General features: G+C 35.8%; 1 long non-coding RNA gene across 1 annotated transcript; it reads right to left on the bottom strand.

The window, feature by feature from the left end:
• Nucleotides 1-27,807: 27,807 nt before the first annotated feature.
• On the bottom strand, nucleotides 27,808-39,691 carry LOC135967584 (uncharacterized). Its single transcript, XR_010581744.1, has 3 exons — nucleotides 39,473-39,691; nucleotides 38,758-39,073; nucleotides 27,808-27,928 (listed from the first exon to the last, which is right to left on the bottom strand). It is a non-coding gene; the product is annotated as an uncharacterized lncRNA (long non-coding RNA).
• Between the last annotated feature and the right edge of the window lie 32,398 nt (nucleotides 39,692-72,089).

Here is a 72,089-nt window from a genome sequence, read left to right as displayed (position 1 = left end):
TCCCCTATAGCATGGTGGGTGTTTGGCGACGGCCTTACTTTAATGGTGTGAGTTTTCCAGAATGCCTTTGATTTTGATTGAGCAGCAAGGAGTTGCATAACGGATAGGCCGACAATTCTCAAATGCATTACATCATGGTTAAAGTGATACTGACTTTTGAAAACTTCTATAGAGTTGTCAAGATTTAAAGACATTGTAAGGTGAATCAAAATAATATACTACGGTTAAAGGGTCATCAATGTGATGTAAATACTCCATATGTTGGTCAGATTTTCATTACTGAAGAATAAATAGTATACATTTGGAAAAATTATTTAAGCTTCTGGGCCTTACTTTCTATAAAACTGAAGAAATTAGATAAAAACCTCTTTTAGTTGTAAAATTATGCAAATCAAAGTCATCTACTTTGCAGTAAAATTATCCCTAGTTTGAGTGACAAAAATATGTAGTAGCTTGGCTACTGGTAGAGCTGTCCAGTATCAGAATATCTTAAGTAATTTGCTATTTGGTAAGTACCTACTATGTTGAAATGCTATTATAGGAGATGGGAATGTGATGGCTGTGGTCATTTGAACTACTAATCAGATCTTTCTGCCTCTCCGCACCATATTAGAATATAGAAGGATTGCACTTCCTGGCCCCTTTGCAGCTGGATAGGGCTGTGTAACTTCCTCTGGTCAATGTGGTTGTCAGTGAAACCCCATAGGTCAGTTTCTGGGTCACAGCAATTAAATGTCCGGTTTGAGACCCTCAAGTGTTCTTTTATCAGTGTTCCAGATAGTAGCTGTTCCATCAGCCTGAGTCCTGAAGTGAAACTCCAGCCGACTGCAGTGAACATATAGCATAAGTGAGAAGTAAACTTTAATTGTTAAAGCTAGTGAGGTTATAGGCTTGTGTGTCACTAAAGCCAAACTTAGCCTATCCTGGACTAACAGAATGGGGAGCAAGACAGACAACCTACTGTTCTCATGGTGCTTACAGTCCATTGGGAGATAATAGAAATATAAGTAGGAACCAATCAACAGGGTCATTTCAGTTAGAGATTTAGGATGGGTGGTCATTGAAGGGCTTGCTATAGATATTTAAATTGAGGAAAATTGACAAAAATAAGTCAATCGTCAGAAGACCTTTAGAAAAAGCATTTCAGACAGAGAAACAGCAAGCCCAAAGGTCCTCAAATGGAACAAACTTAGTATGTTTAAATAGAGAAAGGTGACTGGAGCCCAGATATTGTATGTGAGTTGTAGAGTGTAAGGTCGAAAAGATGGGCAATGAACTTTCTCAACCCCGGGGGCACATTAGATTCTCCTGCAGTACTTAACAAAATACCATTACTAGCCCCAGTCTCGGATATTCTAGAATTATAAGAGGCCTCAGTATTTTTTTTAGTTCCCTAGATGATTCTAATATGTAAGTTGGGTAAAAATACCTGATGTAGAGTCTTTTAGATTATGGTTAATTCTTGATGACTAGAATTTTACTCTGAGTTGTTGAAAATTTTTTAGGAGAGGGGTGACATGACCTAACTTTTGTTTTATTAAATCACTCTGACTGCAGTGTGGAAAATGTATTATGGGTGAATCAGAAAGTTTACTGAAAAGGCTATATCACAAATGATGTAGATGGGACAAGGTATGAACAGTGATGATAGAGAAACATTGTTGGATTCAGGATATATTCTGAAACTAGTGCTAAATTAACTTGCTGATGGATTGGATACACTTATGGTGGTGGTTGGCATGATGAACAAAGTGAGAAAAAAATGCTGACACGTAGATTTTTGGGTGAAAAACTGAGTTAAAAGGAAAGCCTCTAGCTTAAATGGGTAAGATTAGAACAGTAATTGGTTTGCAAAGTGGAGAGAACCAAGAATTGTTTGTAGGATTTGTTATATTAACGTTGCAACTAGTAAACATTCTGTAGAGGCATAAAGTAGACAGATATGAGAATTTGGAGAACAGAGGAAAGATGAGAAAGGAAGATATAAATTTGGTGGTTATTAGCAAATAATTTTTAAAGCCAGGATATTCATGTAGTAATAGAAGAGAGCAAAGAATTACATCTTTGTGTGCTCCAATGTTTAGAGGCTGCAAATATATGGACAAATCAGAAAACACTGAGAAGAAATAGTCAGCAAGGTAGAACGAAAGTCAGAAGCATAAGGACTCATACTATTGCCAAGAAAAGTGATTTAATGAAGCAGTAATCAACTTGTTAACTGCTGCTGCAACGTGGAGTAAAAGGAGGACATTAATAGCACCCAAATCTAATTCTCTTTTGTATTATACCTGATAATTCAATTGGTATACATTTAAGGAAATGGCATAGAATAGTGCAGTGCTCTTCAAATATTGGCACAAATACTTCTTAAATGACTTTTGAAAAACTAAGCACCCTTTGCAAATTTGTAAGTTGACCTCTAAAATACTTTTATTATAAATTCAAGTAATAGTTGTAAATAATGTAATTTTCAAAACTTTGTAAATACTTATGTTTAAGATAAAATACTTCTCTTTTTAAATGTACCCAGTGGCATATAAATACCATAGTCTATCATTTATTGAAAATATGCATGAACAAGTTCTTCTTTACCAGTTGAAAAATTATCTTCAAATTTATGTTTTAATTCTACTTCCTCTATTCAATTGTATCTATCTATCTGTGTATCTATCTGTCTGTCTGTCTGTCTATCTATCTATCTATCTATCTATCTATCTATCTATCTATCTATCTATTTTTTTGACACATAGTTTTGCTTTGTCGCCCAGGCTGGAGTGCAGTGGCTCGATCTTGGCTCACTGCAAGCTCCGCCTCCTGGGTTCACGCTATTCTCCTGTCTTAGCCTCCCGAGTAGCTGGGACTACAGGCGCCTGCCACCTTGCCCGGCAAATTTTTTGTATTTTTTCGTAGAGACGGGGTTTCACCATGTTAACCAGGATGGTCTTGATCTCGTGACTTTGTGATCCGCCCGCCTTGGCCTCCCAAAGTGCTGGGATTACAGGCGTGAGCCACCACTCCTGGCCTCTCTTAATATATTTTTATGTGTGAAAGTGTTTTACTGACCACTGTTTCATATATAATGCAATAAGAATATATAAAAATTAAGTCTAAATTAAAACATCTCAGTGCTTTTAATTGTTAAGATTATTGTTCTTCTTCTGGAGTGATGTCAGTAAAAGAGAAGGGAAGGTCCAAGGTCTCCTTCCCCTGTCCCCTATCTTCCAGAAAAATAAAAAGTACTGTTATTACTAACTTTGTAAGAACTCTGAAAAATGTTCAAGTTTTTCAGCAACCAAACAAATGCTGAATTTCAAAGCAGTAGGAAAACTTTGTGGTGTTTTTACTTGAACTTGTTTCACTCTTCCTGGTGTGGCTGCAATCTTGAAGAAGAAAGCCTATGTTCTCAGTGTAGGACTCTGGTCCCTGGAGGGAGCAGAGCTGACCTGATTTGAAATTGTTGTGTATGTTGGTTCTGACTTATTTGGGGGCTGCCTGAAGGACTGGCTTATGGTCTGGTTCTGACTTATTTGGGGGCTGCCTGAAGGACTGGCTTATGGTACTTGTCTCTTTCACCTAACTCACACCTTGGACTAGAAAGGTGGTAGGCATTACTCAAAAATCCTGCAAGGTGAAGTAACAACTGCAGACACTTCACATAAAAGATTACGGTTAAAAGGCACAATAGACCACCTAATACCTGGGAGCAAAAGCTGGGAAGAATTTCTTTTGAAAATTGGGTTATTCAATGCATTATGAATATGGGGAAATTTAGAAACTCAGGTACATGACCAGGGCAAGGTGCATGCTCAGAAAAGGACAGAGAAGACCCTAAACTTACACCTTTGGCTGAGCCTTAGGCTCAGGGCAAGCCTGGCTAAATTTTGAAAGATTGCTCTGGTACACAGCCATTATACAAAGACTAGAGAGTTTTATTTTTTTTTTATTTGTTTGTTTGTTTGTTTTTAGTTTCTGGTCTTCAGGGAAATTTCTGTCAGAACTCTAGCTGAACACAAGCTGAAGAACAGTGATTTCAGTGACTACACATGATAAATAACAGTGTCTTTGCATAAATAGTTTGAGAAAGTCACTAAGCCAATGGACTGCTTTAATACCAGAAAGAAAAAAAAAATAAAGGAAAGAAAAAAGAAAGAACAAAGAAAGAGAAAGAATGAAAAAAGAAAGAGAAAGAAAGAAGAAAGAAAGAAAAGAAAGAATAGAAAGGAAGGAAGGAGGGAGGGAAGGGAGGAAAAGAAAACACTGGGGAAGGGGAAAAATCTGATTTCCAGAGTTACCATATTATAATGTTTAAATGTCTGTTACCAAAAGAAAATAAGGCATATAAAGAAATAAGAAAAATAATCCATTCAGGAAGAAATAATCCATTTGGGAAGAAATAATCTCTGAAGAAGCCTAGAAATCAGACTTACTAGCAAAGACTCTAAAACAGCTGTCTTAAATATGTTCAACAAGCTAAAGAAAATCATGGACAAAGAAGTAAAAAAAATCAGGATAATGATGAATGAACACAATGAAAATATCAATAAAGAGAGAAATTATTAAAAGGAGCCAAATAGAAATTCTGGAGCTGAAAAGTAGAGTAACTGAAATAAAAAGTTCACTAAAGGGTTGTAAAAGCATATTCAAGCAGGGGGAAGAATCAGTGAACTTGACAATAGTACCTTAAAGTTATTGTCAGAGTTGCAGACTGAAAAACTAATAAGGTAAAGTTCATCAGAGTCTAAGGAACCTGTGTGATATCGTCAAACAATCTAACATATGCATTATGGGTGTCCCAGAAGAAGAATGGAAAGAAATGACCAAAAAAAAGAATGTTTGAAGAAATAATGCATGACACCTTCCCAAATTTGATGACATACATGAATCTATATATCCAAGAAATTCAAATAACTGTAATAAGGTAAAACCAAAGAAACCCACACCAAGACACATTATAATCAAATTGTCAAAAGATTAAAAAATAAAAATGTATATACATACAATGGAATAGTGTTCAGCTATAAAAAGAAATAAAGTTCTGATACATGAAAAACACGGATGAACCTTAAAACATTATGCTAAGTAAAATAAGCCAGACACAAAAGAACAAATATTATATGATTCCACTTACATAACTTATCTAGACTATGCAAATTCATAGAGAGAGGTTATCAGGCACTGGGGTAGGGGAAATATGGAATTACTCCTCAGTGGTTATACAGTTTCTGTTTGGGTGATGAAAAAGTTTTGGAAATAGAGATAATGTTTGCACAACATTGTGAATGTAATTAATGTCACTGTATAGTACACTTAACAATAGTTAAAATGGCAAATTTGTATGTATTTTACAACAATAAAATAAATTTACAAAACATTATTCTTCTGCATTGAGTTATCATTACAGCTATTATTAGTATATAGTTGATTACTCTCTCTCTATATATATACACACACACACACATACCTGCATATATTATACATTTTGATAATAGTGATTAAATATAAAAAGTATACTTACTTGGGAGTGTATCTTTTAATGAAATGTATGAAAATTTATTCTTCTGAAAAAGAAAATCGTGCATCCATGGATAAAGCTTATTTATTGCTAGAATGAGATAAAATTCAGAATCAATTTTTGCTTTACCTTTTATCATGAGCTGTGTTCTGACAAAATTTGTTGGCATAAATAAAAAATGAGAATGCAGGGAGTTTTGCAACAGCTATGTCACGCAATCCCTTGATTGATGTTGCTGCTGAAAAAAGTGAATGGAAGTTATCTGGGCCATCTTTTCTCAACCTAAAGTCAATGTTTCCAATTGTCTCTGTGATATTTTCCCCCAATAACAACATACCAAAGTAAAACTAGATATGACTGAGAATTACATCTTTCATTTGTATAGACAGAAATAGGTAATTGTGAAAGAGGAGGTGAGTCCCTTGGAAAGACTTTGTGTACCTACATGGTCACAGGCACTATTCAGACTTCTGGTTTATTGGAAAGAACATTAGACAAAGATTCAGGAGATTTGCCTTCCAGGCTAAACTCAGTGACTGAGAAGCAGAGAAGATAAAGAATTGAATGTGTTTTAATATAATTAACTTCTTCGATGCTATCTTTATTGGTATTTATAAGTGAAATTTTATTGCTGTTCTAATACAAAGTTTTAAGAGAAAGAACATTTAGCAAAGAAAATAAAGAACAGAGAAACCATAGTTAGAGGTTATCCAGGAAACCTTCTGTGTAATTTCATGTTCTTTCCCATCATACCTTCTATGCAATTTAATGCTCTTTCCTGTACTGTTTAGTTTAGTTTAGTGAGTTGGTTCCCACAAGTCAATTACAAGAAGATGTTTATTGAGTTATTTTACCTTAAATTAAAGCTTTAATAATGAAAAGTATATCAAATAAGAAATGCTGAGGTTAATGTGGAAAGGAAAGGTAGTTTTAAAAAAGAAATTGATAAAATCTCCAAAATAAGCTCTTTCAAAACCTCACAGAAGAAATGCCACGCTGCTTATAGTAGAAAAAGAACAGAGATAATTCTATGCTAGAAACTTTCTTGATCGGCAGAAACCCATAAACTTATTAAACGATTTTCACTGGTCAATGAGGATGCCTTGTAAATGTTTTAAAAAGTTAATTGAATGTGCTTGTATTATAGAATTTTGCCAGTACTAGAGCCATTTAGGCTTTGCCTACATTAGACAATGACCTGAAGAAAGTTATCCACAGATTTTAATACACTGTGGAAGTCTCATGCTTATAGTCTTTTGGTTTCCAGTAGAGTATTTTATAATTTGTGGTCCCTGGAAGTCAGAAAGATCTTGGGGAAAATATTAAGACCTCTGATTTACCTTATTTTGAAAAACCTTTCAATTGCTTTCCTTTGTGCTAGAATAGACTACAAACTCCTTACAATGACCTAGAAGGCTCCTCGCTACCATGTTAACCTCTTCTCAGAGCTCCCCATTATGATCTGTACTCCAGCTGCTTCCCATCTTTCTGTGTCTGTTCTTGACACATAGTGAGTTTATGCCTGCTTAGGACCTTTGCACATACTGTTCCCACTTCCTGAAATTTTCTTTTCCAGATCTTTGCTTGGCTGGTGCCTTTTCATGCTTCAGGTCTCTGTTCAAAAGTAGCCTCTTCAGAAAGGCCTTTCCAAACCACTCCTTCCTATTCTCTCACTACCGTCTACCTTATTGCATGTTAGAAAGGAATGGTCTTCATAACACTCATCATTCTTAAACATTTTCTTGTGTCATTATTTGCTTACTTATTATTTGGATCTTTCCTTGTGTTGCAACTTCATCAAAGGAAATCAATCTTGTTAGCTATTGTATTCTGGTCTTCTAAAACAGTGTAGAGTAGGTGCTTAATAAATCTTTGTTGATGATTGACTAACTAGATGAATTTTTCTGGCCTTCTTTTTTCTAGACCATTTCCTGCCAAAGTCACCCATGGACATTTTTTCTTATGCAGAGTTCAGTTTATTTTAATTCTTAAAAATTGATTGACTTGCACATAATAAAATTAACTCAACTGAAATATTTGGCTAATTGGTCTGTCACTGTAGGAAATATAATCTGGCTAATAGATAGCTGCAAAAACCCTGAGATCTGTAAGTTCATTTCCATTTTTGGAACTAGAGTAGGAAATCAAGCTGAATTGCAAAAATCAGGTCTTTTATGATTTGAACTTCCATTCTTTGTATCTGAATCTCTCAGTTGATCTGAAAATTCTGGTAAATCATTAAGTTACCCTTTTTCCCAGCAGAACATTCTTCTTATATCATGCTGGGTTCCCACTGTCCCAGAATTTCCACTAGGGAATGGGTCAGATTGGAAGCAATGACCTGAACTGAGTGGGCAGATAGTAGCATTTTCTTCCCTTTCTATGCTAACAATTACATTAAATAAGTCGAGATTTCAGCTCTGGGTTAGGTTTGCTTATGCAGTCCTCTTTTGGCAGCAATCAATTTGTAGAATTTTCCTACTGAAAATGTTGATCTCTCAAGAAGCAAGTGATAGTGGACTGATGTTTATCATTTGTGCCTGTTAACAAACATTTCTCAGTTGTTGGCTATAATCAGGCTGTAGCTAAATTTTGGTTGATAACAAGAATTATGAAGCCTAAAGTATTAGGGAAACTGTTGAAAAAATCAATTAAATAGTTGTCTATTTTAAAACCACTATGTTTTAAGTTGTAAACTTCTGCTCATGCTTCAGCCAATTTGTAGATATTATTTCAGTAATCAGCAGCCCAGCTTGTTAAAATAATTAAATGTCAGTATTTCCTTCCTTCTCTATTATATTACTTTCACTTCTAAGTTTCAAATGAGTGTTTACTTTTTCAAATGATGAACATAAAAGCCAACAACATTAGTACCCAAGGATGATGTTTTTATTTGCCATTGTTTTATTTCAACTGTAATTAAATGAAAGTAATATTTTAATATTTTACTCACAGATATTATTGGTTATGCTGGGAGCACAACAGAGTAAGTATTTAAAATTTTCATTCAAATGTTAAGTCTAGGCCTTGGAAAAGAGATATCAAAATATTAATACAATTTTCTTTTTCTTAAATGTTAATCTCTCTGATTTCAAGGAATATTCTCCTACACCATTTCATAAGATAGATGATGAATGAATAGATTTTAGTAAATTAAAAACTAAAAAACTGATTTAATAATCAACTTATCTCAAAAACCACAAAGTATGTGAAAACTTTCATTATTATTCACATTTAAGAGAATGCAAATACATGAAAGAAAAGACTTAGAGGGAGTATGGAGCAAGGTAAAGTCTGAGAGATGTAGGTAAAGGTTGTGTTGGGTTTTCACAGAGATGTTATTTTGGAAAGAAAAGAGAACAGAAGAAAAATAATTATCTGTTGATAAGATATTATTTTTAAAACCCACTTTCATGATTTTTGGTTTTTGTATTCCCTATTGCTGGCTGCCTTAGAAATATTTTGCTCTCTGATGTCAATAGTGAAGTTTCCAAAATTACTAAAGATTTTCTTTTCATACTCCAAAAAGAAAAGAAAAAACATTTTTCCTCCTTTGATCCAAAGTAACTGAGACCAAATCCTCAACCAGCAAGACCTGTTTCATTAACCTTTACGTTTCAGCTGAGAACAACAGTACACTTATATGTTAGAGTGTTTGTTCCTTAATAATCTCTAAACTAAAACAGTCACTATTTAAAATTTAGTGTAGTTGGCCAGGTGTGGTGGCTCATGCCTATAATCCTAGCACTTTGGGAGGCCGAGGCAGGCAGATCACCTGAGGTTGGGAGTTTGAGACCAGCCTGACAAACATGGAGAACTCCCATGTCTACTAAAAATACAAAAAATTAGCCGGACGTGGTGGCGCATGCCTATAATCCCAGCTACTTCGGAGGCTGAGGCAGGAGAACCGCTTGAACCCAGGAGACGGAGGTTTCGGTGAGCCGAGATTGTGCCATTGCACTAGGCAACAGGAGCAAAACTGTCTCAAAAAAAAAATAATAATTTAGTTACAGTTACAATTTTTAGTTGTTTTTGTTAGATTTAAAGTAAACTCTGGCCGTATCTAACAGGTCTATAGTTCAATCTTGGGTGCACAGGTGGAACTATTCACATGAAACTTAGCCTTCTCATAGTTTCTTTTTCCTTTGGTTTCAGTGTTTTCAAAGTACACTTGATTCTGCAGTTTTGAGCTACAGCTATTGAGCCAACTATCTCCAAAGCCATCCTAATCTCTTCCCCCATTAATACTAAAATGTGTGCTTGTTGAGGGATAAGATAATGTCTATGCCATTTTTGTTTGCCTGATGCTGGAGTAGCAAATAAGTTTCATCTCTGTGTCAACTGCAACTAGATTGCTAGTAAATGCCTGCAGTGATGTATTGAAAAGCAATCTGAGGCTGTAGGACATAAGTGGAAAAGATAACTGTGTTTGATTAGCAATGTCTGCCATGGGCATAGGAAGAAAGAATAGCTCTAAAACAATGTATTTGTTATTCCTGTACCTGGTCTTAAGCAGGTGCCTGGAAGAGATTGGGACTTTATAAATGTTTGGTATATAGATGAATGAACTTCAGTTTTATCTGGACAACCATTTTATGCAGCAAGAAAACTCAGAAGTTCCTTTTAGTCCTAACCTTGAAAGTTTCCCTGTCACTCAGTGCAAAAACTGCTCCCTGGTTTTGTCAGATAAAATCAATGGTTCCCGGACCTCACCCAAACTAAACTTTCAAAATGTCAATCTACATAATTTACTTCTCACCAAAGTTACGTATTTGTCTTTGAGTGCTACTTGTTTCCTATGTATTTGAGTTAATAATATATGTAATCTAGTCACTTTACTTTTGTTGTTTCTATGCTCATGTTTGACCCTGGACTAATTAGGCTAAGCATGTTCTCTGTGATCTGAAGCTTATCTCTACAATTTATTTTCTTCCTCTGCATGGCCCTTTCCATAATACCAAAACCTGCTTTCAGGAAAAGGTCTGCTATAATATGATGCAATGCTTTTAAGATAATATGTTAACCTTCATAGGAACATTTTAAAAATGCCTTTTCTATTTATTTATTTTTTTTGATACAGTGTCTCGCTCTGTTGCCCAGACTGGAGTATAGTGGCACAGTCATAGCTCACTGAAGCCTTGACCTACTGGGCTCATGGTGGTAATTGCTCCTCAGCCTCCTGAGTAGCTGGGATCACAGGTCTGCACCACCATGCCCCACTAATTTATTATTATTGTTGTTGTTATTTGTATAGATGAGCCTCCCTATGTCTCCCAGGCTAGTTTCAAACTCCTGGGGTCAAGGGATCTTCCCATCTCAGTCTCCTGAAACACTTAGATTACAAGTGTGAGCCACCGCACCTGACCCTAATTCTTGAGTAAAAGTCTTTGTCTTCCTCCTTTGCATACGTTCTTTACAATTTCCTTAGACTCCATAATCTTTCATAATTAAGACAGCACTCATACATTCCTTTCAGTACAGTATCAATGAACCATTTATAAAAAAAGCAAACAAACAAATAGGACATCAAAAAATCTTGATCTAAATGCCTGATGATAATCTAAAAGGGATATTCTTTTTGTCAATTAATAACACCTAAACACTTAGTTCAAAATATAAATAGACACGTTATTTATTCTTTCTAATGATTGCCCAAAATGCAAATAATAAAATCTACTTTATAAGCTGCGTTAGAATGAAACACATATACATACAGTTTAGCACAAATACAGTGCCTTGACTCTAATGGACACTCAATCAATGATAGGTGCTATTATGACTTGTGCTAACTCTTATCTGTATCTCCAACATGTTTTCCCTTCACTGCTATGCCTATGAAAATGTCTCCTATTACTCCATCAAACCTTGAATATGTGTTGTGGTAAGGGAAGCATGAACATGACTATTTGAGCAGGTCCAATAAATCAACATCTATTTTTATCAACCAAATGTTTTATAAAGACTGAGGACAAATAACAAATGATTGATTTGAATTTTACACAGTTTTCCTGACTGCATGATTTTTTGTGTGTGTCTGTGTGTGTGTGACCATGGTATACTTTTCAAGCAGAAGATAATGTTTTAAAAAATGTGGTTGAAAGGAAAAGAGACAAAACAATAAATCTATAAATCCAAAATGGTCCTCTAAGTAACCTGGCTCTATAAATCCACAATGATCCTCTGAATAATGAGAAATGGCTCTATAAATGCTTATAAGCATATGCCATTAACCTGTTTTGTTTCCCCATTTATTTTATAAGCTGCTTGCAAAGATATTTATAACTTCATAGTGCCTAGTGTAATGGAATACACATCATGAAATTTAGTAACTATTTTCTGAAGAAATAGAACAAACTCTCTACCAAATTTTGTGTTGCTTTTTCATAATATAGTTTTATCACTGGCATATGGCTACCTGCTGGGGACTACACTTCTCATCTTCCTTTGCAACTTGGTAAGGACACATGACTACTTCTCACGATAGAATGTGAGTGGAAATGATGATGCTGCTTCAGCGTAACAGTGGTAAAGAAGGGAGTGTGTTTGCTTCATGCTCTTTTTCTGAGGACTCCACTGAGGGATGTGGAGACAGTAGCACAAGTCCCTTACCACTACAAGCACTTACACTGAACTGTAATGGAGAAACAAATTCTTACTGAGTTAACATGCTAAAAATTTGGGGCTTGTTACCATGGCAAGCAGTTGCCTAGTAGTAAGCTCATTTTTCATTTGTATGCCCTAGCATTCCCTAAGCTCACAGCAAATTTGAGTTGCTTTCAACATCAAGCCTAATTCATAACTACACTGCTAACTTTGATTTTTACTTTTATCTCAAATTTCATCTAAACTATCTAAATTCTGACATCTTAATTACCTAAAGTTTTGACATGCCACATGTGAACAAATTTAGTGGAATATTAGTTATGCTGATGGTTGAAGATCTTCCTTTTGGCAGATCAAGACGGGCTGAAGCATGACCATCACACTATTGCTATACTTATTCTTGTCAAGCCTTTCTTCAGATTGTTGCTTGGAGTCATTGTATTTTTGATATTTTGGTATACGACTACTTTGTGGCCGATCATGACAGACAAAAGCCTGCTGCGTGAATTAGAAAAATTACTGTCTTCTGTTTTTCTACAGATACTCTCTGTAATAATAAAGCCACGATATTTATCAAACATGCCTGAATGAAAAACAAAACAAAACCAAACACTGAAAACAGAAGTTTTTGTTTGGATGGTGAAAAGAACTAAAAGAAATCAAAGAGTAAATGACTTCAAATTGGTATCTTTCAACTATAATTTTAGTAAGTTGCTCTTTGGAGCATTTGTATGTCATATTTTTCAAACATATTTTTTCTTTATAATGATAAAATAACAGTTATTTAGTCTTTCTCAAATCTAAATAGTTCTGTGGGAAAATACAATTGTCCATCACTGGACATGTTATGGGAAAGGCCCAGAACAATAAGTTTACTTTATTTTTAAACATACTTCAGCTTTGTGATACTGCAAATAAAAATCATCTTCCAAACCTGCTCTGACAACTTTCATAATATCTTTAAATTTTAGATTTAAAAATGTCAAATTATGTTATGTGCATAATTAAAATGTTTTAAGTCTTTTCATCCTTTTGTATGAAGGTAGTTTTAACCATTTGCTATCCATAAAATATCAATCATAAGCAGAAACTCTCTGAAAACAACATTAATTCTAGGGACTAAAATAATTATTATGATGACTGTCACTTTAATTTAGAGTATAATGGTAATATACGGTGTGAGAGGGAAGAAGATCCAACTTTCTGGATTCAGGCAGACCTAGTTTGAGTACTTGCCACTACCTAGTAACATGACCTTGAGAAAGTTATCTAAACTTTTGGAATCAATTTTCTTACCAGTAAAAGAATGGATTAAAAATAATACATATAAAGAATCCCTGGCGTATATTAGGTGCTCAATCATAACCACAATTAGCTCTTTTAGCCTTTAATTACATCTATATGTCTTGTCATGTGAGAGAAATATAAATATGATAATTTTTTTTTTAGTACTTTAGAGTCAGAAACCTGTGGTGTTAGAAAGAACTTTGTATCAGTCAGCTCTTTACACAATAATGCTATGTAACAAACCACCTCAAAATGCTGTGATTGGCAACAATGGAAATTTATTATCATGCTCTGAAGTCTGCAGGTCCACGGGTATATCTGATGTAGAGTAGGTTCATCTGCTTTAGATGGCAAAGTAAGTTGGGCTCAGCTCCAGGCTGTGCATTCAGCGGGTTCAAGTCTGTTAAATGTGTCTTTGATCTGGAGCCCAGTTGGAAGGACCAGCATCTACTTGGGATGAACGCTTCTTGTGCAAATCGGCAGGTGGAAGAAGCCTGCCAAACCATGCAAGCACATCTGCTAATTCTTCACTCTAAAGCAAGTGATAAGCTCAAGTGAAATGAGAAAGTATACTCATGATGGGTTTAGAGGAAAGTGGATATTTGTAGCACACTCAAAGTATCACCATTATTTCAGAGTATAGGGGGTAAAGGCAAGAATGAAAGCGGTTTAGGTCACCAGAATAGAAGAATCAAAAAGAGGGTGTTGCTAGACTTTAGTCATATTGCAGAAGAAACTGAATGAGATGAGGAATAGAAGGAAGGAGAAAGAGGAAAGAAAAGGACAAGGCAGTTCTGAATTTTGAAATACAACAATGCTAAAGAGAGAGACACTCAAAAGGGAAATGCTTTTAAAAGTAGCAGTTCTAAAAATGGCATGTGTATTTATCTGTCATGACAAGTAGAGACAGGTAGAGTACACTTATTCAAATGGGCTATGTGGGTTCAATATTCAGACTTATTCAGGCATACACTAGTTATTCTTGCACCATCTCTGGAAAAGATATATTGTTCATGTAATAAAATATGTAACAAATTGAAAGCCAAGAAAATGATTAGTTTATGTGAAATAAACTATTTTCACAAAATGTTAAACCCGTTTTGGCAATACCTATTAACACAAAACAGATGTGCTTATGTCTAATGACTCTATTAATTAAAACTGATATATCAGAGTACTCATTCTTTAATTAATTATGAGCCTTAGTTTCATTACTGTGAATACTGAGAAGTGTTTTCCTGAAAACATTAGTTTGAAAATATTTATTAATTTAGGCTTGTTATAAGCTCGAATTGTTTCTCCTAAGGAGACTAGATTAATGTAATCTTATAATAAAAAAACTACAATTAATTTTCATTTAAGTGTTCAATCAAAAATTGTCTAGTCACTGAAAATAAAAAGATGAATTTAAAATGAGAATGCCTGCCCTGAAGAAGCACAGAGAAAAAATACAATTGATACTTTTATACAACATGTTAGAAGCTGTAATTGGAGAATGTACAAAATATGCAAACCATTTGTAGTACATGGGACGTGAAAGTATCATCAGTGTGGTAGTGTTTGGGTTGAGTTGGAAGGACAGGAAGAATTTGGCTCTGTGAATTGTTAGTAAGAAGATTTCTGATGGAAGGAGCAGTGTATGCAAGGGCAAAGAGACATACAGATGGGATAGCGATTGTGGAAAATGAGTAATCCAGGAAGGCTGCTGTATCTATTTTGCGGGGAAGTGATAGGAGACAAAGTTGGAAGCATAGTTTGGAGTCAGAATTAATAGATGCATTCATTAGGCCGCTGCCTTTCCTACAGCTCTTCTCTGTCAGTTCCACCAAGATGACCAACCACTTTCAGTCGCACAAAAATGTTGAAAACTGTTTCCACTGGGAGCTTGAATTGAGCACACAGGTAGGGAATCTTGGGACAGCCATTTGCTGCCCTAAACCTGAAAAGTCAGCAAAGTTAGTCTTCTGAGATGGCATGACACAGATATAGTGACAAGTAGGGACAAAAACCAATGCGGTGTCAGGGAAAAGGAAAAAAAAAAATGAAACAAAAGCCCAAAAAACAAAATGGAGGGTATCTGTCTTGGTTATAATGCTTCTCAGACTCTTACCCTGGGAGCCTGTGAGACCAGGGGCACTTTTGGCCTTGAGCCCCTAGAGAGTCCCCTTTGGTTTAAGTTAACCCACCTTTTGCTAGATTCAATCCAAATGTCTTTTTAAGTCAATTTCAAACTTGAGCCTTTGACAGGTGAGTGGCGGGAGGAGATTTACATTTTATAATTATAATAATAATATAATAACAACAGTGATGATAGTTCACATTTAGCGCCTACTGGGCTAACACAGTGCCATGTGAACACATTTTACAGGTATTAACTTATAGAATTCTTTGAACAATCTAGTAAGTTAGATATTATTTTCAAATGTCATTTACAGATGGGTGAACTAAACTGAAATATGAAATAAGCCAATCTAACCTAAGGTTAGATTGATTGCTGATGCCAATCATCAGCACCACCTATTAGAAAGACTACTGTATTGGTTATGCAGACTGGTGAGTCAGCTGGTAGGTTGTTGTAACCCAAAAGTCACAGGCCAGCATGGACTGAATAGTAAAACAGGGTAATGGCAGTAGGGATTGTAGAAAGGTAACTAATTTAAGAGCTATTTAGGACAGAGAACAACAGGACTAGGACAAAGCAGGAGGGAGAAAGGTAGTCAAGGATTTGCCCCAGATTTCTGACTAGAGTAAGACATACATAGTGGTGCTAGATCATGTCCTGAAAGAATGTGCATGTTATTGGAGGCTGGGAAGTCTCTGGGTGCGACACTGACTTTGGGATTGTGATATTTCCACATCTGAGACGGAGCCCCTAATGTCATCCATTGGCCTGTCTCCCTCCTGAGTTCCTCAGTCTTTCCTCCCTCAACTGCAACCCCAGGCCCTGGGTATATTATAGACTATAGATCTAGATCAATCTATTGGTCTCTTCATTTTTTTTGCTTTCTTTTCCTCCTCCCCTTTCTCCCTCCTTCCTTCCTTCCTTTCCATCCATCCACCCCCATGTATATTCTCTTGAACTTGCTCTTTCCTTCCCCACAGATATGTAGATATTTCAAAGTCAAAAATATGTGGAGTGATACTCCATCCTACCCACATTCGGTTCTTCTGTTTTGTCATCCCTCATTGAGGCAGTGAATGGAGAACAGTGTTCTAACTGAAGGTGGAATGACCAACAGGAAAGAGGAACTCGTGAAAATAAGTAACATAAGGGATAATAATTATGCTCACTCACTCTGAATTATTTCGATAGCCTTCTGAGTGCTTTCCAGTGCTTCCTTAATAAAGTCGAAACTGTTTTGAACAGCAGCAAGTTGGTGGAGGTTTGGAGCCTGACGGCCCCTGCATGTGTTTCTTCCTGAGCCTCATTTCCTGACGCTTCATCACCTTCACTCATCTTTAACTCAGCTCCCCATCTCATACTCAGCTCTTGCACTCTCCACCGTGTGCCTTGAGCCAACATTGCCTTCACTCCCTGATGTACTGTCTTACCTTTCAGGCTATGTTTAACATTTACTCTCTCTTCTTTTGTAATATATCTTATTCATGTTTCTGGCTTCTACCTTGCTGGACCCTACTCTGTAGCTAAAATATAACAAAGACTTCTGTGAAGTTATCTGTTCATTTGCATTGCCCATACCTTTCATTCCATATTTGTGGTGCAGGGCAAATATTTAGTATGGCTGCAAATAGGATTTGGTTAATATAAGGTTCTAGCTCTTAGACAGTTTCAAATGATTGTCCCAGTCCTGACTCCCTGTAATCAAAAAATGATTCTTCTTTCTTTTCCCGTAGCATCCAGCTAGGGTTACCAACCATCCTGATTTGCTTAGGACTGTCCTGGATTAAGCACTGAGCATCCTACACCCCTGGCTTCTCAGTCTCAGGCAAACTGGGATGGTTGGTCTCCTACATCCCCAGATGATCTTACCTATCCCTCATTTTCCCTTTTCAAGATCACGAAGCCTAGTTAAGGTACTTACTTCTTACTTTTCCCCTTCACTCTGGATTTTATTTCAATAGTCTTATCATTGATTTTCAGTCATTCCAAATTAAAATCTAGACTGCCTTTGAACACCAGATTAATTTTCCTACAAGCCTTTTTTTGTAATGTCACTATTTTGTTCAAATACTTCCAATGCCTCCCTTTTACCCATTGAATAAAGCTTAAATGCCTTAGGCTGATATTTCATGCCCCGCCCCTGCATAACCTTTCACCAGCTGACCTTTCTCCCTTTGCTTTGGTGACTCAGGAGTCAGTATCTTTTAGAACTTTGTAGGCCTTATAATAAACAACTGTACTGTTTTTGTTAACTGTGACTTGGATTACTGAAGTGACTCAGTACAGATTTTTAGATAATAAAATCTGGATAAAACAATATTTTTTGTGTATCAATTCACATTTCTCTCCTTCCTATTGCTTGGCTGAATTAGAGTAGTTCTTAAAAACAAATTAATTTCTTTATATGAGAAGTTCAACTTAGCACAAATGTTAAGGCACATCCACTAGGAAAATAAACCGTAAAATAATCTGGAATTTAACAATTTTTAAAATAAGCCATAATTATTTTTCTAGTCATTTTCACTGACAAAAACTAATCCTGCTTTAAAAATTATTATATTGTTATTTTAAAGAGGGTTCGATTACTAATTACAACTTCTCTAATTTTGTGTTATTGTTCCTTTGATAGTGAAAAAAAGGCTCGTTTTATTTATGTGGCTTCATAGACAATTTTTAATGTCCTAAAGAAAATATCAGCAGACCGTGAAAACAATGTTCTCTACACCTCCCTTTTCTATGACTGAAAGGAAGTCTTTTGATCACTTTCTTCATGAGGAAGAATAACTTAGAGTTTTCTTCATTTATTCTAGGCTTCTGTTTTTTTTCTTCCCCTGGGATTTTCAGACTGTTTCTTCTCCTCATCTTTAGTTTTATTGATGGGTGTACTTTTGCCTGCTGAGGGGTCTGGGGCATCTCTATTTATAACCCTCCTAGCCCAGTCTGAACCCCGAGGATTCTGCTTGCTCCTGCACGGCTGCTCTCCTCCTTGTCAAGATTTTGGTGTAAGTCCAGTGTTGTCCTTCAAAGCAGGCAAGTGGCTATTAATGATGTTCTGTGCTTGCTAATATACATATGGCCATCCATCATATCTTTGTCTTTTTGTTACTCAGATGCCAACAATCCAGGACCAGTCTCTGCTGTGGATTTCCCTCTATTTTAAGTGCATTTATCATTAAGAACAAAAATTATGTAAACATTTTTTGCTTTAGTATGAATTCACTGTTTTAAAATATTCTTAGGTTGGCATTGTGGTTCAAGTGAAAATGTCTTTGAGTTATATATTATTTCACTTTTAAACTCTGCTTTGTTAGAGTAAAAGTATGTGTCAACTACCCACTCTTCCTTACTTCCTCCATTGATAATGATCTATGAAGCCCTAGGACTAAACATCACACACTGTCCTGTAATAAGGGCTTTGGAGTCTGTGATGATTTTACAACATGACCACAAACATTTTGATTCCACTTATGCCATCAAGGCATAGGTTCTAGGTCTTCTCTCCTTGAATCTAGGTAGGCTTGTGAATTTTGGCAAATAAAGAATGGCAAAAACGACCTTATGTGACTGCAAAGGCTAGGTCATAAAAGATTAGATGGCTTTTGTCTTATTTGCTGGAATACTTACTCTTGGAGTCCTTAGCTACTATGCTGTAAGTCTGACTATCCTGAGGAAGCCATGATTTGAGGAAGCTCAAGCTATGTGAAAAGGCTACATGTGGTCATTCCAATTGTCAGTCCCTGCTCCATATCAGATACCAAGCATGTGAATGAATAAGTCTCTAGATTATTCTAGCTTTAGACATTTAAGTATTTCTAGCTGAATTACTAGACATCTTGATGCAGAGATAAAGCCATCCCTCTAAAGCCTATTCAATTTTCTGACCTATAGATTCATGTTACTCCACTAAGTTTTAGGGCATTTTTCTTTTTTTAACTGCAGTGTCTCTCAGAGTCAGATGTAATGAGATTATTTAATTTCCAATTTTCAGTTTCCTCACCTGTAAACAGAGAACAGTAATGATAATTCTGTTATTGGCCTTTTTTTTTTTTTTTTTTTTTTTTTTTGAGAATTCAGTGAGAGAATGCATGTAATTGAGCCTGAGGAATTCAGTTCATGGTAACTATCATTACCATTACAGGCAATAATAATAAAAAACATTTTCTGCCTTTAGTGAACCTAATAATTGCTTTTTAAAAAATTGTGGTAAAATACACACAATATAAAATTTATCATCTTCATTATTTTTGTGTGTGGTTCAATAGTATTAAGTATATTCACATTGTTGTGCAACCAATCTCCAGAACTGTTTTCATTTTGCAAAACTGGAACTTTATAGACATTAAACAACAACTGCCATTATCCCTTCCCTCTGACCCCTGGCAATAACACTTCTATTTTCTGTCTCTATACATTTGGCTACTCTAAGTATCTCATATAAGTGGAATGATACAATTTTTGTCTTTTGGTGACTGGTTTCACTTAGCATGATGTCCTCAGGGTTTATCCACATTGTAGCATGTGTCAGAATTTCCTTCCTTTTTAAGGCTGGATAATATTTCATTGTATTTATATGCCATATTTTGTTTACCGATTCATCCTTTAATGAATGCGTGTGTTGCTTGTACCTTTTGGTATTGTCAATAATGCTGCTATGAACAAGGGTATATAAACATCTCTTTGACAACCTGATTTCAAATTCTTTGGGTATATATTAAGAAGTGGAATTGCTGGATCATATGGTGATTATGTTTTTAATTTTTTGAGGAATCAACATATTTTTTCTGTAGTGGCTGTAATATTTTTCTTTCCCACCAACAGTACGTAAGGTTCTAGGTTTGCCACATCTTTACCAACATTTGCCACTTCCTGTGTTTTCTTTTTAACAGTAGCCCTCCTAATGGGTATGAAGTGTATCTTGTGGTTTTGACTTGCAAGTCTCTAGTGCTTAGTGATGTTCCGCATATTTTCATGTGCTTATTGTCCATTTGTTTATCTTCTTTGGAGAAATGGCTATTCAAGTTCTTTGCCCATTTTAAAATCTGATTGTTTTGTGTTAAATTGTAGACATTCTTTATATATTCTGGATATGAACTCCTTATAAGATATATAATTTGCAAATACTTTATCCCATTCTTTGGGCTGCCTTTTTACTCTGTTGATTGTGCAATGGTTGCTTTTAAGCAAATATCCTGATATATTATTAATTCAGTCTAAATCAAGATTTGAAACTGTATCATCAAAAATGTAAATATGACAGTGGAATTAACCTTGAATCAAGAATTATTCTCACTTTAAATCAGGCTTCATTTCAAGATTAGCAGGATGGATAGTTTTGATGAGAAAATCAGGTAAGCAAAGTAAAATTCCTTACTAATATAATTTATATTTTCAGGAGCAAAGAAATATTCTTCAGATTTTGGGATTTTGTTAGTCAGCGCCAGCTCCTAGTGAAAATGTTCAGTGTCTATCAAATGCTGTGCTGGTATCCTTATTGTAACTCACAGAGGCCATTGCACTGACTTCTACCCATCATGCCTTTCAACTTGTTGACGGAAAACTTCTGTAGTCTCTGTTGTAGCCCTTAAACCATATGCAGTAACTTAGTGTAGTAGTGATTGATCTTATTTTGGCTTCAGGTGCTGATATATAGCTGAAAGATCAGTTTTTTCAAGGAATTCAGTTTACTTTTCCTTGGTGTTGCCTTGTACTTGTATACCTCAAAGTATATTTTAATTGGTCACTTGAAGTTTTCTTCATCCAGGTATCTGTAAATCTCCATTAGATGCTTGGAATAAAGATTTATGTTCATTTCAGATGCACCAGTTAGGAAATGACTTCCTTAGTTAGGTAGAAGTTAGACAATTCTATGTAGGATTTTTAAAAAATAACAGAAAATTTCAAAAGAGGTTTAAAACTCACTAGTCTGTGGGCAACATCTTGACCTTCTGACACATGAAATACAGTGAATTAAGCTTAATATACACATATTGGGGCACCAGTCAACAAAAATTATTACCATAAACTTAAAATTTCATCCATACCTCAACCCTTTAACAGTAAAGTGACATCTACTCTTTTGAGCTTTTGAACATTGGATGGATGAGGATGATTTGTTAGATTTTGATTTAAATCCTTACTTGTATGAAGCTAATTCTTAAGAGGTTCAATTTAATTTCTTTCAGATTTTAAGTCTCTGAACCCATAAAATACTGAAAGGTGCATTAAATGTATGTTTACCTTGAGAAACTACTAGAAGGATATTAGAAACAAATATTTGTAGGTTGGAAAGAGGCAACAGGAGCCAAGAAACCTGGATTCTAGGTCTGCTTCTGTTAGTAATTATCTCTGTGACCACGGGAAGGTCACTCATACTTTCAAGCTGTCATTTTCCTAGTTTATCTAAGCTCGTGTAAGGCTCTAACATTTAATTTTCCTATATGTCTATAAAAATTACAGAAGAAGGTAGGTAGATGCTTTTCCACTTATACACAAACACACACACGTGTGTGTGCACACAATCCTCCTTATTTTATCTTACCTTACTCATGTCAATTGTTAGCTCTGTCAGCTCATTTTAAATAAGAGTATACAAGTAGTGCTTACTTGCTTATTTATATATTACACTCAGAGAGTACATTATGATGAATCCATTATGGATACAGAATGAACAGAATGAAAATAATGTAGTTTCTGTCCCTGACAGTCATAATTTTTGAGGCATATTTGCATTACTCTGGCAGGGCATCAAGTAATAGCCAAATGTATCAAAATAATAAAAAATGGATATTAATATAAAAAAGGGGAAGTGATGACTTTTCAATATAATTGAATATGGATATTAATTTCATCATGACAAAGAGGATGGTGGCAATTCTTTTTTGTTATTAATGTCTAGATAATATCCAGAGGAAAGTGATCAGAAAGGAGAAAAGGTTGAGAATCACTGGCATGAGTGGAAAGGTTAAAATAATTAGGAAGTTTAGCCTGGATTGGAGAAGACTTGGGGGAATTGATGGCTATCTGATAGTAATTAAAGGAATGCCATTTAGATTTGGGAGGTAAATCCAAGACCAGAAGGTGGACATTTGGTAAATTCAATTTAAGTTTCATGGAAATAGAGTTTTATTCAGTACAAGGAAAAACTTTCTAGCAATTGAACACTCTGGTAATAGTTTTGGCTGCCTTTTAAGACACACCATTTTCCATAATGAGAATTGTTTGAACAGACATCGGCTCAGTGCACAAAACTCAAATGGCTTGCCAGGCAGGTAAACTAAAGAGGCAAGGTGGGTCAGTTGAGGCAAATGAGCAGTGTATGTTCCATTGAAAGTTTGCCAGATCTGACTTTTCTAAAGAAACAAGAAATCAGAATTTTTATGTTAGTCTTTTGATATATACATGTTGGCTTATTTATTTTTTACAAACTCTGTGGGCTGACTAAACAAGATCCATCTGGTTTGAGCATAGACAAATCATCTAGTTTGATCTTTGAACTCTATTTCTGATACTTAGTAGACATGTGGTCTGTAGGCCAATCACAGAACTGGGTGTATGGGGGGGGAAACACTACAAGGTTGGAGGATCAGGTCAAACTTAAGGAATGAGCAGGATTTACAATTAATTTATGCTGCAAAGCCACCTGGTACACTAACCTTTGCATATGCATAACCACATAGGGAGAAGAATGGCCTGTCCCAACAACATCTGTAAAGAGAAATGATACAAGACTTTGGGTGTTTCCCCAGTCAAAGCTTGCAAGTAAACTAGGTAAAGATAGAATGGGAAGGAAAAAGTTCAAATAGATTCTCTAAATCCGCATAGTGCTTCAGGAATGAAGACTGAGGATTCAAGGGCAACCAATTTGGATTAATACAACTCAAGGATCAGCTGCCCATATTTTCCTGATTTCTTCATTCTTGTGGAGTCCTTTAGTACTTACAATTCTTTACTGTCTAAATAAAATGGCACTATTTCCCTTTCCACTGGGAATACAGTGCCTTCTCCCGAATCCCCACCAAACCTCAGGGCTTATTTCCTCAGTACTTTCTTTTGCTTTGTGACTCAGGTCTTGCATGCAGTGACTATCGCTCCTCTTAGCCCTGTGTCAATCCACATAGGGATGGAACAGATAGGGAACTATCAGGACGGGTGCCATTTAAAGGCAGGATAGGGTTGGTTTAGTTGCTACCAAGTGCTAGTCAGTTGTTGCCATATGATAACGCAGAACTTTTCTTTTTCCATTGCATCATAAGCGAGGCAGTTGCATCAAATTTTTTCACGAGCCTTGGAAGAAATACAGGGAGGTTATATCCCAGAAGAACCAGTGGCTTAATATTGAATATTAGACCTCCCTCTACCAAAAAGGTCCCCAGTCCCCCAGTGGACTGCTCTGTCGTCTAGGTTTCTAAGATCTTCTCCTCTCATTTTCTCCTCTTCCTTCTTACCTATTCATAGCTCTTCTTCCTCAACCTCCATGTTTAAGTTTTCATGCTTCCTCATGAAGTTCAACTCCTTCTTCCCCTTCCTTACATTTCACCCAGTTCTATGTTTGCTTATTCAAAACCTCGTAACATTACTTGACTAAACAAGGGTTCTACACTTCAAATGTAGGTGTTTTAATCACATGTAACACTTGCCCGATCTTTGTAATGACTATCTCTTTTCTTTCATGAGATCCTATTCTTAGGTATGACCTCCTCCCACACCAGCTATGTAAGTGAAAAGTGGCCGTAATAGCTTTGTCTTGCTCCCTGCTATTAATTTAAATGTTCCTCCTGGAAAGTTGGAATATTAAAAAGTCAGCTGTTTTTGCTGTAAATTGTATTTCTTTTCTTCAAGTACACATAGCACATGTAAATTTATTTTACAAATACTTTGAAGCAAATAGGGACCTCTGCTGCCTAAAGTCTGCTGAAAGTGGTTAGATCACAGTAGGCCTTGAAAAGACTGCATACTGGGAAGGTGTTTGAGGTGTAGGAGAAGATCCAAAGGGGAAGCCTGAGAAGCAGATGTCATGGGGAGAGGGAAATGTGGAAAGGGAATATAGACTTTCAGGTCCAAGAAAATAACAGTGACCAAAATTGTCGAAATATTGAAGAAACCCTCCTCTTTTTCTTCCCATGTTTCAACTTTAGCCAAAAGAAGTAGACTCTTTCATGCTTTTTCTCTTCCAACTTCCTTTCCTCTCTGACTCACTTGTATTTCATGCATAATCCAAATTACTTTTAGATTTTGGAGGGAAGACAAATGTAACCTCTACCTGTTTTAGAAGTTTTAGCAGGGGCTTTAACAAAAATATTAACAAGAGTCAAAGAGTTTATTAATGCACATAGAAGATACCACACACGATAATGCTCAGGGAAAAGTGACTCAAAGTGGCGGCTCAGAGCTCTGGCTTTTGTAGCAAGTACAGTAAAGAGCAACACATTTGTAGAAAAATGACAAAACAAAGGAAAATGGTTTTTAGGTTTCCAAGAGTGGGAAGCTGTGGGAAAGGAAATATATGGGAGGGAAGTGTAGAGGAAAGTTTGCTTTGGAACTCCTCTGGTGCTGTTTCTGGGTTAGGAGTCCAGTGTCATCTCCTCTAAAGGAGAAGTTATATCCCTCCTTTAGGCAGAAAACAGGGTAGGCAGAGAGTCGTTTTCTTTAATTTTTTGCTTCTTAATTGCTTCAGCCCCAAATAATTTTCATGTCATAGAGGCATGTTTTGGGGTAATATATCCTGGTTTCCCTCAGTGTCCCCAAATCATAGCAAGTTCCTTTCTGACTTGATTCTAACTTGTTTTTGGAACTTTCTGCACTCAAATACAGTGAGCTTTTTTTTTGCTCCCTGTAAGTACACTGTAAACCATACAGCTCATTACCTCTCAAAGTTGGGTTCTTAGAAGCAACAGCTGCATCACTTGGGAGCTTTTAACAAATGCCAATGCTTGGGCCCTATCCCAGAGGGATGAATCAGACACTGTGTGGGCAGGGCCCAGAAATCTGTGTTTTAATAAATCCTTCAGGAGATTTTAATGTATGCTCAAGTTTAAGAGATCAAGCCTAGCCTTCAGTTAGTCCTGCTATGCCTTTGATTAAGCTGTTCAGTTTGAGATTTGCTCTATGAACTTGGCCAGCCTCCATTGATGGGGAAGCTAGAATTCAGCCTCAGATCTGTGCCTGGTTTTTCAATCCAGTTTATCAGAGAGTTCTGCACTTTGAGCAATAAAATAAATACTGTGCTTCATCTTTCTCAGCTCTTTATGTATAGTCTCAGAATTTTGACGCAAAAGAGTGTTAAGATTTGGATATCAACTTCCATCCCAAACCTCCTCCAACCTGGTATGTTGGCTAATAGTTTTAATTCCTTACAAGATATTTGGCTGTGAAATGGGAATAGGGAATACAGGACTTAAGGATAAGAATAATGTTAAAAGGTAATAAGAATAAGGAAAAAAGGTAACAAGCTGATATTTTTAACTTAAACAGTGGAGGATGTTCAGTCCTAGAAGATCAATCTTGATTTACTCAGCAGCTGCTAGTGCAAGAAATCATGGATAGGACATAGCACTACAAAATGTAAGGCCAGGTAATTGTATAGATACTTTTGTTTTGGAGCATTTAATTCATGTCTGTGGTCTTATACACACCATTTTTACACACAATTACATACCTTGTAATTGTAGTGTGTTTGTGAGGGGTATCTCTGGTTAGGATGTTGGACACAGAAATTTACTTTGAAGCTCTTTGATGCCAACACTGTGGCTAAGAATATCATGAGAACCACAGAAGATGCTGGTACACAAGACCACTTTAAGTTCACATTTCTCTCACCTCCCTCCAGTAGAGAAAAGGAGTAAGATTGAGGATGACATTACATTTATATGGTTTCAGTGGGAGCCACTGTGTTAATACAATACAACCTTTTTACTTGAACATTGATTGATCTTGGGTTGAGCACCTGACCCATATGGGGAAAACTGTGCTCTTGTTCAGAGGGTCAGGTCTAATTCCACAATATCACATGGCATGAATTTAGTGGTTCTCAAATTTTAACAAACATCAGAATTACACAGAGTGCTTGGTAAAGTAGATTTCCGAGCTCCACTCCCAGAGTTTCTGATTTGAGTTGGTGTGGAGTCACGTCCATGTATCTGCAATTCTGACAAATTCCCTGCTAGTGCTAATGCTTCTGGTCTAGGAATCACACTTGAGGAATCAGAATCATTGGTTTAAAGAATAGGCTTTATTAAAAAAGAATATTACAAGGACAGGATTAGCTGAGAAGGTCTAGTCTTTTTCCTCTCTTTTTCTCACAGAGAGACTTCCCAGGGCCAGGATACTATACTGGACAGGCAATGTGGAGTTACCCATGTTCCATTAGGGGGACTTCATGCTCCTGGGGGTGTTCCTCTTATAGAAAAATTATGAGGGCAACCATCAGTGAAGGATAACCAGTGTACTTTGGTGCTAGACAATGTGGATTTGAGCACCAGCCCTTTACATCAGGAATTTAGTAATCCCAACTGTCTAACACTTGGGAACTTGAGAGATAATGGGAGTTATCACCTACAGAGAGAAGGGAGTGCAGCAGCCCCTACTGAGAAAAGAAAGGGGGGATCGTCCTTTCACCTTTCCCCCCACTGTCCTGCCCTCCTCCAACTCTGGTCCTAGCTGGTTCATTGTTCAGGCAATTATAAAGGAGCTCTCAGGATCACTTTTGGTAATTCTGCTCACCACATGACACATGCTATCTACTTCATACCCAAGCCTCTGATTCTACTAATTTTACTAGGTGTAGATAACTGATCCAAATTGGGCTAACCAATGTCTTTCCGTGAAAGTTGATTTCAGAAAAAACAACAATAACAACAACAAAAAAACACTATTTTATCTGTCTCTTGAAACTCACAGAATATAAACCCAGGTGCTGTTGTCATTGGCTATTTTCAGCCATGGGGCCCAGGAAACCCAGCAATCTTGTCTGAAGAGGGAGAGAAGAAGTAAGCCCACTTTTAGAGCAGTGGAAAGAAGATGTAGGGTGGGAAAAAGACTGGGAAGTATTTGAGTTTCTGCTTCCTGTAGTTTCTGAGGCCCAGAAACTTTGATTTCAATACTGAGGATTCAAGAAAAAGCCACTGTCCTCTTTTGGCCTAACTTATTGTGTGATGGATTCCTGCCCTTTGTAAGAACGAATACTGACAAAGACATTCTGCTTCATTTAGAAGTTGTCATTTCCAAGCAAAAAGGTAAATTGAGTCACAAGAGATTTCACTTAAAATAAGTCTAGTAAAGGCCTTCAGAGTTTGTGTTCTATTTTAATTTAAGCTTTTCTTTGCAGAGGCTTCATTGTGTGTTGGGGGGGTTGGGGAGCTGGTCACTTAGAATCACTTGGATCTTGAGTTCCATCACAGTTCTGTTATCTGCAGAGCTTGGAAGTTAAAAATGTCATGTAAATTTTCTTCGGCTCAATTTTCTCATCTTTATTGAAGGACTATATCATTTATCATACAGTGTTGTTTAAGAATTGACATGAAAAATAAAAGTACGTAGCACAGTCTGTCTGATTTTAATGTGTTTAAATTTCAAAACACATTTTCTAATTTTGAAAGACATCCCCCAAACATGATGTATTTACAATAAGATATATATAACAAGCATAAAAACAAACAAAAAATTAAGATTTTGCAAAAGAAGGAAAAGAAATTGTCAGGACCAGTATAATTGCTGAGTGTATTAGTCAGGGTTCTCCAGAGAAACAGAACCAATAGTAGATATTTGTATTTATATATATCTGCTATATATATATATATATATCTGCTATATAGATATATTTGTACATATATGTGCTCTCTCTCTTTATACATATATCTAAACATGTATATGTATATTTCTTAATATACATATCTGCAAGGTAGGTGGGAGGCTGGGGACCTAGACTCACAGTTCAGATTCAAATGCAGCCTGCTGGCAGAATTCTCTTTTCCTTGAAAAAGATCAGTCTTGTTCTATTAAGAGCTTTAGCTGATTGGATGAAGCCCACCCACATTGTGGAGAATAATTTGTGTCATTTGTTTTATTTATTCAAAGTTTACTGCTTTAAATGTTCATTACCACTAAACAAAATCTTCACAGAAACATCTAGAATAATGTTTGATCCAATATCTGGCTACCATGGCCTAGTCGAGTTGACACATATAATTAGCCATCTCATTAAGACTGATTTTATTATCTATTTATTTATTTAGAGACAGGGTCTTGCTCTGTTGCCTGGGCAGAATGTGCAGTGGCACAATCATAGCTCATTGCAATCTTGACCCCCTGGGCTCATGATACTCCCACCTGAGTCTTCTGAATAGCCCGGACTACAGGTGCATACCACCAGGCCCAGCTAATTTTTAAAATTTTTCATAGAGACAGGGTCTCACTACATTGCTAGGGCTGGTCTCAAACTCCTGGGCTCAAACGATCCTCCTGCCTTGGCCTGCCAAATTGCTGGGATTATGGGTGTGAGCCACAACACATGACCCTAAGGCTGATTTTAAATTTAATTTTGAGCTTCCTAGTAAGCTTAGAAAAAAAAAGAAAGATATATCTTTTATGCAATCTTTTATTAAGTAAGACAATTTACTTAGTAGAGACCATTTTTCCATACATTAAATTCCAAAATATGGTATGGTTTCTCATATACAATTTTGTATTTTGGACCTTGACCGATATCATAGGCAAGGCTTTTAAGAATTATTGTTTTATAATTAATGGAGAAGCAATTTTGGTATTTTGTTTCTGGGAAAGGTTCTCTGTAAAATCAATGAAGGTTATTCTTCCTAGGATCCTTAATCGGTGATTTGCTTTTGGGTACATTTCTAACTCCCACACCCCTCTCATGAGTTGGAGCAAATTTATAAATATGTAGCTGCTTTACTTCTTCAGGGCTTGACTAAATCAACTTTTTAGATATCTTTGAATTTGGAAAAATGCCATCTCCTGCATCCAATCTGTCACCAAATTCTGTCATTTCTGACTCCAATATTCTTTAAAAACTGTACATTCCACTCCCTCCTGTTGCCAATGTCTCAGTTTAATCTGTTATTGTTTCTCACATGAACCTAGGCAATAGTTTCCAAACTTATCTCTGCTCCTTTGGTCACTTCAAATGCTGTCTTTACACAGGCACCAGACGGCCCCTTTTTGGGACACAGTTATCATGCTACTTTTCTGTTTAACAATCATCTTTGTTGTCCCAATAAATAAAAAACAGAGTTTCAGCATCACATGTACCTTAACCTTTGAGCATATCAAATTATTTAGAATATTTAGAAAATGCCGTCACTTAGAGAGTTCTGCCTCTGCAGACTGCTGTTTCCTCTGCTTGGAGTACTCTATCCTCCCAACTAGCCTAGACAAATCCCAGTCATTCTTTAAGACTCAACTTAAAGGCCATCCCCTTTGTCAGACCTTCCCTGACAGATATAAGCAAGAAGTCACTCCTTCCTCCTTCTCCCAGATCAATTTTAACATTTGAGTTACATCTCCTTGGGTGTCAGGGTCTGAAATTAAGACGTAAAGTCGAAATCACAAATAGTTCTATCACCCTTGAAAATACCTTAAATAGCCCAGCAAATAGAATACATTAAGTCTACATTCATGTCACACTGAGACTGACATACTATTGCTCTGTGAATCCTACATAGAGTATGCTTCCTTCAGATATTTATTATGTATAATAAAGACACATACTGTCTTTAAAACTAGACACATATTCAGTGCTCCACACTGAGAGGTACATGCATGCGGAGCTAAGGCTGAGAGCCATTGACTGCCATCTTCTGCCACATGCATGCGGTAGGGTATATGCTCACTGAAAGGAACAGTGTGGGGAATTAGCTGCACATTTAAACTGTTTCTTTCTGCTTTTTTCTCTCTCCCTCTCTCTCGTGCCATATGCAGGAGTTTAGTACAAACAGATTAAATGATTATACTCTATGGTGCATAACTTAATTCTAGTCTATTAACCTAGGTAGGGCACTCACATTGTGATACAAATTTTCATTTGATGCTCAGGAATCCCCAGGCCATCAGAGTAGAAAGCTCCATGAATACAGACCTATATTTTTTTTATATCTATTTCCTTTCCTCATACATTATTAGGACTTTAGTGGTCATTTCATGAATCAGTTAATAGAAGGCAAAGGACAAGGCATTGAAATTTCCTTCCGCTTTCACTAGGAACTTTCAGTATGATGAGAGGGAAGTTTAACATGTCTGGTCATTTGTGACAAGGTTCTGCATAGGAAGAAAAATAGTCTATTTGATAGGCTTGTGAAAGATAATACAGGATAGATAAAATACCGCATAAATGCTAAATAATAAAGTGACAAGCACAATATGTCAGGGGACGCATAGTAATGCAACTATGTCTGTAAAACATTTACTGTATTTTGTCTCTGAAATGTACAACAACAACAACCCACCAAATGGCGGCATCTGTGCTTATTTCCTCCCTGGTCCTCGATATTTGGAATCCTTTCAATGTTCAATGCCCAAAAATGCAATAAATATTTTTACTTTGGTACATCTATATTTTAACACTGGAGTTGGTACCAGCCAGGATTGTGGGGTTACTCACATCATGTGACTCTCCTCCCACCATTCAATGTGTTTACAAGTGAAAACTGATAAAATGAGCATCGAAGGCAGCCTGGGAGGGAGAATGAATGGGAGAAGGCATTGCAGAATGCATACTGAGGGCTAAGTGTGGAAGGCCCAAGAAGGGGATGGGTACTGTTTATAGGCAATCTTATTAGAAGTGGTGGGAGGAGCAGGAAGTGGGAGAGTAGGTATGTACAAGCTCTGATCTCTTTGAGCACCAGGTGGCACTACTGCTTTCTCTCTTGGCTGCTGCCTACCTGTGTCAGGGGAATTCCAGAAACCTAGATTTTGTAGGAAAGGCTAGAAGATTAAGAACCTATATGGGTCAAGAGAGAAATGGGCAGACAATACAGAGATCAGAATGTTTCTTATTGATCAAATCCTAGGAATGACGGTACTCACGGCACTCTGACAATTTTTAGCATTTCGCAAGCCATCAAGGGACATGACTTGATATTGTTAAACTCAAATTTATGAACAAGAGACATTGTTTAGCTTAAGGTATTACTAGCTTGTAAATTTATTAGTAAGTTGCCAAGTTCCTAAAGGCAGAGAAATGTGTAGAAAACCAACCAACCAAACTAAACCAAAACAAAATCAATCACTACAAGTTACTTAACACATATGTAACAGTCAATTGGAGGGTATGTATCTGCTTGTTGTATCAAGAAGATTGCTTCTCTTTGACAGTAGGTGGTTTTTTGAGGGGTCAGTTTCTGTGAATGGGATAACTGATCTAATTCCCCTTTTCTTACTTGCTATTAGTAAGTTTAGAAGTAAATATGGGAGCCATTTGTAGTCAGTATAACATTTTGCAAGATTGTAAACACATTTTAGCCACATCTGTGGGCTTTATCTTTCATCTTGCTTCTACATCTCACATAATATTTTAAATTATATTTTACTTGCGCTTTTAATTTGTTGAATTGTATATGTTTATATGCTCTGGAAAGAGCATATCCTAATTTATATGCTTATAACATAAGTTTATATGCTCTGGAAAGGTCCTCTAAATACTTTCTGAAATAAGGAAAGGAAGACATATAATTAATTATGTAATTATAACAAATTTCCATTGGGTGTACATTGCTAAACACCAAGAATCAATAGAATTGTTCCTTCCCTCAAGAAGTTTACAACCAAATAATGGACTTACTATAAAATGTGCACTAAATAAAAATTCTTTTCTTAAAAAATATAAGTTTTTGGAGTAGAGATATCTAAGAGTAAACACAAGGGAAATAGGGATACTTGATTCCATGCTTAACTTTGTATTTCTACCGTTGGCTTTGCATGGCCTCAGGCAAGATGTATAACTGTCTCCAGCATCAATTTTTCAATAGTAAAAGGCAGATTCACCTTGGGACAAACACTTGGATAGGCTACAATGATGAAAGGCATGGTGTACTGTAATATTTGACTATTGTTATGTAACATTTGATTATAATCTCACTCTCAGCAAAACTAGTAGGAGAAAAGATCAATTTAAGTCACATACTAAAAGGAAAAAAAAACGTGGTTTGACTGAAATTCAGCACATTTTCTATAGGAAAGTGCCACACTATAGAGGCTATGGGTATAGTAGATGCTGATTTATTTTTAAACTTCTATTTACAACAGTTTGAGACAAATATTCAAAATTGTGTTCTTCATGTAAGAAAGTAAATGTTTTTGGAAAAAAATACAACATAAGCTTTTTTTTGAGGATTTTAGGCTGGAAGAGAAGGAAGCTAAAGAGAGTAAAATTGGGCATATTCTCCACAGGCTACTTTTCAGTAAATTTTAGAGCAACCAATAACGAAACAATTTGCTATTGCATTAAAATTAATATTTCCTTTTTTGTTTATTAATTTTTTATTCTTTTAAAACAGACACATAACTGATATGCCAGGGTGCATTACTTTGTAGAAATGGTAGTGAGATTATTTTGGGATAAATGAAGAAGAAAAGAGGTAGAAACTACAGAAGAAGGACTGGAGCTTGATTCTTACCTTTAGTTAGGCTCATTGACTTCATGGAAAACCATGGGTCAGACACAGTGGAACCTAACAGGCTTTGGTATCAGATAGAGCTGAGTGGAACCCAGCTTAGTCTGTGACACTGGGCAAGTTCCTTCACTTGATTCCTGGATTCTTTGCAAAAAGTGGGCATAATAATATCAGCCTCACTGAAAGAATAAGAAACATCCATGACATTTCTAGTTCAGGGCCAGACAAGACTTATTGCAGATGCTCACTAGATGGAAACTAATAAGGTAGGACAATTCATTAAAAAATCATCTCCTTTTATTTCTATTTAGGAGAGGACAGGAAATGGTAGCTTTGCATCATGACTTTACTTCATAGTGGATGGCAGACTTTAGGTAAAGTATGGTAGTGGCCCGTAAACTGCTGCGCAAGGCCTGTCTCCTACTAGTCTTTCTCCAGTTTTGAAAAGTCACTCCTTCTAAGCTTTCATTTGCCTTTGAAATCTCTGTTGATCAATAGCTAGCTTCCATGAGGTCTAGCCTTATCTACCTTCCTTATTCATATTCAGAGGTCAGGGGCCATGTTTTACAAAATTTCATAGTAGGCAGCACACAATCAGTTTTTCCTAATGACATAATTTATTTTAATGCAAGCTTGTCAGCCAGGGCATTGAAAAATCAGCCTCATACCCTAGTTCTTTTTTACTTTTCTTCATTGACCTGCTTGCCCTAGGTGACTAGTGAGAAAGTCAGCACATTTTGAACACATTACTCTGTGTAAAGCATCCTGTTCAGCATATTACACAAGAAGGGGGAGCACCTCAGGTGTTCATCAGGTGGGTAATACATAAAACTTTCTTAAGTTTTCAGGAATTAAAATTTCTCTCTACTTTGAATCCCCTATAGCTCACTGAGCTATACCCATGAAGAAATGAAAATAAAATTCTAAGCCCCCAACTAACTGAATGGACCATTTCTTGGCCAAGGGGACACCAAAGAAAACTCGGAAGCTGAGCCCCTGGCCATGACAGGATGTGAGGATGGATATGTCCCATTATATCCCTTCCCTTGCTAACCACTCTTAGGCTTTCTTCCCTAAGGGTTAAACAGAAACAAGCCCTTTGGAGAAATTTTACTGCTGATTTAACCCAACTGCCTGACTACTGCCACTCCCTTTTGCGGTTTCTGCACAACCAATCAGCATTCCTTCCCGATAAGAAACCACTGACCAGGAAGTGGTTCTGGCCAGTCTTCGAAGAACGAGCAGTGAGGGTTTTTGTGTGTTCTGTTACAGAGGGCTGACAACTTCACTCTCAGATCATGCTAATGCCGCCATTTTTGAACACGGGGTCCCATCGAGAGGCATGAATTCAATTACACCTGCGCATGTTTCTCCTTTCATAAATATTCATGACTCCTCCTATAGCTTATTGAATATGTATATTCGGCCACCTCATTCCGCATACATCTCTGTCTTATTCTTCCCACCCTTGAAATGTCTGTTTCTGGAGTCTGGAAGGAGGCTATGTTTCCCAGCCTGTCAGAATGGCCACCCTGCAGGCTGCAATCCTTTATGAGAAATAAAGCTCCACTTCACAAATGTATGAACCTTTTCATTCATCAGTTGACACCACTTAATCAAATTGAGTCTCTCTTTTTTTTTTTTAATTTCATGCTTTGCATTTTCATTCAGGAGTCTTAGAAAGTGCTAGGATTTGGGCCTAATTTCTGGTAACTTCATCTATCAGTGCTGATGTCCACTGAAATACTATCATACAGGTCTGATTCTGAGAGTTTGGTCCAGGCAGCTCACCACCTAGACTGCCTTCGTTACTCCCTGCAAAACCTCTCAGTCTGAGTCCAAGTTCCTGACACTTCCAGGCTCTCAGGACATATTCAGCTGTTCCTTTACAACTCCAGAGACAGAGCTCTGCTTCCATGTGCTTCTCAGCTTCCTGGGCTCTTTCCTTTACTGCCATTCAATCCTCCCAAACCTGGAAGCAAAGGGTTAATTAAATCCTTTTGCAAGGAAACTGAGGCTCAGAGAAGTTCAGGAACTTGTCCACTGTCATATATTTCACAAGTGGAGGAGTACACTTTCAGAGCAAAGTCCAACTAAATTCATGATTCTAGTTTCCCCCATCATGCTGGACTGCCTCAATGATTTCAGTTAAAGTCTCAGGTCTTTTTAATTCTCATGCTAAAACCTATCATTTAGTACTAACTTTTAATAGTTTCACACTTATTTTTAGTTAAATGTCACCTTGGAAAGTAAAAACAGGAGTTTTAAAGGCATGTTTCTCAAAATATGGTGGTCTACATCAGAATTACCTGGACTAATTGTTAAAATATTTATTCTTAGGCCCAATTATAGCCCTACAGAATCATTATTACTATTGGGCAATGAAATAAGTATTATTAATAAACTCACCTAATAATTACTATTCATGTCAAATTTAGTAGATTATTTCTTTAACATATGTAGACAAGTTTATTTTGATCTTAGTAAGGAGAGTGAGAAATAGTTGAAATACAAGGTGCTAAGGCTTTGAATTGGTTCATCGCGCTATCTAACTACTGAAAATTTTGGATATGGAGGAATGACCTTAATATTGGGAAAAAAGAAGAAAACAGAAGAACAGCAGATGAATTCCTGAGACCTGAGACAAATTTCCTCTCCTTCTTGATTTTGCCTGCAGGCAGTTCTGTGTGAGAGTGGATGAACTGGTGAGAAAATGTATTTGAAATTTAAACCTACAGTAACTTTTGGGTTAAGAACTATATTCCCAAATGAAATAACTTCGTTATTATTTTTAACTCCCTCTGCCCAAATACCCTAAGGACTTAAGCTGCTTGATATAGCAGTCTAGGTGCTCACTTTCAGAACCAAGATAGCTTTTCTATTTTATTCTTCATATCACAGTAAAACTGTTAGATGGGCTGAATGCCTGGGTTCAAAATTTCAGAAATTTGCACCTAAATTGCACCTGTAAAATATGTCCTCACACATGTGAGTCATTTTACTTGCAAATTATTGTTTTGCATATGCAATTACTTGCTTGCATCTGGCTATACATTTTGTGGAACAATTAAGTGTTTACGTTAGAAAATTAGATCACTAATTTTATATTCATTTTTGTAAGACTTAGAACTTAAACTACCAGAATGTTTTTAGACAGAAAGATCAGTATTGCACATGGTCTAAATTGTGAGGGAGGAGTACATTCTTTCATCCATTCATTTGTTAATTTGACAAATATATTCTGAATGCCTACTGTGGGTCAGCTGCTGCACTGGATGCTAAAGTTACAATGATAAACAAATAGTCCTGCCTCCGGACATGGAGGTTAACACTATGTTTAGTTGCATTTAGAGACCAGAAATTTGTTAGTGTCTTGCTTGATAACTTCAAAATATGCAATTTTCACTTAACTCTCAGGTTATTTTCTAATATGCGCCATATCAAGTTGAAAATAGACAGTTGTCATTTCTCACTACTTTCACTGATGGAATGAATAATAAAATGGGGGGATCATTTTTTATTTGATTTTGCTTTTCTCCTAATTCACAAATTAGCATGGCAAGTTTGTATGTCTTTTATGCAATCGTTGGACTCTAGATCAGATAGTCTGTGGATGATTAATAGAAGCATAATTTGTGAAAATTAAAGGCTGATGATGGTCTTTGAATGAATGCCCTTCCTATGGGAAGATGTTCAGGGCTTTTGCAACTTGACCCTTGTATACTTTTCTCTGGGTAAAAACTATATTTTAGAGTGCTTAGTTTGTTGGGATAATGACTTCAAGATTAGAGAGGCATTGCATTACACACCTATACATTTCTTCATAAACAAAAATACATCAATACACCTGCACACATACGTATCTTGTGTCTATAAAGTCTGTGTAAAACACTGGTCTTTTAAATCTATCAATTTATCATTCAGGACCTAATTATAATAATACATTTATAGATATTTTGGGTTGAAAGAAACTTGAAAGTACTTTTTATTTAGTTCCCTTACTTTACAAATGAGTAAACTGAGGCCTGGGGAGGTTAAAAGAATTTCAAGGATTACACAGATGCTAAGGCAGAGAAAAGACTAAAATCTGGTATATAGGCATTCATTATTTTTTGAAAAATATCTTTTGTGAAGTAATGTAATGGAAACCAACTAACGTTACCCTTGCAGATCCTATGGTGATGTTGAATGTGGCTCTTCTTTAAATAAATGTGGGAGGAAGAGAAAAATTATACAAAATCAGAGAAGAGTCGGAAAAGCAGAAGTTTGTCTTCTCTGTTAGATACTGCTTTTTCTAGTAACCACAAAGCTTGACATACATTAAGGGCAAATAAAGATGAGAGATGGTAAAGGGAAGGAATAGGGAGAGAGATATCTGGAAATTTTATGCACTTATACAATGTTTCGTTTTGTTGCAATCAGGGTCTCAACAGAAAACAGATGTCAAGCATAAATTAAGAATATTCCAAGAAAATTTATTTACATAAGAACCAACTACAGAAGTGTGGACTTGTAGAAACCACAAGAAATAGTACAGCAACACTGGATTAATAACCACGGAGCTGGTACCACCTCTAGGCCCAGGGGAATGAGGAGAGAGGGAGTGATTACTAGGACCCAGAAGGGAAAATTTTCTTGAGAAGGCTGTCTTGAGAGGAGTAGTGACCTTCATTGGAGAGACACAGCCAGGTTGAGACAGGGGATCCCAGCAGAAAAAATATCCTGTAATGTTGTTTTCTACTCGTCTCTGATTTCTTGCTGATATCCCCATTGTTAATTCTAACTGGAAGCCAGAAAGCAAGGAAGAGCCCATTAATGTCATCTGCCAATGGGGAAGAAAGCAGGTGGAAAGGTCTAGGTAAGGATTTGGAGTTGCAAACAAATGGCACAAGGTACACGCTTCCAAAAAGAAGCCAAGCACTCTTACAAGAATATATAGAATGTCAGAAAATGGCATACATTAAAATACTATGAAAGAAAAAAAAAAGAAATAAAAAGAACTGACACCATTGAAACTAAAAGACTGATTTATACAATTGCTCACACTAGATGGAAAATTATTTATCTCTAATGCAATCGTTCAGAGATAGGTGGGTAGTCTAAGGGCAGCTCTGCTCCACGAGGGCATTGTTCTTTCTTTTTGCTTTGATCAGCACCACACCATATTTAAATTTTAGTCTGTAGGAAAATCAAATTACCGTGTGGGGAGCAAGCAGCTTCCCCTTAAGGAAGTGGCTGAGACATTATACGCCTCTCTTCTGTAGCTCCTCGGAGTCCCTGGGTGTTGGACCCTTCTGTGACCTCCAGCTATTTGATTCACTTTTCCTGTCTGTAAGTTCTGGCAGTTGGACACCTAGGGGAGATTCAGCCTTTTGCCCTCAGAAAGCTCTCTACTTGGCCTCTACTGATCAGCCAGGCTTCATACCTAAATTGTTTGGCTGTGTCATCCTATCTGAACTTACGTGAATGCCAGAGCGCATGGTGTTGGGGCTCTGAGTGCCTGCCAATGGGTCAAATACAATCTAAGTGTGCTGGTAATTCTCCATGGGGTAACTTGGGCCAAAATAGAAGAATGGAGGAAACCTAGTTTCTTTCTTCTTTATCCTATGTACCCTTTCATAGTCCTTATCAAATTCTTTGAAGCACAGTGTTTCTTGGTAGTCTATCTGGAGAAGTTCTATGCATGAAATACATGCAACTGCCAAACAATCAGCTTTGTGTTGTTGAAACATCATTTTACATCTTGCATAGCTCAGTTGCCTTTGTCCTCATCCTGGATCCTCTGAATGTATGCCTTGCCAAAAAGCATCTTCCTTTCATCCTTGATTCAGGCTTTGTGTTCTAGGGAAGCTGATATAGAACATATCTATTCACATTTGGTTGATCAGTCCTGGTCCGTGATAAAACTTGAAGTAGACAAGTGTTTTGCTGAATAAGACAAATGAGAAAATCATGGAATTTTGGGAATAGTGAGACATTTTTGCCAAAGAAGAAGAAAATAAAGTCAGGAATGAGACCAAAAAAAACAAAACAAAATAAAATGTGTAACATAATTCTTTACACCAAGTAGATAAAAAACTCAATTTAACTTTTACAGAAGCTACCACAAAAAAGAAAATATTGTTTATTTTTGTGTTCATGATACAATGAGTAGAAAAAAAAAAAAAAACCAGAAACCCAAATCTTTAGGAAAAATCCAAATTCTTTGTATAAATTTCAATTAAATTTTCTTTCTGAATCTTATATCACTTATGAATACTACCAGAAATAAATAACACAATGTACGACCAACAGTGACTTCGTAATGAAGATATTTGATTATCTCACTCAATAGGAAGTGTAGAGGTAAGCATCCAAAGGTTTATTTCCCTTCAGGATCACTAAGGATCCACGTGATTTTCATCTTTTGCTCTACCCATCTTCAGTACATTGTTTTGATCCTTTAGTTTGTCTTCTCTTGGTGGTGAGATGTCTGCCGGTGTTCCAACTATCAAAGGTAGGAAGTGGGGAAGGAAGTACAGGGCAGGAGAGAATTTTTGCTCTAATGTCTTTCATGGGATGGGGGAAGGTCTTTCCTGGCATTCCCCTACTTCAACTTCTGTTTATGTCACACTGGCCAGAACTGGGTCATCATGGCTATTCAAACCTGCAAGAGAGGCTGGGAGTTTAAGCACTGGCCTTTTTGAGTGTAAGAAACTCACAAGGAGAAGAGGGTTGAGAAAAGGCAGATGGAGACACAACTGGTAGGGTCTTTTTTTTTTTTTTTTTTTTTTTAAATAGTTCTCATAATGAGAATTACCAGTGATATAATGACTAATATCCTAGGTAACATGTTACAGTAGATATGTAATAGCTGTACATAAGTGCTTTCCATACATGCTGATGACATTATACCACCATATGATGCAGTAGAAATAATTCCTCATAGTGGGAATAGGTAGGCTAGAAATGGTTGCAGTCTAGGTGTGTAGGCAATTGACCTAACTTGCATATTTTAGAACATGGGACAGTTTAGTCTGTGTGTTCTAAAATCCTGTCCCTGAATCCAGACTTGTAAGGCTAATGTATATGTTACATAGCTCCAGATTACACTTCATGGTGATGCTTGAGTATGACTCTTTGATTTTGTCATTTCTATATAGATCCAGAATTACTAGGAGATAAGTAAGAAATAAAGTTGCCTGATTTTGGGGAGATAACCTAGTATGAATGCATGCATGCTATCTCTGCTTGGATGTAATCATGCCAGGGGGCCAGGATTCTGTTCAGAAGATTGCTTCAAATTGGCTTCAGTGCCTGCACAAATGGGCAATAAAGGCCCCCAAGATATACTCCATATTATATCACAGAAATAATTATACCTGAAGAATTTAAGGCAAGTAAAATCACACGCTTGCCTGGACAAAAAGCAAAATGCTAAACTTTCAGGAGTGCTATTTTCTGGTGTACCCTTCAAAATAAACCGTGAGTGAATATGCACCAAAATAAGTAAACAAGGTAATTTATTGTATGTGGTTGTTATTTATATACCAATTGAAAGTAACAGAATGGCTTCCAAAAATAACTACTTTAGTTTTAGAATAGTTCCTCTGCACTCCCTTTTGGCAATAATCAGCAAATAGAATTGATGATTCAGGCTACTAGTAGTATGACATAATAAAACTATGCTGTCTTTATATAATAAAATATTTGCCTTTTTTGTGCCAGTTTTGTCTTTTTTCTTAAGAGTAAAATAAGTTAATATTTATTAAGCCCCGTACTTACTTAAATCTCTTGATACCAATGACATAGACGCTATCTTCAAAATGTTAAGTGACTCAGAAAACTTAAGGGGTGTGTCCAAGTTATGCAGTTTTAAGTGGTAGATCTGGGATAACGAGGAGGCCTGAATTTTGTGAATCTATAAGTGGATTAGAATTATTCGGAAACAAGAAAGAGAACTGCCCAGAATTTCTGCTTAGCACAGACTCAGGATCTTTGAGTTCAAGGTCATATATGAGGGAAGTACTGAAACTAGGCCTCATAATTCCTAAGCCTCATAAAATTTAGAAAGCTTGGCCATCATGAAACTTAAACCCCAGATGGCCACGGATAGCCCCCCGATGTTCCCAGAACCCAAACAGAAAGACAATTCCGGGAAATAGCCTCATGAGGTCCCACCCTGATAGCCTCATGAGGTCCCACCCTGATAACCTCATGGGGTCCCACCCTGACTCAATGTCCCCGATGTTCCCGGAATCAGCAATTCCAGGAAAGAACCTCCTAAGGTCCCGCTCCAACCAATCAGAACAAGATACCTTGCTCAGGCCATAGACAGACCCAATTACCACGCGCCTAAAGCTTTGTTTGAATTTCGCGCCCTAAGCTGTGTGTGAACTTGTGTTTGCCTATATAAACAACCTGTAACAAGCACTCGGGGTCCCAGGGCCAACTTAGAGCTTGGGACCCTAGCGCGCTAGTAATAAACAACTCTCTGCTGTGAATCTCGTGTCGGTGATCCTTCGCGGCGACCCCTGCCCAGGAGGGAATCGACAGTTCGGTTCCAACAGTACAAAATATCTGTTTACCTTTTTCTCAGGCTGTGTTTATTTCATGAGACAAAGCCTATCAATGTCGTAAGGTGAAGACTTCACACATTTTTTTCATAATCCATCTCCACCTGCTTCATGGTAATTGAAAATCCCACTCATATTCTAGCGTTGGGCTGCTGGTGGTGTTAGCTTTCACCCTCATCTCTGTTTTCATCTGTGCCGCAATTGAAGGGGTGGCCTGCCCCTCCACACCTGCGGGCGTTTCTCGTTAGGTGGAACGAGAGACTTGAGAAAAGAAATGAGACACAGAGACAAAGTATAGAGAAAGAAAAAGTGGGCCCAGGGGACCAGCGCTCAGCACACAGAGAACCCACACCGTCACCGGTCTCTGAGTTCCCTTAGTATTTATTGATAATTATCTTTACCATCTTAAAGATAAGGGAGTGGCAGGACAATAGGATCATTGTAGGGAGAAAATTAGCAGTAAGACATATGGATAAAGATCTCTGTGACATGAATAAGTTCAAAGGAAAATGCTGTGCCTTGATATGCATATGCAAACATCTCCATAAACCTTTTAGCAGCATTGTGCCAGCAAGTCCTACCAGCAAGTCCCACCAGCAAGTCCCACCTTATGCCGTTAGGCGGTTTTCTCCTATCTCAGTAAACAGAGCATACAATTGGGTTTTACACCGAGATGTTCCATTGCCCAGGGACGGGCAGGAGACAGATGCTTTTCTCTATCCAACTGCCAACATCCGCCAAAAGGCCTTCTTTCCTCTTGTACTAGTCCTCCTCAGCACAGACCCTTCACGGGTGTTGGGCTGGGGGACGATCAGGTCCTTCTCTTCCCACGAGGCCCTATTTCAGACTATCACATGGGGAGAAACCTTTGACAATACCTAGCTTTCCTAGGCAAAGGTCCCTGCGACCTTTGGCCGTGTACGTGTCCCTGGGTATTTGAGATTAAGAGAATGGTGATGACCTTTAACCAGCAAGCTGCCTTCAGGCACTTGTTTAACAAAGACACATCCTGCACAGCCCAAAATCCATTAAACCTTGAGTTACCACAGCACATGTCTCTTGCAAGGACAAGGTTGGGGGTAGGGTCACAGATTAACAGCATCTCAAATACAGTACAAAATGGAGTCTCTTATGTCTACTTCTTTCTATATAGACACGGTAACAGGCTGATCTCTTTTTCTTTTCCCCGCACCAATGATAACTTGGATAGAGAGTATGTCAAGTATTACTAATTAAAGGCAATTTTAAATGGAAAGTCTTGTTTCATGGAATTTTAAAGTGTATTCATATATGATTATTTACTTTTTCTCATATTTCTCAATTCTTAATTCTATCTTTTAAGGCTGAAATTCTAGTTTTATGCATTATAACTTTCAGTACCTGCTCCTCCCCCACCCATACACATTCCACATATAGTACAAGCCCAGAATACACACACACACACACACACACACACACTCATACACCATGCATACCACACCATCACACACATTCACATATACCTGCTTTCTTTTTTTTATACCTTGCCGTAGTCACACACAACTGAGCAGGCAAGAGGGCACAAAACATGGCGCTTTGTACTCCTGGAGCTGCAGCCTTCTGACGTTGAATAACATAATTAAAAGAGAAACATGGAAAGCCATCATAGCAATGCCTAGAGATATCTAAAGTTTGTCAAGTCATTCATGAATTCGGAGTATCAGAGACACAGGCCTATCTGTGTCAATATATGCTCTCTCGGGCACATTATGGGCAATGTAGTCCAAGGGACAGTTGTGTTCCATGGTTAGGTTTTCCTGGGCTTTAGTATTTTGCCCATAACATCCTAGAAGTGTCTTGTATCTAACGTAGACTAACCAAACAAAGACTCATTCATTTCTACCCATATCAGATTTGTTTTTTTCCCAATAGGTGATAAGCATCAACATTTACAATTTAGGAACTTTTGCGAAAGTACATCCTGAATTTTAGATGACAAGAATGGAAGACGTCAATACTATATGTGGGGAAAAAAAGAATTGAAGAACAATAGAACCCAAGATAGAATGGATTAGAAAAGATTCAAGTTAAAAAGGCAAAGAATATCTCAGATATATAGATATCTCAGATATGTATATCTATATATTCCATTATATATTCTCTCTGTATATATATGTGTATATGTATATGTGTGTATATATGTGTGTATGTGTATCTGTTTACCTTCAGATTATGTCTCATGTATTTGAATTGAAGCTGTGTTTTCTCCTTATCTTGAAAGATTTACCTTTATATTCCCCAGAATTTACTGAATGAGTTTTCACTTTGTTGATGAAAGTTGTACTTCCAAGAATTTAGCAGACAGTGGTGACTGTCTTGAAGCTAAATTACAGCAGCATAATTATTTCTATCCAATATAGAATACTACATGATACTTTGTATATGGTATAAGTTTGATTTTGAAAACTGTTACTAAAATTGAGAATAACAACATTTTTCTCAATAATTTTCTATTTTAAATTATTTTATTTGGATTTTCAGGGCAGTTTGTTGATAGAATGCTAAAATAGTACAAAGTCAGTGCAAAAGTGTTGCAATAGCTAAAAAATTAAGTACGTTGTTCATTGTTTTGGTTTCTTGACAAGGGTATCAAAAAATATATCATCCCTTCTCATAAAGGGACACATAGATAGCCATAATGACAGATAGAGGTTCTCTAATCTCTGGCTTAAAATGGCAGGTATGAGCACAGAGGCGAAATAGGATTTAGTTCTGCCTAGAAGAAAAGGTGGCAGAAGGAGCTTTGTGGAGGAGATGAAATTTGAACTGGACCTTAGAAAATGGTTAGAATTAGGATTTCCATCTAATGATGGTGAACTAAGTAATTTGAACCAAACTTTCTCATAAGGACAACTTTAAAAACTGCTTAAATCTTTAAAAAGTATTTTATATATTTATTAGAAATCATAGTTTTTAATTTATTGTATGTGATTATGTTTACATTTAGACCCAATTATTTAGATAGATTAAGAAATGGCCAAGGATATTTATTTCATCTCAGGAAATTTTAGTCTGACTAACCGCAAAATCTTATTTTGTCTTATATACTCAAACAAATGTGTCTATATATATGTGTGAGGTATATGTGTATTTATGTGCTTTTTTATCCAACTTTTAGTTTCAAGGAGTACATGTGCAGGCTTGTTACATGGGAAAATTGCATGTTGCAGGGGTCTGGTGTACAGATAAGTTTGTCACTCGGGTAATCAGCACAATACTTGATAAGTAGTTTTTTAATCTTCAGTGTCCTCACACTCTCCACCCTTAAGCAGACCTGGTGTCTATTATTCTTTTCCTTGTATCCATGTGTATTCAACATTTAACTCCCACGTGTAAGTGTGAACATGCAGTATTTGGTTTTCTGTTCCTGCATTAATTTGCTTAGAAAAATGCCCTCCAGCTTTATCCATGTTGCTGCAAAGGACATGATCTCATTCTTTTTTACGGCTGTGTAGTATTCCATAGCATATATGTACCACTTTTTTTTTTAAAATCAAATCTACCATTGATAGGCATCTAGATTGATTCCATGTTGTTGCTGTTGTGAATAGTGCTGTAATGAACATATGCGTTCATGTGTCTTTATGGTAGAACAATTTATATTCTTCTGGGTGTATATCCAGTAATGGGATTACTGGGTTGAATGGTAATACTGTGTTAAGTTCTTTGAGAAATTTCTGACTGCGTTTCATAGTGGCTGAACTAATTTACATTCCTACCAGCAGTGTATAAGTGTTCCCTATTATCTGCAACCTTGCCAGTATCTGTTATTTTTTGACTTGCTAATAATAGCCATTCTGACTGGTATGAGATGGTTTCTCATTGTGGTTTCGATTTGCATTCCCCTAAGGATTAGTGATATTGAGTGTTTTTTTCGTACACTTGTTGGTCATGTGCTAAAAAAAGGCATTTTTAAAGGAATCAAACTATTAACAAAACTAGGAAGACTTATCAAGTAGAAGCCAGGAGAAAATAAAGATCCAAAGAAGTAGCCATGGCATTTGGGTTTGTATTTCCCTTGGAAAAGCAAGTTGAAATAGGTACTTGTCAATTCCAGAAGGTATGGTTGAGAGGACGAGGGGCTGAACAGCACTAAATGGGCAATTATTGAAGCCCAGAACCAATAGGCAGAAAAACTCACCTTAGTCTAGTAACCCAAATGGGCTGCATCATAGGAGTAAAGACGAACTATTATGCTGCCAGTGAACTTGTGCAAAGCAAAAGCACAGATAAATCCTCTCTGGAGAAAGATAACGTTCCAACTCTCAAACTATTTTTACCAATGATTTATAAATGAAATATTTGGTACAAAATAAAAATAATCAGGAATTTAAGAAGACAAATTCACGTGAAGAAAAGCCAGAATATACAGCAGATGAAATAAATAACCCATGAAATCAAATTATGATAAAGTCTAAACAATTCCTAGGAGTTATTTATACATAAACACTAAAATAACAGGGATTATTAAGTTAAAAAGTAAAGATTCAACATTTTGGCAGAGAATCAAATGAAAATTCTTGAATGGAAAAAATGATCAAAATTTAGACCCCAGTGAATAGATTTAATAGCAAATTAGACACAGTTGAACAGAAGAATTAGTAATCTAAACAACGGGTGACAAAAAAATCCCAGTGGAAGCAATGAGATCACCAAGAATTAAGATACAAAATAAAAGGTGATATAAAGAGAAGGTATAACATTTATTACTTGAAGTCAAAGAATAAGACAGAAAAAAATGAGCCAGATGCATTTTTGGAAGAGTTAATGACCAAGACTTTTTTTCAGGACTAATCACAGATATCTAGACACAGATTCCAGAAACTATATGAAACTGAGGTGGATACAGAAGTTCATGATTAGGCTTGTTATAATAATAAAATTGCTAAAAATCAAAGGTAAAGAAGAAAAAAACCTTAAAAGCAACCAGAAGCAGAGAGACAGACTTTAAAGGAGCAATCCTTAGACAGTAGCTGACTTTTCCACAGAAGAAAATTAAATGATGCTTTATAAAACAGAAAGAAAATAATTTCCAATAGAGAATTCTACATTCACTAAAAATATTCTTCAAAATGAAGGTGAAATAACCATTGTGGAAGACAGTGTGGCAGTTCCTCAAAGACCTTGAACAAGGAATACCATTTGATCCAGCAATTCCATTACCGGGTATATGTCCAAAGGAATAGAAATCATTCTACCATAAAGATACATGCACATGTATGTTCATTACAGCACTATTCACAATAGCCAAGACATGAAATCAACCCAAATGCCCATCAGTGATAGACTGGATAAAGGAAATGTGGTACGTATATAGCATGGAATACTATACTGTCATAAAAAGGAATGAGATCATGTTCTTTGCAGAGACATGGATGGAACTGAAAGTCATTTCTCAGCAAGCTAACACAAGAACCGAAAACCAAATATTGCACCTTCTCACTTACAAGTCAGAATTGAACCATCTGAACACATAGACACAGGGAGAAGAACAATACACACTGGGGCCTGTCGGGGGTGGGAAGGGGGAGGGAGAGCATCAGGAAAAATGGCCAATGCATGCTGGTCTCATTCGTAAGCAATGGGTTGATAGGTGCAGCAAACCATCATGGCACATGTTTACCTATGTAACAAACCTGCACATCCTGCACATATACCCTGGAACTTAAAATAAAATATGAAGGTAAAATAAGGACATTTTAAATATTATATTTGTTGGAGTAGATTGAAGTAGATTTATCACCTGCAGTCCTCCACTGAAAAAAATACTATAGGGTATTTTTAGGTAGGAGAAAAATTATTCCAGAAGGAAATAAAGTGATGTTGGTAGAAATGCAGGGCAAGGCAAAATGTACATCCATGGGTTAATCTAAATGAACATAGCCTACATAAATAATAATATTAATGTCATATTTATTGTATCATATATATATAAGTAAAATGTAAATACACACACACAAATACATTTCATCCTGCAAAGGAATTAAAGAAGACAGAAGTGCTTGCACTGCCCACATAGAGGGTCACATAACTGCCTGTTAGACTTGATTAAGTCTAGAATACAACAAACTGTAAATAGATGAGGCGCTCCAATTGTATATTGTTTTTTTTAAAATTCAACTCTATGCAGTTTAAAGAAGACACATCTAATACAGAAGGAGTCAGATAGCTTGAAAGGACAACGTTGGGCAAAAGGATTCCTAATAATTCCACAGACAAGCCAGGGTGGTAAGTAGTATATTTATAGCATTGTGCAAAGACCGCAATTCACATGAGTGACAGTAAGGGAAGAGCCCTTTGTTAGTAACATTGTCTTTAGTGGACATGGTTTACAGGATGAAGGAAGACCGAGAACATTAATGTATTAAGAAATCTTGTTCCTGGTACATTTATGATTGAGACAAAAAAAAAAAAAAAAAAAAAACGGGAAGATCTTTTAGTCCCTTTCAAGTGACTTGGTTGATAGAATTATAAAATATTCTACAGGACCAGTGAGGATCTGGCTGTCAGTGACACTGGTATCTTTCACAGTTTGTATACTAGAGGAAACACAAATTTATACTCATAAGGAAATCACTATGTTTCTCTGAAAATAAGTAAAGGGAAATATTTGCTATTATATACAACATGGCTGTTGTAATTATAACCCATTTGGTCAAAATTCACTTAATTGAGTGCAAATAATAAATAGTAACTCAAGAGGGTGATTCATTTATATCTAATTAAATAGACACATAAAAGTTGTCACACACAATGATGAACAGACTTCACCCTTTGTTGATGTAAAGAATGATTTTTTAAAAACTTTATTATCCACCTACTTCTCCACCCACAGGCTTGAGCTATTTCACTAATATAAAATTAAATCTATTTTATGTAGTACTTTTATGAACTGTTTTTAACCACAAGGGCTATAATAGCGTGCTGTATTCTTTTACTTTTTACACATTTCTTTTTTATTTTAATTTTTCTCTGTTTGGTCAAAATTTTAATTTACCCAGTATTGCATGCTTTTCTTATATGGCAAAGTTCATATCCATGAAGCATTTTATTTAGTTCCTGGAGTGGGTAGTATTAGTTGATACAGTACATTTAGTTAATGAGACAATGATACAGTTAATTATTGGTAAGAAAACTCAGGACCAATATGAGCATGACCCTCCATTTATAAGTGAAGCCACTGCATAAATATTTATATTAGTCTCTGCAGTGTGACTAATGTTGGAAATTCATTGTACTTCTGAAGAAAAACCACTTGGAGACCTTCAAGTAGGATTTACTTTCCTGATCAATTGTTGATGAGTTTTTAATCCTTGATAGTAGGAAGTAGTAAGTACAGGAGGGAAGCAGAGGAGATGGGGAACAATTTGCTATCATAGAGAGGTTGGGAATCAAAGGCTGGGATGGGGAGAAGCAAGTCGAAAAAATAAACACTCAATATAGAATTAGAAAATAATAGATGAGAGTGTGCACCTCATTATTTAAATAGAAGATAATTTGTGTTTGGTTAAATTAATTTAGAAGGATAATGTAAATTTAAGCCACGCTCAATGCATTTGGGAGAAAATATACGAGGAAGACATTTTTCAGTGGGTAGGAGCGAAGTAGCAAACTGAAAAACTTGTCTTGCTTCAGAGGTAGGACCATAATCTGTAAGGAGCTAGTTGTTGTGACAGTATTTACAAATTACTCAGGGGCCTTGAGATCCTAGAAATTACCTGAAGGAGAATGGTGGCCTTGAGGCAGAGTTGCTGAGCTTCCTACATTGTGTCAATAAAAAATCTACGAAAATATGGCCTCTGAAAGTCCCAAGTGATAGGGCAGAAGCCTTGGAAGAGCAGTTTTATCTTCCACAGCCATCAAAGTTTACAGGGCAAAGTGAAAATGAAACCAAGTTGTGGACACGCTGATTTGACATCTGTGCTGGACAGCACCCCCAGCTCACTCTAGGCTAATGCTCTTAATCTGGGGATTGTTGGAGAAAAGACCAGCTCTTCAAATCACTTTGAAGTGGAGAACTTGTTTATGAAGGAAAAGAGGCTAATTATTTAGGCAAATTCAACCAGGAACTCACTAGCGATTTTGGGAAAGAAGCTTATATATTTCTTCAAATGCCATTTGACCCATCCAGGGTGTGATTGTCTTATACTTAATGACCATATTAAGAATTTGAATAAATGGTTATTGCCACATTATGTGGGTGTAAAGTTAAGAATGAGGGAAATGGAAAACATACATTTAAGGTCAAGGTTTGATAAATTTTCTTTTGCCTTTAATCTACCGACTCATGACCTAAAATTCTTTTTTGTTTGTGAGGTGTTTCATGTTACAGATCGTTCCTGCCTTCTAGAGCTTTTACTCCTACAAATATTACTAGCTTGTATGTGACAGATACTTTTGTTTATAATTTTAATTACTTCCGCAAATATAGATAGGTGACTCAGTCTCTGCAAAAGAAATATTTGGGAGTTCTGTGGAACACAAGCCACTTGTGTGTCATCTCTTACTTCAGCATCCTTTGTGGAGGAACAGTTAGGAAGACAAGTAAATCTTATGTGATTGTTTGCCCAACAGATAAACGTAACTGGAGTAGTATAAGACATTTGACTGTATCCATGGAAACCTTCTAGACTACCATTCTTAGATTTTGCTTAGGCTGAAGCAGGTGACAGGGTTCACACGTTTTAAAAATGTTTTTGAGGGGGCATGGGAAGCTAATGCTCAGTGATGACAGAAATCTAATAGTTAAGGAAGGTTCTAGCCCTTAACAACCAGGAAGCAACATATAAATCCTAGGTGTGAGTCAAATGTGACTCAGGTAATGATAAGAGCAAGTCACTCTCTTACTTCACTAGAGAAATGGCATAATTTCAAGACCTGCCTATGCTACACTAATCAGTATCATCATCACCACCATTTTACAGTCAAAAAGTGCTATTAACTCTACAAAGCCGTTTTATACTAATGATATCTTTGATTCTCACAGATAAGCAGATAGATATTACTATGGTTCATTTTAAAGATGAGGAAATCAAGGCTCCTAGCCATTAAATAATTTGCTTAAAGTCATATAGCTAATTAGTATCAGATCGGAGCCTCTTCACCATCAGAACTGGGCTCCTTAATAGCAAAAATTTTAAAATAAGAAATCAGAATCCTAATTTATAACCTAGGCAAAGGCAGTGAAAAATATTAATGACTTCAGCAGAGAGTGCAGTAAGAGCTGGATTATATAAATGTTTAAGAATAAGCTTATCCTTCCTGATTAAGATCTTATGTAAAAACTTTTGAAAACAATATAGAATTTTTATTGTTTTATTGTTTTGAAAACAATATATAATTCATATGCTCTAAATATAAGCTAAAATGCATCAATGTAGTGGCATAAGCTTTCAGAACTGCAGAATAGTGAACTGAGGCTAAAAAGATATTGATCTACTAAAATTAAATGATAGGCACTTCACTGTTTCATTTTTGTTTTAAAAAACAGCTTTGAAGGGTCTAAGTCTTTATCAGAGTGAGTCTTTTTGTTCTGGGTGAGAAAGCAGAAAATACTTTTGATAGGGAAGACAAGGTTCAGTTTAACTTGTGTTGGTCAATGCCACACGTAAGTAATTGCCAATACATGTGTTTTGATCATTATGAACATGTCTTCTTGCTAAATAACTTAAATTATATTTGAATTACTTGCTCCAGACTCTTGATTATCTCAATTGTGTGTGTCAAGGAAACCACTTAACTTTTGTAGGTGTCTCAGTTTCCTCGTATAAATCAGGCATTGTCCCAGTTTATTTCCAAATTCAAATTCTAGCACTCAACTTGACTAAGGGCTAAAGAATGGACCCATTTGCTTTTCCTGTAAAACCTGATTTTATTTTCATTATCTCTTACAGGTGAAGAGAGGGCATGAGGGAACCTGTCACAAACCTACTTACCGAATAGTAATTTTTCCGGTTTTTTTTGAGACAGAGTCTTGGTCTGTCACCCATGCTGGAGTGCAGTTCTTACCTAATCAATTGTCACAAAAGGATAATTGTGTTTGTTTTTATTTTGTTTTTCTTTTTTGAGACAGTCTTGCTTCGTCACTCAGGCTGGAGTGCAGTGGTGTGATCTTGGCTCCCTGCAAACTCTGCCCCCTGAGTTCAAGTGATTCTCCTGCCTCAGCCTCCCAAATAACTGGGATTACTGCCCGCACGCCCGGCTAATTTTTGTATTTTTAGTAGAGACGGGGTTTCACCATGTTGGCCAGGCTGGTCTCGATCTCCTGACCTCAGGTGATCCACCCACCTCAGTCTCCCAAAGTGCTGGGATTACAGGCTTGAGCCACTGCCCCCGGCTGAATTGTAATCTTTCATTTCCTCACTGTCATATTACAAAATAATACCTTTAAGAATTTTATTGTTCTTTCCATTTGACCCCAGGCTGATTTCCTATCCTCACTCTCATCCTAAGTGCAATCATTGCAGTGGCTTTGCTGCTGTATTGGTTCTAGATGAGGTAAAACATTGCCAAGAAATCATCAGAGAGAGAGAGACCTTAAACTTCTAGGCCTGACAATTTGATTTTATCCTTACCTTATCCTTTTGATGCATTTTAGGAAAGAGAGTGAGGGAAAGAGAAAAAAAGGGTTTTTCCGAATATGTGACCCTTAATGAGACTATTCCATTTTCCCTCACATCACATTAATTGTTTTTAATTTTTCTAGCTATCTTGACATTCATGTCATATGGAAAACTGAAGGAGCAGAGGGAGGTATTTATTTCCAGGAGAGGTCAGAGAGCATAATCAGGGGACAGAGACTAGTAAGTAATCAAGCATGCAGTACACACTTTCATTAAGGCCCATGTGTTACAAAACCACAATATTTTAATATTCTGGTTCCTGCTGTTTATGCTGAAGAGGTTGTGTTAAGGTTTATTTTAGTTAAATTTTACAAAGGATAAAAGTGTAACATTTTCAATCTTATTAGAGATGCAACGTGTTATTCTAAGTTTCATCTTCATTTACACGAAAGGAAAAAACTTCTCTTGATTAAATAATAAAGAAGTCTGATTGTTTACAGAGCCAAGTAACAAGACTCGATTGTGTGCCATGAACCAATCTCTCCTTAAATCTAGAAATTCTTATCCAACTTAACGATGGCATCTGCTGGGAGGGGAAGATTTCCATAGCACATCTTTGCAACAACCCCAAATCTCATGGAAACAAGCCAGGAGACAAATTTAAATGAGTGTAATCCTCTAGGAAGATACACTTAGAATTTTTCTCTTAATGGGAACTTTGTTTGCAGACACTGAACAGTCTACCCAGTTAACGCCAACAACATCTGCTGCTGTTGGTAAGAACTGACCTCTTAATCATGAGCTATTCACATCAAAATGACTGCAGGCTGTTGGAACAACACGAGTTTTCTTCGAGAAGCCCCTTTCAACAGTATCACACAGACTGAATGCCAAAATTATCTTTTACCTCTTTGTTTTAAATGCAGTTTGCTAAGACAAGGTAAAAGGAACGTGTGGAACAGGGAAGAGGATCAGATCAATCAAGCGAGATGAAGGCGATCTGATTTGTTTGGCATCCGCTCTGGAAGAGTAATGCTCTGGCATGCCTTTATTTCAGCTTAGATTTGTCAATTTGAGGGAATCATCTCTTTCCTCTCTCCACTAAGTCCATCTTTACTGTGACTGTACCAGCTGTTTGTTTTGATTATAGGATGGTAGACACCAGCTCCCTGACCATAATGTCTGTGGGAAGAAGGACATAGGGGCAGGGAATAGCCATCCTTTACAGGCCAAAGGTCCTTGCCTTTAAATCTCTGTCTCAGGACATTGAGCTGATAGAATATGACTTATATGTCATATAGTTGGAGACTTTATGCTATTCTGTTTGCTGTGATCCACAGTGGTTCGCTTTATTCTCAGTCTGTTGCCATTTAAGGTAAAGCAACAACATAAAAAATACCTTTCTGTTGATACTCATGGCTAACTTGGGAACTATATCTCTTGATCCAATATTTCAGGTTATTTTATGTTATCAAAATCTAGTATAGAATCAAAGAATTTGAAGGGACCTTAGAGTATCGAGTCCATCCTAGTCTCCTTTTTATAACATTCTTGAAAGAAAATCGCCATTCTTGCTTGTATATTTCTAGGCATTGTGTATAAGCTTTTCTGTAGTGACAGTAGTGAAAAGCAAAAATTTGCCTCTAGTTAGTTTCTACAGTAATTTTTTTTTGTGAATCTCTGTTCTACAGAACATCTCTTCAGATACATGGAGAACACAAAACAAAACAAGAAAAAACATTTAACTATTGCATCCTTCCCACACCGAGTCACCTTTTCAGGACTATAAAGTATAGATTTCTTCTTGGATAAGGTTTCCAGATCCGTCTCTGTCCTGGCTTTCTTTCTGCACACACAACCTAGGACATCTATGTGTATTTTAATGTGTATTACAAGGAGAGCAGAACATAGCAGAGCTGATAGATACTAAGAACTTTAGAAATGAAAGGAACATCCACATTTTACAAAATAGAAACGGGGTCCAGAGAAGCAATGCAAACTGTTCTTTGTCACACAAATAGTCTCGTCTCTCCCAGAACAATGCACTTTTCACTTTTTTCTAGACTGAATTGCTTATTAACTAGATAAAATGCTTCAGATGTTATCTGATCAGCCCAGAGCTGGGGATTGAATGCATTTTGCTCTATTAACAACCATACTATTTGGCTGTTTTATATTATTTATATAAACTGTAGTTAAAAGAGGTCTTATATTTTCTCTTATTTATCTTGTGTAGTTTAGCCAGGGTACAAACTTCTCAGGATATTTTTGAGTCCTAATTCTTTCATTTCATCAATACATTGTCTATTGCTTTTTGACTCATGCAGCTGTTAATTCTCAGAATGCTTTCTATGTCCTTGTTCAGATTATTGTTAGAAGTATTCAACAGGACAGGACCAAAACCAAAATGAAGCCAAAAACCAGAGAACAAACCTGTTGCATTCTACTGGATCTCGTTCTAGATTGAAAATTAATTAACCAAGATATGTTGGAACTGTTGTCGAATCATGCATGTTTATGCTTGATTGTGTATTCACACATATTATGCTTTCCTCCTTGCCCAAAAACATTTTATGAAGGCCCTTTTGCAGATGCCTTGCTGGAATTAAGACATGGTTTAAAATCTAGTAACTCTATAGAAAAGGAAAAGGAGATTATTGTGAAATGATGTATCCTTAGTAAATTCCTTAGTAAAGGAAATAAATATTTCCTATGAACTCACTAATCTTTTGTTTAGTAACTTAGTCTAGAATTTTGCCCAGAATTGATAAAAATTCATAAATCATTGATAATTCTTCTTTTTGAATGTTTTTGAAAATCAGGACATTTCCTGGACCTCACCTGTTCATGAATTCTCAAATATTGTAGTATTTTGGAGATGATATGTGCAAATGCTTAGTAGCTTGGCATATACATGTAATGGACTTAATTCTGAATGTATTTAAAGTTGTTTGTGCTCTGTTACAAACTAATTCTTGATTTCCTTTTATTGATGTATGCCCTGACATTTACAGAATTTTTTAAAAATTAAATACAAAGTAAATAGAAAGGAACCCTTATAAAATAGGTGTTAGTTATAGAGACAATCACATAGAAATATCCATGTACATAAGTGCACGTTGAGCATGAGAACATTTCCTTAACCATGAAGTCCTTTGGGTACCCTTGCCAATTTCACCTCCTTCCCTGACCCTTAGAAAAATACTGCCATACTCACTCCCCCTTCCTTGAAGATATTATTCTGTTTGTTCTACAGCTTCTCACTTAAGGTGTGTCCCCTCATTACCCAGCATCAAGATATGCAATTTTCTATATATTCCCCTATTGAATGCAGCGCCAGTGGTCGTACTTTTTATTTACCATTATGCTAAGGGCTTTGAGCTTTGGGAAATTCGAATGTAAGTGTATATCTGTTTCCTATTTGACTTCCACCTTTACATACCTTTTCTCTATTCCTTCAGGACTGTGAAAAGTTCATTAGAGTTCAGCAAATCCCTTCATTTTAGTCAGCCAGTGGACTTCTGTGGGCTTTGCTCATCTCTCTGGATTCCTGTTTGCTCTTAGTTTTTAACACAGATGTGTGTGTGTGTGTGTGTGTGTGTGTGTGTGTATATGTGTGTTTTCTATGTCTTATTCAACAAACGTCATTTTCAGCAGAAGCATTGGTCAAGAAATGAAATGTGCTCTACACTTTTCAGTTTGAGGGTAATTCTTGATGGGGAAGCAGAATAAAAACAGGAGTTCAGTAATTCTGTTATTCAATTAATATCAGGTCTTTGTGGCCCTACCTTCTGCTTTCATCATAGCTGTTGCCTGAGACTTTTTTCCCAGGCCTTTGTTGATCTTCACATTCTACTCTTGCTCTTATACTTAGTTCGGATCTGTATTGATATGTATTGTTTTCAACCTCATATTATAATTTCTCTTTTAGAAACGTTTATCCTTTAAACTCTTTAGAAATGAGGTCACAATTATCTTTACAATGATACAACAGAGTCTCAGAATCAGAAACAAAATTTCTAAGAACTTGCATAAAGTTAGTGTTTTTATGGACCTTTTTACGGACCTTCCTTATCTTACCACCATCCTCCTTTATGAGAACATCTCGGTGCCGTATATTATGGGAGTCATAAAGCCTTCTCTGGCTCATTATATAGCTATACAGAACATAAGCTCTGTCCTCTGAAGCTAGTGATTGCTCATTGTCCTGGGAATACTTCTCAATTGAAATGGGATATCAACAGGTTTAATGGGATTTTAGGACAATACAGTTAACCAAGCTGACTCAGCTTTTTAATGCACAGTTGGATTTCATTGAAATACTTAGAAATAGACTTAGGTTCATTTAATCAGGCTCTTTCCTATAAAAATAAAGGGTAGGTAATTCTTATTCTTAGTATCCTCCAAAGACAGGGTGGGATCAGGGAACATATAGTAAGTGTTTGAATACCTCTTTGATAAGATGAAAATGATTTTTGGTGTATTCTGCCAGATTCAGATTCTGAATATCACTGGAACTCCTATGAGGAATGAGAGAATGTGAAGACATAGAAACAATCTGATATTCAGCACACAGGAATCTGTTATAATCACCTTGAGTTTGCAGGGTGTTGATTGTGAGAAAAATATTATGCTTTGTCTATAATTGATATGAACATGGGAATATGGTATTTAGACTGATCTAACACTTCAGCAAGTATCCCTGGTCCAAAAACAGTTATGATATATTATCCAATCAAGTGATACTACATAAAACTTAAAGAAAAATTGAATTATTGTTATTTGTAAATTCTTTTCACAAACTAAATTAGAAGCAAAATTTGATTAACTTTAGCATCTATAAAACTAGATGTAGTTAAACACTTGACATGAATATATTTTATATCTGTGAATATATGACTTTTATGGGATATTCAAATTAAACCATCCTTTCTTACTCTTTGTATTTGGAAATTTATATTTATTTTAATCTGAAATTTTGTTGGTTAGTTTTGCAAATCTTATTGTGACTTGAAATTTTACAAGTAAACTTGCATCTGGATTTTCCAGCGTATATTATTTATAGATTAAAAATAATCTTGACTTCCTGTAAATGCTATGAACTTTGTTTAAACATCATTGGCAGGATAAGCTTGTTCACAGATTCCTATTTCTCATATATCCTTTTAGAGGAGGTTATATACCTTAGGAGTATGAAAATCCCTAAGATACCATTTCCAGACTTAAAGAAACTTAGAGTTTCTTTATAGGGGAAATAGAAATGCTTGCAGATGATGTAGGGAAGAAAAAGAAGGCTCAGATAAGAACAAAGAGACCTGTTTATTGACAAAGCCCCAGGTTGGAACAATTGCATTATGGATTGTATTGCTTTACAGTCCCAGTCTTAATTCCATTATGGCACTTTTTCTTCATAGACTTGTTCAAGAGAGTAAGACAGTGGACAAACCGTGGTAAATTATATTTCAGTGATATAAGTGATTTCAACCTATTTGTTGTCTGAAGGATAGAGGAGAAGAAAAGAAAGAAGTAACACTTGAAATCTGGTCTCTGTATATTCAGCAGAACATAAAACGTCCTTCAGAGGTTAAATGCTGAAGGAGACATTCTTTCTTACCCCTTCAGTCCTTAACTGTGTTTGTACTTGTGGTTTTCATGAATAAAGACAAAATCCAGATTAGTATGGCTACCCTAGTTTGAATGGTAATTCTTCATACTCGCTAACTTTCAATAATGATGGGAATCCTAAATTAAAAGAAATAGACAACCATAAAATATGTTGCAATATTTTATTTTCACTGGAATCAAATTTTAATCTTTGCAAGTAGTAGAGAATCGGAATTCGAAAGATTTGTATCTAGTGGCAAAATGACTTTCAAAGAGAATAGAAAAGCTTTCCTTATTGCAAGCTAAGAAGACTTTAAATACTGAGTTTTTTGATGCTTGCACAACAGTAGGTATTACATTTAAAATCTTTGGTAAACTTATAAGTGGACAGATTATGTTGTGTATTATTTAATTTCCTAAATTACTAATGAAATACATCTATTGACCATTTGCTTTTTTTTTGAGAAAAAATAAATCTATCGCTTATTCATCTACTTGACTTCTTGTCTTTTTGAGACAGTCATCTTTTTATTGTTGATTGGTAGAAAAAAGACATCAGTTTCTGGCCATGGTAGAATAACAGGGTATCGATATACTCCCCCTATAAACAATTAGAAAATTGGAAAAAGTATATGAAACAACTATTTTCAGATATCAAATAGTTGTGATCATTAGGAGAAGAGAAACAAGTGAGGTAAGCCTATGATCACCCCTTCTTTCAGTCTAGTGACACATTCTGTATCTTTTCTCCTAAAGAAGAGTCACTCAACAGAGCATGGCAGGCTTGCTGAAGTTTAGAAGCAGAGTTTGTAACTAAGGATGACTGGGACATTCGAAGTTGTTTTGGAAGGAAGGAAGAAGCTACTGAGAAAAAGCTTTCATAATCTGGATAGGGATTTCTTTTTCAGTCGTTGCTTAGTAGTAAGCTTTGTGAAGCTGAGCAAAGGATGACTGAGGAACTATAAGCTGTACAATTCCCAGAACTCACACAGAGTGGCGAAAGGATTAATCTCCAGTCACCCAGAGTAGAGAGTCCTCATTCTATACCGAGAGAATTAAGTAGTGACCCTGGTAGGGTGACACATTAGTAGTAGGGCTGAGTTATCCCTAGAATAAAGGCTACTTCAGAGCATGCTAACAAAACTTAAAAATAAGGCTTGAAAAGAGCGAACCGAACCATAAGTGATTTATCTGCCTTCCAAAATGAATTTCAACAACATTTACAGAAAGACAACAAAATCCAAACCCACAACAGCATATGACTGCAAATTTCAGCAGCTGAGCAGAAATATGAGATATGCAAACATATGTCTATTAGATAGTAGAAAAATCAGTCAATAGAAAGAGGCCTATAAATGACAAAAATGATGGAATTAGTGAAGACCCTAAAACACTTATTAAAAATATGCTTATATGTTTAAGCACTTAAAGGAAAACATGAATATAATGGATACATCACAAAGAACTCAATGAAACCTGTAGAAATTACAAAAACAATTTGAAGTGACAATTTTACCATATGAGAATAACAACAGGTTAGAAACTACAGAACAAGATATATCAACATATTTGGGAAAATAGCAATAGACTCTATGCTAACTAAAGTGCATACAGAAAACGATTAAAAATACTTGACAGCTAATGAGTATTGACAAATACTCATTAACCTGCTGGACAATATGTGGAACACACAGTTGCAAATGCAGACCTAGGGAAAAGAGAGAGAGAAAGGCAGAAAACAATGCCTGAATAAATAATGGCTTAAAAACATTTCAAATTTGACACAAACAATAAATCTAAGAACCCTACAAATCCCAGGCATGATAAATAAAAAGAAAACACATACTAAGGCACATCAAAATCAAATTGCCAAGAGCCAATGATGAAAAGAAAATCGTCCAGGAAAAAACAAAAATGAAAACACTGTGTACAGAGGAACAAACAAAAGATTGACTGCATTTTTTTTCCAGAAACTCTGAATTCCAGAATATAAAATGACAATTTTAAAGCTGTTAAAGAAAAACTTGTCAATCTAGAATTCTATATCCAGGGAAATTATTATTAAAAACCATAGCAATAAAAAGACTTTTCAGAAAAATGAGAGCTGGGCAGATTTATTGCTAGTAGCCAAGCTAGATTAAATGTTAAATGACACCAGATTGAAATTGGAGTCTGTATAATGGAATGAAGAATATCATACATAGAAATAAATGGGCAAACATAAAACAAAGATTTTTATTCTCATTTAAAAATATTTTTAAGGTTTTTACTGCTTAACGCATTATAACTAGGTAGGGTTTGTCCCAGGAATGTAGGATTGTTTTAACATTCAAGAATAAATTTAATTTATCATATTATAATAATTAAGAAGGGATAAAAACCATGTATTTACTCCAAGAGATGAAAGAAAAGCATCTGGCAAAACTTAACACCCAATAATGATAAAAACTCTCTGCAAACCAATATTAGAAGTGAGCGTCCTCAACTTTATTAAGGGCATCTATAAAAGCAGTTAACATTGTACTTAAGGGTGAGATATTGAATACTTTCTCCCCAAGACTGGGAACAAGACGAGAATACCCACTCTTTTCCAAAACTTTCTACCAAAAACCTAATTCTAACCTAATTCTAAATTCTTAAATTTATGTGTAAAGGCAAAGGAGCTAGAAGAGCCTGATGATTCTAAGAAATCTTCCAAAAGTTACTGAAACGAATAAGTGAATATGCAGGTTCATAGACACTGGATCAATGCAGGCCGGGCTCGGTGGCTCACGCCTGTAATCCCGGCACTTTTGGGAGGCCGAGGTGGGTGGATCACCTGAGGTCGGGAGTTGGAGACCAGCCTGAACAACATGGAGAAACCCCGTCTCTACTAAAAATGCGAAATTAGCAGGGCGTGGTGACATATGCCTGTAATCCCAGCTACTCGGCAGGCTGCGGCAGGAGAATCGCTTGACCCCAGAGGCGGAGGTTGTGAAGAACCGAGATCGCACCATTGCTCTCCAGCCGGGTCAATAAGAGCGAAACTCCGTCTCAAAAAAATAAATAAAATAAAATAAAATAAAATAAAATAAGTTGCATAATATCAACAAACAAGTGGAAAATCAAATTCAAAAAATGTAATTTACGATGTAAAACATAAAATTCCTGAGAATAAATTTAAGAGTATGTTCAATATCTATACAGTGAAAACTACAAATTATTACTGAGTAAAATTAAAGAAGGCTTAAGTAAATAGAGTGATACGTTTTGCTAATGGATCAGAAAGCTCCATACTGTTAAATGCTGATATGCCGTAATTGATCTATAGATTCAATCAGTCTTAAATAAAATCTCAACCGGCTTTTAAAACAAATGTAAAATGAATTGTAAAATTTATGTGTAAAAGCAAAGGATCCAGACGAGCCCACTGAATTTTGAAAAACAGCAAATTTGGCTTTCAAGACTTACCGTAAAGCTGCAGTATCAATACAGCGTGGTAATGGCATACAAATAGTCATATATATCAATGGAACAGAATATAGTCCACAAATAGACCCATACATATACGGCTAAGTGATATTCAACAAAATGCCAAGATAGTTCAATGGGAGAATGAAGAGTCTTTCAAAATTTGTGCTGGAAAAACTGGTTATCCATGTGGGGGGAAAAAAGAATGGAGACTTTACCTTATGTCACCCACAAACACGAACTCAAAATAGATCTAAACTTAAAAGCCCAAACTATAAAAATTTTAGAGAATAACATAGGAGAGAACACGTTGCAACTCAGTGGTAGGTACACTTTTATGGTACACAAATATCTTATGAGAACTCTAAAATTTAAAACAAAAGTTGATTGAAATTCATCACAATTAAAAACTTCTGGGCCGGGTGCAGTGGCTCACGCCTGTAATCGCAGAACTTTGGGAGCCTGAGGCGGGCGGATCACCTGAGGTCAGGAGTTTGAGACCAGCCTGGCCAACATGGTGAAACCCCGTTTCTACTAAAAATACAAAAATTAGCCGGGCATGGTGGCAGGTGCCTGTAATTGCAGCTACTTGGGAGTCTAAGGCAGGATAATTGCTTGAACCTGGGAGGTGGAGGTTGCAGTGAGGCCAGATCACACCACTGTACTCTAGCCTGGATGACAGAGCAAGACTTCATCTCAAAAAAAAACAACAACAACAAAACTTCTGTCCTTTGAAAGACATCGTTAAGAAAATGAAAACGCAAGCCCTAGATCGTGAGAGTATATTCACTATACATGTACTGACAAAGGTGTTATATCCAGACTGTATAGAGAACTCTTGCCACTCAATAATGAGAAGAGAAATCACTCAGTAGAAAAATCATCAAACATCTTAAAACAGGCACTTCGCAAAAGAAATATACTAATGGACAATAAGTACATGAAGTTACGTTCAACATTATTAGCTACCTAAAGGATGCAAAATAAAATGACAAGACAATGAGATATTAGTACCTATACATTAACCTGACTAAAATTAGAAAGACTAGCAATACCAAGTTTTGGCTAGTTTGTATAATAACTAGAACTCTCATATATTGGTGATGAAAATGTCCAGTTGTACAGTAACTTAAATAGTTTGGCTATTTCTCATAAAATTGATCATATTCCTAACATATGACCTAGCCATTCTTTTCCCCAGATGTTTACCTAAAATAAATAAAAATATATATCCACACAAAGACTTATACGGGAATGTTTCTAAGTTTTACTTACAATTTCTGAAAACTTCAAACAACCCTAATGTCCATCATTAGGTAAATGGATAAACAAAATATGATATAGTGGTAAAATATTATCTGCGGTAAAAAGAAATTAACTACTGATAAATGCAACATGGATGAATCTCAAAATTTCAGAAACCAGGCATAAGAGAGTATATACTATGTGATTCCATATATGAACATCTAAAAAAGATTCATCTGATTTATGGTATCAAAAAGCAGATTAGTAGTTGCTTGGGACCAGGGTCGAGGAATGACACCAGGATGGGGAGATGATTAACTGGTAATGGGCATAAGGGAACAATTTGGAGGATGGAACTAAGTCTAGAATATAATTGTGGTTGCAATATTCATAGCTTGACAAAACCCACTGGACTACACACACTTAAAATTGGAGCATTTGAAAGTATGTAGCTTATACCTCACTAAAGCTGATTTTTTTTAAAAGGATAATCTTTTCCTTTAATCATTTGTTTGCAGTAATTTTGACATACAGAAATTCAAATTTCTACACAGTCAAAATATATCAATCTTTCATTCACAGCTTTCGAGTTTTGTGTCATATCTAGAAAAGCTTTCCCTGCACGTTTCATACAAAGGCCATTTAAGGGAGTGTTTTATAATGCATCTTCTGGCATCAGAGGCCACCAAGAGATTGTTTACACTTGAGCAAGTTACTTAATCTATCTCTTCTGTAATTTCTTCGTGTATAAATCTGTGCATGATTACAGCTTCTACCTTAATGACAGAAAGTGACAAAATGCAGGCAAAGTAATTAGAGTACTAATGGATACATTGGAAAACTTAACACAAAATTTTTTATTATCGTATTTTCTTAGAGTATTTTTTATTTGAACTATTACACATGTTAAGAGAAGTCTAGAAATTATGATGAGACCTGTGTAGCCACTACTCCATTTGGTCAAATCTTACTTTAATGTTCTACCAAATTTGTTTAGGATGTCTTAACTTTAAGAACTATGGTTAGAATCGAATCCCTCTTGGCACTTTTTGATGCTCGTCTTTTATTATACATAGGTTGATGCTCCCCAACCTAACATCACCTCACAGAAATTTATGTGTATTTTTCTTGTCCATGTAGTAAAGTGGTTCTATATATTTTAAGTATTTTAAATTTATGTAAATAGAACACCATATGCATTGTTATACAACTAGCAATTCTTAGTGACTATAATAATATGGTTGAAATGTATCTATGTTTGTGTATTTTTAAGTAATTTTACACTGTTATTTTTCATGTTTATGTCTCTAACCTATCTGGATTTTAGTTTACTATACAGTATGATGTAGGAATGTAATTTACTGTACTGTTTAAAATGGTTAGCTGGTTGTTCAAAAATCATGTGTATAATACAATCTTCATTTTTCTTATAGTTTTGAAGTTGTGCCACTTTATATTCTACTATACTAAGCATATATATATGTTTAATTATATTTCAAATATGTTTAAAATATTAGGCATATTTCTTGACTTTCACTTCTGCTCCATTGATCTATATCTTGAGTTCCATTACATTGCCACATTATTTCAATTATTTTAGCTTTTATATAATTATCATAGATTTATTATATTTATGTTTAAGTGTACGTATACATTTGAAAAACTCATATAGTCATAATATTATAAATTGTCAGTTTTTAATTTTAAGATTTATAATACACAGAATAGAAAGATAATTATTGTTATAGGAGAGAGTATAAACATGAATCTTGACAACTTAAAAATAATATTATAAGTAACAGTTTTGGAGAAAAGGAAGACTGGTGGAAGAAGTTTAATGGTGTTACACAATACTTATTTTTCTAAGTAAGGGGCCAGTAGATTTTTCCTAAACTTATTTAATCAAGTAATGGAAGTCTAAATGTATTACTTTAAGATATAAACAAACAATTACAATTATAAACAAACAATGGAGGATTAGAGGAAGAAGTGGAGGAGTGATGTATATATACTAAGTGTTTTATCTTTTAAAGGACTGTCAACTTGCACACGCATGTTTATAGCAGCACAATTCGCAATTGCAGATATGTGGAGCCAGCCCAAATGCCCATCAATCAACAAGTGGATGAATAAATTGTGATATATGTGTATATATATGATGGAATATATATATATGATGGTACATATATATGTGTCTATATATATGATGGGACATATATATGTGTCTATATATGATGGGGCATATATATGTGTGTATATATATGATGGAACATATATATGTGTGTATATATATGATGGAATACTACTCAGCCATAAAAAGAAATGGATTAATGGCATACACAGCAACCTGAATGGAACTGGAGACTATTATTCTAAGTGAAGTAACTCAGGAATGGAAAATCAAACATCATATGTTCTCACTCATAAGTGGTAGCTAGGCTATGAGGATGCAAAGGCGTAAGAATGATACAATGGTCTTTGGGAACTGGAGGGAAAGACTGGGAGGGGGGTGAGGGATAAAAGGCTACAAATTGAGTTCAGTGTATACTGCTCAGGTGAGGGTGCACCAAAATCTCAGAAATCGCCACTAAAGAACTTACTCATGTAACCAAATAGCACATGTTCCCCAAAAACCTAAGGAAAAAAAAATAAAAATAAAGGACTGTCAATTCATACTATTCAAAGTGGCTATGTCAAGATATAGTTACATTGGTAACTATCAGAATGTTTAGAAATAGAATTTGTTAATAGTAATTATCTCTAGAGAATGAACTAGAGGTTCAAGAAGAGATTTATCTAATAACTTTTGGTTTTTAAAGGGGCTAGTCTTAATTTTAAATTGTTTTATTTTTTGCTTAGAATATTCGGCTTTCTTAGAAGACTGGGTTTTTATTAAAGAGGTGGTTCTCCTTTCAAATCAGTCTTATGTCTCCCAAGAAAGACACCATGGGAATGTCAAGATTGATCCATAGTGTCTTTTGTCTGTCATCTAAGTGCCACTCTTAGGATGACTAGAGTGTCAGAAGGGTGAGTTGTTGAGCTTCAAGGCCACGTTGATAATTCTCTTGATATTATGCCAATTTCGTCTTGTTTGATCCTCTATCAGTTATTACTGAAAATAAATTACTTCCTTAGAAACACTGTTCCCCGATTGAGAAGTCTGGCTGTACACACACCTATTTTAAAAAGTAATTTATTCTTTGGCCCTTTACTCATTGAAACATAAGACCACAAAGTGACATTATCTCCCAAATCTTGGTCTAGTCATTTGTTGACTCCTCTTTCTTTTACTAAAAATCCTTGAGAATTTCACCTTTTCTCACTTATAGTTCCACTGCTAATGCCTTGGGTTAGGAAGGCTTAAGAAGTTTAGGTAAACTCATCTTCTATTAGGATGAACTTGTTGGTTAAGTTCTATTTTGGCCCATTTGACCTGGAATATTGGGGTACACCACACAATGGGAAAGAACAGCCCCAAGTCATGAGGCAGTAAGAGCCATGGAAGCAGATTTTTAAATCTGATAGAATCCTTAGATCACGCTCCACAGTGACCAAGTATTATTTTAGAAAAATGGCTCATCAGGATCAAAGAAAAAAAGTTATTTTACATATTTTTGGGGATTTTAGAATCTATGCTTGTAAACAAATATAAGTTTTTTGTTTTCAAAGTTTTGGACTTTCTGTTTCTGGCCATTGGGGTGTAAAAGGTTACATGTAGGAATAAGAAGGTATTTTGATGTATTGGCCAAACTTGCTTTTTAAGGTTTAGGGGGAACTGCTGTCAAGCTGCCCAACTAAAATGATAAGAGTTATTTTATTCCGATTTTTATATAATTTCCTGGCAAGCAGAAAATGATCTGTCTTAACACTTATATTCTTCCTGCCAACACGTATGCAGTATGTTTGGACATATGGTCTCATTTTTATGATCTTTTAACCTTTATTTATTTTACATACCCTGTGGCAAAGCTAATCTCTCATGGGACTTGAATGCCAGGGAAGGGTCCCATCTGGAGCCTCTGAAAAAAAAAAAAAAAAAAAAAAAAAAAAGAGGATTGCTTCTGAGGGAAAACTTTTAAAGATAGATACATTCATGTAAGTGAAATAATTTTAGTTCTACTCTTGATTATCTTAACCTGGTGGCTTAATATTTAGGAAAAAATCTATGGGGACAAATTTCCTATCTCTTCTGTGGGGTTTAGTATTATAAACAAACAAACAAACAAACAAAAAAACATGTAATAAGCAACTTGTGCTGCCAACAAACCTTGGTTAGAGAACATTCTTTTAAAGCTTTGGCCCTAGACGTTCAGAACTGTATTTTCACAAACAGGTGATGCATCAGCTAGGAAAATGAGTTGCCACAAATAATAGGAAACCCCAAGTACCAATGGCTTAAATGAGATAGACATTTAATGTTTCTTATGGAAAACAAGTCCCTTGAGTTGTGCAGCTCAGTGGCCTCAGTGTGTTGGCTCTGCTATTGTTACAGTGTGGCCTTTGCCTAAAATAGCTTCCAGAGTTCCAGCCATTACATCTGAATCTCAGATAGTAGAATGCAGGTTAAGGACCTTCTGCAGTAAAATGTTGATGAAAAGCAGTAATGAAGGCTGTCCTTGCCTCTTTCCTAATCTTGGGGAATATTTTAATATTCCTTTATGTATAACATTTACATTAGTCATAAAACTTTTAAAATAAATAAGAATCTCCTTTTTATTTTTACTCCACCAAGTTTTAAATTATGAATGGGTATTGATTTTGTCACATATTGTTTTTTGCATTTATTGTGATATCCAAAATTCATTTTGCATATTGATTTATGAAATACATTGGTTTCTTCTTCTTCTTCTTTTTTTTTTTTTTTTTTGTGACAGAGTTTCACACTTGTTGCCCAGGCTGGAGTGCAATGGTGCTATCTTTGCTCACTGCAACCTCCACCTACGGGGTTCAAGCGATTCTCCTGTCTCAGCCTCCCCAGGAGCTGGGATTACAGGTGCCCGCCACCACTTTCGGCTAATTTTTCTATTTTTAGTAGAGACGAGTTTCACCATATTGGTCAGGCTGGTCTGGTACTCCTGACCTCAGGTGATCCACCTGCCTCAGCCTCCCAAAGTGCTGGAATTACAGGTGTGAGCCACTGGGCCCAGCCACTTGTATTTATTTTTAAAAGGTGCCTATAATTATCTATTGTTACTATGTCCTTATCAGGTTTTATTTTATTTATTTATTTATTTATTTATTTATTTATTTATTTATTTATTTTAAAGATTAGCTTCATAGAATGAGTAGACTGAGCTGGGAAGTGACCACTATTTTTTTCTTTGCTAGAAGAATTCTATAAGATTGAAAGTTTTTTCTATTTTCTCTATTTAGAAGAATTTATTGCTGCAAACATCTGTAGGTTCATTCATTTATGATATCGGTAACTTTTGCCTTTTTTTCTTACCAGTCTGCTAGAGATTTATCAATTTTGTTAGTCTTTTTAGAGAGCTAATTTTTGGCTTCATTCATTTTTCTTAATTACAACTTCGTTTTCTATTTCATTAATTTTTACTCTTATCATTAATGTATTCCTTCAACTTTATTTGGGTTTAATTTAGTTATTATCCTTGTGTTGGAGACTGCTATTTATATAATTTATTTTTAGCTTTTCTATATATGGATTTAACATTATAAACTCCCTTCTGGGACTTTCTTTTGCTGTATTCAACAGATTTTCATATGTTATACTTTTCATTTTCATTCAGTTAAAAATGTTTTCTAACTTTTGTTGCAAGTTTTTCTTTGACCTGTAGATTATTTAGAAGTGTATTGCTTTATTTTTAAATATGTGGGTTTTCTCGTCATCTTTTTATTTATTTCAAGCTTAATTTCAATGTGGTCAGAGAATATAATATACATGATTTGAATCTTTTGTAATTTGATTAGACTTGTTTTATGGCCCAACATGTTGTTCAATTTGCTTCATGAAAAGAAATCTGCAGTTGTGTGAAGTGCTTCATGTGTGTCCACAGATGTCAATTAGCTGAGTTTATATACTGACTGATTTCATGTCAACTTGGTTTATCGGTTACCAAGAAAGATGAATTGAAGCTTTTTACTATGACTCTGTTTGTCTATTTCTCCTTTTAGTTCTGTCAGTTTTTTGCTTTATGTTTGTAGCTATATTTTTCATGCATATAAATTTAGCATTTTAAAATTTATTTCATTGTATATATTTACACTGTAGAACATGATGTTTTGCTATATACATATACACAGTAAAACAATTACTATAGTCAAACAAATTTATAAATCCAACACTTTCTTTGGTTGACTTTTATGTGTGTGCGTGCGTGTGTGTTAAGAGCATCTAAAATTTCTCTTATCAAATTTTCAGTGTACATTATTATTAATTATATTCCTCAAGAAATTTAGCATTTTTAAATCTTCTTCAAAGTTGACCTTTTTATTATGAAAAAAATTTCTCTTTCTCTAGTAATGGTTCTTGCATTAAAGTCAACTTTAACCCGTGTTAGTACAGTTATACCAACTTTCTCTTGTGAAGTGTTTACGTGGCATATTTTTCCAGTGTTTCAATTTTTCTGTGGTCATATATTTAAGGTTTGTCTATTTTAAACTGCAAATAATTAAGTTTTGCTTTCTACCTCTGTCTTACAACCTAAATCTTCTAATTAGAGTGTCTAATTTATAAGAATAATTATACAAATACAATTTAGATATGATTATATCAAATATCTTACTATTTGCTTCCTTGTTGTACATCACACAATTTTTTTAACTCACTCCACATCCAAATGGTATTTTTGCAGAGTGCAGAACTCTAGGCTTGCAGTTATTTTCTCTCAACATTTGAAGTGCACCATTCACTTATGTTCTGTTTCCACTGTTTTTGTTGAGAGGTCAGCTGTCACTTTTATTACTATTTTTTCTTTGATGAAATGTGTCTTTTTACTTTGGCAACATTTTTTCTTATCTTTAGGAGTTTTATTATGTCGTTCAGAGTTGTGATTTTCTTCTCCTTTATCCTGCTTAGAATTTTGTTTTTCAAATCTGTGCTCTGATTCTCCTATAAATCCGTATTATTCTTGTTCATTATTTCTTCAAGTATTGCTTCTGTCTCTTATTTTCTCTCCTCATATTCTGTATTTGCAATTAAATGTATCTTAGACTATTTCACCCTATTCCTTATGTAATTTATATTCTTTTTAGATATTTTCTATATCTTTTGTTCTCTATGCTTTACCCAGATTATTTTCTATTATTCCATCTTCTGTATTAAAAACATTGTTTCCTGATGTATCCCTTCTGTATTAATCCCACTGTTTATTTGTTAAATTCAGTCACTGGATTTATCTTTGATTGCTTTGTATAATTTATAGTTGTTTCTAATTTTTGCATTTTGTTGTTTATGTTCTTAGACATATTAATCACATTTAAGGTCCATGTTTGTTAACTCTAATATTTGAATTGTATATGGGTCTGTTTCTATTGTCTAGTTTTTCTCTTGGGCCTTTGTTGTGACATGCCTAGTTGCTTTTAATTTATTACTAGATATCTTAAATAAAATTATAGAAGTTCTAGATGATGATTTTTCTACTGCAGAGCATTCACCCTGTCCTATCATAGAGAGCTTGAATGAGGCCACATCAACGTATTTCATTCAGAAATTGAGCTGAGTAGAGACCAAGTTATAGTCCTTATACGCTTTGATCTACCTCTGCATTGTCTCTCCTTCTGCATTGTCTCTTCTTCTTGAATTCTAAACTTTGGGACTGGCATGTTTAATATTGTTTCTATTTTCAACTCTAGTTTTCTTTTTCTCATCACGATGAGACTGCTGAAAAGTATCTGCTGTTCAGAGCGTTTCCATTTGGCTTCTTAGCTTCTTTCCTTACGCAGTTGAAAAGTTCAAGAAATACTCAAGTGAAACACTATTGAATGCTAGGCTCAATTCACTGCACCACCCTCTTTAAAAAATTTTTTTGCTCCTTACATCCTAGCTGCCTGAAAGACCTGAACTTTATCTCCTCAGCCCGTGAGAATTTCAAAAGCTCTTCTGGCTTTTCTGCCTCTTAGCAATGTCTTCCTTCCTAGATTTTCAGCCTCTCATCTGCACCAAAAATACAAAAATGCCTTGAGCAGAAAAGTAGCTCATAGGACATATCAGCTCACCTCTCTGTTATTTCCTTCTCTTTGAAATGTCTGCCCCTTCAGTACTGGCATCCTGGACAGCTATCTGATGCTTAAAAACAGGTTTTGTTTTTATTTTTAATACAGATTTAAAAAATATTTTTAATGTACATATTGGTTTGCCAAAAGCTACTGTATTTCATCTGGGAATAAAGTCCCTCTCCCCACTTCAAAATTAATATCATATTAAATCTTTGGCTGCAAGACTCAATTAATGAAGAAAGTCACTAGAAGTTAAAAATGGTAATATTTTACTGATGGGAAATTAAAGTAAAATAAAATATTTCTAGAGTGCTTTTAATGAATAAAGAGTTGAACTATGCTTTAGATACAGTAATTATAATAATTATAATACTGATAATAAAAGGCAAAATATAGTCTTTTATTTGATAAAGCTTATAATTTTAAGAAAACAAAAACCCAATGTACTTAATTATTAGAGAACAGATATACACAAAAAAGTAAGTTTACATTCTAGTTCAAGTGTTGGTAAACTATAGCTGTGGTAAAACTATAGCTGTGGTAAACTAAAATGTGGTAAATCTGGTCCACATTCTATTTTGGTGAATATTTTTTTTTTTTTTTACTGGAACATGACCATAATTATTCCTGTATATATTTCTATAAAAACAAAGTTGTTGCAACAGAGATTGTATGGCCTGCAAAGCCAAATTTGTATTTATTGAAGTATTATATATCAGGAATTACTTGCAAACACCTTTTCTAGTTTTAGCATTGTTTTGGGCCATCATTTTATTTTATTTTATTTTTTTGGTTGATGGTTAATTTCAAAAGATCCGTAAGACTTAAACCACTTCTTACTTTTGTGGCTCTTTAAAAACTGTTTGTCCTCACTGGGGTTGTTATAGGTAGTTAGGCATGAGCGGGGCAGGGGAGGGGTCTTCCCCCTACTCACTAGAAATGTTCAGTGATGGTTTGGCAATGATCACATTTGCCTCTCTACAAGTGATACATTGGCAGCTGTTGCCAGGGAGAGGCCATTTCCTGATGGTCCACTCAAAATGTTAATTGAATGTAGGCCCCTGGCAGAAGCAACTTCCTGGGCATGCAGGTTAAGAGACAAAAATGGTGAAGTATGATCTTCCAGAAAAGAAAAGAGCCTCAGATGGGCGTGTGTATAACTCTGTAAACACACTGCCTGTGCTCAGTTTCCCAGGGTAAGGAGGGCACCGTGCTTGAGGAAATCCCACCCTAAGGAAAGAATCATGGGAAAGAGGTGAGCCTATAAAGTCCAAGGTAAGAAGACGTCTTTTTCTCTCTGACATTCAGGTGCCC

Source organism: Macaca fascicularis, chromosome 15 (assembly GCF_037993035.2).
Source record: "Macaca fascicularis isolate 582-1 chromosome 15, T2T-MFA8v1.1".
Lineage (NCBI taxonomy): Eukaryota > Metazoa > Chordata > Mammalia > Primates > Cercopithecidae > Macaca > Macaca fascicularis.
The sequence above is the reverse complement of the archived record's forward strand: the minus strand, read 5'-3'. Positions and strand labels throughout refer to the sequence as shown.